Raw genomic sequence first — 69,503 nt, 5'->3', positions numbered from 1 at the left:
TTCAGTACACTACATTCAATTCAGTAGACTACATTCAATATCAAAGCTCTGATTGTTATGAGATGACCAAATAATGGTGCAAGGGTCATGGAGCACCTTCCCCCTCCTGATGGGCAGTCGTGTGCTTGCTGTCTGAGGGAGAAGAGGAAGATCTGTCTCTGGGCTGAGATGCCGTCTCACTGAAACCACTGGGAGCACAGCGGCCCCGTCTAATGGAGCAGTGGCAGCAGAATTCTGCTGAATATCGATAAATAAATCATCGCTCTGAAGTGCAGCAGAGCTCTTGCTCTGACTAGCCATATATGGGCTCAAATCTGCCACTGCACTGCCCTGCCCTGCCACTGGCCTGGCACAGCCCATCAATAAATAAATAATCACCTTAAGTGCTTCCCTGTATTACTCTCTCTCTCTCTCTCTCTCTCTACCGCCCATCTCATTGGGTTTCTTGGGAAAGTGCAGTGACAGATAGGAGAGCATCTTCCTCTTTCAGACTTTCGGTTCTCATGGGGATTGCACTGAAATCCAATCCTTCAGCTTCCAGTTTTCGCACAGGAAGAACACAAAAGTAGAACGCAGCACTGCAGAACTGCGTAGCATTCCAGTGGTAAACCGGGGGAGAAAAAGGACAGCGATGGTACACTGAAACAGGATTCAATTATCATTATCTTTCTTTGGCACTTTAGCGAACTCGCTGGATAAAAAAAAACAGGTTTATAGGACACCATTTTTAAAGTTATACAACTGTACAGTATGTAATTTGAATTCTTAGAACTTAGTAAGAAAATCTTGTTCTCTTCCATGGGGTGGTGAACCTGCTGGTGCTTTTACAGCCCCCCCCCCCCCCCTCCCAGAGACCAAACAAAAAGACTCCAGACAATAGCAAGGGCCTCATTAACCTCCATTAGCAAGCCAAAGCAGAGCGCCTCTGCTGCCCGATCATTAGCATGCTGCTATCTCCCTGTTCACACATAACCCACACACAAACACACTCACACTAACACAATGCTAACAGCCCTTAGCCACTTCAAACACATAAACAAAAGCCCGTTACACTATTGTCTGCGGGGCACCATCACAATACAAGAGCAAACCCACACCCAGTCAATCCCTCAAATAGTGTTTGAGGGTGTAAAACCATGGGTAAATAGGTAAGTATCCACCCAAGTCTTCTCCAAGGGACATACTTCGGTATCGATGTGTTAATGCAATCCCTACGAGATGATTCATTCAACATGAAAGACCTGCTCTGTGTACTGATTTGTGTCAGTGTTTTGGTATTTACCTACAGTACATGAATGTGCATCATTTGTACAGGATCACCAGATGTCTGCCGTTTAACAATGTGAAGGGGAATTTATAGCAGGGAGCATTTTCTAAAAATAGTTTCTTCTTTCCACAACATATCCCCCCTCATCACCAGTGCATGGAGTTGTCATCCGTCAGCTTAAGTTCTCCCTGTATGGGACAGGCTAGAACTTCACCATAGCTGGGGCTCCAGGCCAATCCTGACAGTCAAGAGGTGGGGAAGAGGATCCATGACATAACAAGCACTGAAGCACACCACAGGCCTTCAGATATACTTCTTGTGATGGCAAACTACACAAAAACATTCTCAATATACTTTTTTTCCAACTTTATTGCAGACAACATTATCAAGAGGAAGCACAGTGTGTTATTATGTCCAGCAAGATAAATAACTAAGCAGTAAAATTGGCATATAGGCTATGTAAAATGTTCAAGGACAAAGGACGCACTGTGTCCTCCAAACAGTCCCGTTTCCTATTCTGGAACGGTCAGAACAGCACTTTGCCAGTATTTCTGCCTCAAACTTTCTTCTGCAGACTTCCTATCTGAAGTCAAATGCTTTGAAGGTCCTAAGACTGTAAAAGACTGACAATAATTTGGAGATAACAATAACAATATTTTGCAGATGTACACTATGTTCTTTACCAAAAAAGGTTCAGCATTGCACTGAACAAAATCCTTGTCATTTGCAATTTTTTGGATAAAATCTGAGTTGTGTGGCTCCATTTGTGTCCTTTTGTCCTAATCCATTGCAATGCAATGTTTAGTAGTGTATTGCCTTCTAAGAAAGCTGCAACCAGCACTATCAGCTGCAATCTGCACTATTCACCCTAGAGTTTGAGTTAAGTACACATTGCAGCATGCAGCACGGGAGCACGTGGGTACACTGTGTATGGCATATAGAGAGAGACAACAGAGGTAGCTTTTTATACTTACTGCTGCCAGTGACAACTCCCTCTACACACTTTATCAGTCACAATTTGATTCGTGTCTCACTAAAGACCAATTCCTTTCTAATTATTCTGCACCTCTTGAGCAAAGGCCGTCCCAGACAACAAATTCCTGGATTTCATCATCCAGCTTCACTCTAAACCTAGACAGTTGCCTCCCATCTTCTGTGCGATGTGACCTCCTGCCACAGTTCACAGGAAAAACCATGTTGTCATTTCCCTCTGTCGATTGTATTGTGTCTATAACTGTCCAACCGTCTCATATCGACAGGGCCAAAGGAGATGATGAATTCACTTCAGCATGCTTCAGACAAGCTATTTTACACCACTTATTTTACACCATACAGATACAGCAACATATATAGGTCTATTTATCCACATAAAGACATCGAAGCAAAGGCGTACACAGAATCTTAGGCAGTCAGACTGGCTAACACCTCTACTCATGGAAACAAAGAATCTCTTGTGGATTTCATTGTGTGTGAGTATGTGGTCACGTTTAAACACCCAAGCTTCTTAGGCCTGCTCATGAAAAGCTTGTGACAACTGGGATCTCAAAGCCTACAACCACAGGATCTACTGGCATTTCAAACCACTGTAACCATAGGGACCAATCAAAACTCTGGGAAACAGAAAATAATCAGATTATATGTTTGATATGGTATGTAGTACGCAGAGTGCATCTGTGTGAGGTTGCCCAACTGCATGGCTTCCTGGTAGCACAGCAGTAACAAGCATGAATGCTAGTCACTCCCATGTATTTCCTGCCATTGTTACGTTTTCCGCCTCCAGTGTTCCCCAACTTGGCTTCAGAAAAACACAGATTTTATCCTCTTTTTTGAGGGAAGCCAATACTGGGAACAACAGTCAAATGAGTGTAGTGCGATGGACAAAATCTGGTTCTCGATGGACAAACTCAACACTGATTTACTCTTAGTTTCCCTCTAAGCCAAGTGCTTATTTGAACCTCCGAGGCAGTTGTTGTGATTACACTACTACATGCAATGAGTATTCCAAAAACACTAAACCTAACTCAGACTCTCACCCCACCAGTATGACCCCCCTCTCCGATCACTGTGATTCAGGGCAAAACTGACCAATACAAAAAGCGTGACTGTAACCCTTGTGACACCAGCGCTGTAGTGCTAGCAGCGGCAGCATTAGCATCAATATGACTGGAGGGGAGAACACCTAACTGTTTGACAGAAAGCACAGAAACATGACAGAGGGAGGCCATACTGAGGGACAGAAATCCAGGCCATTTGCTGCTCAAATTCAGCGTAGCCACTGTCATTACATTACCAATCCCTCGTGTCCACACGTCACTATGGCAACCCCATGTTGAAGCCTCCTGGGGCCACTAGCCATGCCACCAGGGGCCCACACACAGAAGGCCCAAAAGCAGAGGAGGCATATGCAGCTGGAGCTATTGTGAGAGGTTTCGGGGTGTGGGTGGGGGTGGGGCCATTCAGAACATAAAATTTGAATGTGAGACTTCAAAATGAATGTGACACTGTGACTTTAAAACACCAAGCAGTTCATAGTGCCAATCTCAAATCATCAAATGAAGGTGCAACGTCACAGTTTGACATGGGACACTGACATTCAGAGGGCAGTGAAGAAGCCCCAAGACTGCTTTTGCTGCACAACACTTCAGTTTTTCTGTAGCAACTATATTCCCTCTCACACACACACACATACACACACTTGCTCTCCAGATCATATCTGCCACAGAGAGGGTTATAATGAGACTAATTAATTTCCCTGCCAAGTGTCAGGAGAGCACTGAGCAGGGGATTGTTCGCCCTGTCCTACAGAAGTCCTCAAGAGAGGCTGGAAATAAATACACACAGCTGGCTCAGGGTTAAACTATGCTACACTGCCATTCAATAAGAGTAGCTCAGACACAGTGAAGGATCAAAAATAACTAGGCAACTTTTTTTAGGTGCCTTTTTGTCTAGGCTATTGCCATATTGATACTAACCCTAACCCTAGATGTAGACCTCATGTATGCCAGTCATTTATACATAAGCACGTAAACAACTAGATTTTCACAACATCAGTGACAATTTAAGAAAGTGGCGATTATGAATTTGAATTACAATTTCAAAATACCCCTTACTCCGATTGCAAGGAGGAGAAAGTGATGAGGGCAAATTAACGCTCCGGCCACCAAGTGACATGTCGGCTGTGCCCTCGTCGTGAGTGGTAAACAGTCAGAAGCATGAAACCAGAACTAAATGACATGATCATGTGACAGTCAGAGCAGAACGACGGAAACAAGTCGCCTACTCGTCCCTTTCCATCGGCCATCGCTCATCTACGCGGTGCCTTTGACCACGTGTCAATGTCACTCACAAAAATAAGCTGCCAACCCTGCCGGAAATTCACACGAAAGCTCACTTCTAACTCTCCATTTTGACCACCCGATGTTGACAAGAATGAATCGTTTTACTGATTAAAACTGTGACTGAAACGGAGAGAGCGGCGGTAGAATATGAAATCAATGGGTAAAAGGAAACAAAATAGCAGCCCCCACCCTCCGTTCTCTTGTTACATAGTTGCCCTAGATTCTCGCCAGTCTGCATTCGAAACAAAATGGATATCTTTCTAACCTTCACTTTTAACCTTTCCGGATAGGCTACATTGTTGAAAAGCGCTGTCGAGTTGATTTGCAGTGAGACACTGACCTATCATGGGAATAAAAAGAAGTTCCTCAAACTAAATCGACATGTAGGCTGACGAATCTATCAGAAGTCTACATATTTTGTGGAAACAAAGCAACTGAAGTTCATTTAATGTTCTGTCACTGAACAGTTCACATAACTAGTCAGGAGAAATTCAGTTTGATAAATATCTCTTGTCGATGAAAATTAGCCTATACATTGAGGCTAACAAACTGGCTAATGCCTTTCTATAATGGAGGTCCCTCTCTAAACAAGCACAAGTAAGCGAAGCCAAGTTCGTTTACTTGAAAGAACCCGTGTATGTTGACCAGTCTTATTCGAATTAATATAGGCTACGTAATAAATTAGAACGTCAAGCTGTGCGCTCGGCGGCTAGCACACAGACCTCCACTTTACGTCTCGTGTCAGGCAGAAAACAGAACGTGTGCTTCCACAAGCACGAAGTTCAGTCACATGGTGGAAAATGCGATTAAATATGTAATGGAGAATAATAATGTATTATTCTATGAATAAAGAAATGTTACACTATAGAGCATCAAAGGTATAATAACACTTGTAACAGTAAGTCCTTAGGTAAATATTCCAGCGCATGTTTGGATGATCTTAAAATAGTTCCAAGGCATTTAAATTGCAAATGCAACATAACTAATATTGTTAAAAATGTCAGAATAAATTTGACAAGGTTCGCACTTACATTCATGCATTCCAAGACTCTGTCCGTAAGGAGAGATGACAAAGAATCAGTGTGTTCATGCAATTGCTTTTCGTTTGCAGCCGACTGTGTCAAAAGCTTAGCAGCTGCTTCCTCCATCCACGCAGCGCAGAGATCACGCTGCACGGTAACGCTACGATACCCCCCTGCCGTCGCCAAGGTAACAAGGCCACTTCAGCCAATCACACCCCCTCCTCTCCGATATCCCCTGACAACTGCCGCAGCGCAGTAGCACTTTTTTAGCAGAGCTAAGCAGTTGCGCCGTGAGCGCAGTCCTGTGCTGTCTTTATTGGCGTCAGAGGCGTGGATGCAGCGTAGTGTAGGCTATAGCTATTCTATTTAAACTATTCTTTCGTAGAGTTTTACATTGAAAAATAACGTGTCTCTATATTAAGTTGTTATAAGTGACGTCAAACTCGTTTACATCCTGAAATAAGTTTAGAAGACAGAAGTGATTTTTCAAGGAAGTGATAAGTTAGGAGGCATCAAAAACAGGTCACACGTAGTGCGTCATTTTGACGAGGGAGTCCTGGAGGCAGACTCTGAAATGGAATTGCATGACGTGACGTAGGTCCGCTACACAATGTAGCAATCGCCCTCACTTACATAAGTGCGTTGTTGCTGTAAAGCCTTGCGTTGCAGGGATATTTATATATCTGGCAGTAGTGGTTGTGGTTATATTTATTTATTTATTATGTTATTATTGTCAAAAATTGACCAAGCCAAACATGGCGTCAACAGCAATAGGAATAATGATGATAGTGTTAGTTGAGACTTTATTTAGTATAGACATTTTAGCCTAAAAACGTAACAATACCAATTACCCAATGCAGCCCAATTACATAACATCAAGATTTGACAGCACATTTGTCAATCAAACAGAGGGGGGTTAAGGTTGCGGTAATGTTGAAGGGGGAGTTGACAGATGTGGGCCAGATGTGTCAGACAGTCACCATATGCACCCCAAGGCCTCACCCAAACACATCTATGCCACAAGTATTGAACATCACAATTAAGGTAGAGAAGATGCTTATGAGCGAGACATGTTCTTGTGTCAGGCTAATTAATCAATGATAGTATAGTTGGTGTTATATTGTGGAATGAATTCTGATGTATTTTTGTCCTCACTTTAGTGGGTGACCAACATTAATCCCATCTCAAATGTATCTACCTGAAGTGCTTTTGGCAGCCAACTTGAGTTTTGATCCGATCACTGCCCTTGGGCAAACGGAAGTCCGCCCCTAAACACAGGGGCCATACTAGTGGTCCACTGTAGTCTGGAGGGGTTCATTCAGAATTTTGGTGCAGCCCCAGAGCCAATCCCTTTAACCTCAAAATGTCAGTCGAGACATTTCAGTTGCTCTCTCTAACCTCGTCATTCATTTGGATTAAAGGATAAAAAGATCTTTTCATATTTTCAATATTTGGGTGGGAGAGACCTAATGCACTGCCCTGTCCAAACCACTGTGCTTATTCTGCTCTTTTGCTGAGATAAGCAGCCCAAGGCCATGGGGTGTGAGCAAACATGCCCTCTGGCCCTGCTGTTGGGCCTGTGCACACCTCAGTGTGCGTGTAGCGTCTCCAGGGGCGGACTGGGGGAAAAAAGTGGCCCGGGAGTTACTGTCAGACCGGCCCACTCAATACACGGCGCGCTGCCCGCTAAGTACACGGCGCACTGCCCACTCAGTACACGCTGCGTTGCCCAGTCAAAGCATCGCACGTATCGACCAGTCAGTGGCCTACTGGGAAAAATACCCATACACTTAACATTATTTTGGATGATTACAAAGAAATTACAACATATATGTTGGTTTTTAATAACATTTGGATCCACCAATTTGCCTGGATGGACACATGGAAAAAATGATACTGGCTATTGTAACACTCCAAGGTAGGTATAGTTTGCTAGATGAATATGCTTAACTCAGGGCTAGTATCAGATGGTTATACGTATAACTACAAAGCGTATTAGATAAATATACCTGGAATTAGTGCTGTCAAACTATTCAAATATTTAAACCCAATTAATCGCAATTTTTTTTATCTATTATAAATGTCCCTTCATTTATTTTTTATCCAATTTTTTTTCATTTCATTGTAATGCTCTTATCAACATGGAAAAGTGGATTGGCTTGCTTAATGCAAATGTTTTATTGGATTGAAAAGCAACATTGCCAAACAGGGCGGTACAAAATAAAATTCTAAAGTGCACATTTCAGGTAAACAAGGACTCAGCCTATAGTGCAGTCAAACCATGGCTTTATAATTTCTTTTTTTTCAAGTTTGCTGTGAACATAGCAGTCAGGCCTCTTATTTAAGAAACAATGAACCGTAACAGTTAGGTTACCAATGGAAGGTAAGACTACTACTTCTTTGCTTTTAGCCAGCTACTATAACAGACAAGCCTGTTGACATTTTCAGACAAAAAGAAAAAAACAACTACACAGGTTGCGAGGCCAAAAAGAAAGTTAATCTCGCGAGAAAAATATTGACGTCGTTAAAATGGGTTTGCATTAGCGTCGTTAATAACGCGTTTATCTGAAAGCACTTTTTTAATACATGTGCTCAATTGAAATACACTATTTTTGTACTTAGTATATTGAAGTGTAACTTACGGTGTACGTTGTACCCTGGCTCTTATCTTGGCTCTCAGGAAAAGATTGACAGAGGCAGCGACAACTTGTGCCTCATTTCAGATTGTGCAATCCCTCACAAACTGGGTTGAGCGCATGCGTAGAACCAAGGGTTAGGGCTGACTGCACACGTCACTACAGTTGCGTGCCCTGGCGGGGCGTGTTGCGTGTATGTATGCAAATCTAAATGTAAGAATTCTCTACCTCAATCCGCACAGCTGAGAACACTTCGGCTGTGTAAGAACCAATTTTCAGGTGTACATTAATAAGGTCTTTATGTTACGTTGAACTTCCGAAGTCCGTAAAACACAAGAAGACACTTAAAAACATTTTTGAAAAATAATCACCATAAGTGTGAAGACAGATCGCGAGTAGGAGTATAAAACTCAGTCAGTGCCATTATAATATTAAAGGTATCAGAGAAATCAACGCCTGGGCTGATTAATGCGGTGTAACTCGGTTTCCATTGTACCGACAGGCAAAGGGAGTGGGCCGGTAAGAGATGGTGGTGGGCCGGTGTTTTGGGCCATCGGCCCACCGGGGATTCCCCCGGTATTCCCGATGGCCAGTCCGCCCCTGAGCGTCTCTCTACTTTAAGTGTGTGTGACCTGTGCACACCTCAGTGTATGTGTATCCATCTCTCTACTTTAAGTGTGTGTGACTTTTTCCATCATAACCCAGAAATACTTAACTGTAGGATGGCTTGAGAGGTATTATTTCTCCAGGCAGTGCTGTTTCGTTAGGTAGGGCCTGTCCAAAACGACTGCTCCAACAGGAATGGTCTCCAAGTGCTTCCAATGCCCCTCAGGCATCCCGCCCTGCCTGGTTTCTCAGTGGCTGCTGCTTCTGGGTAGGTGCCCTTGAATGGGGTTGTCTGATTCTGGCTTCACAAAGGCTCCACCATCAGGAAAAGCACATTTTTTGTCACAGAAGAAACACATTAAAAACAACCAAGCGTTTTAGTGGGGTCTTTGGACTGTACATATTTCACAGAAATATCTCACAACTCTGATCATGAGAGTAAAAGTGTAAATTGCCCAGTTAACCATCATTCCTGCTGGCATACCCATGGTGCTGGCTGTGTCTAAAGGGCACTCGTTAGGCTTGTTTGCCTAGCGGACGCCCATGTTTACCCGTTTTTGTGTGAAGGCCCGGCTTTATGAACTATGTCAACACGAGCATGGTGGTGTTATCACTACGCCAATAAAGACCTGGCGAAACAGAGCAATATAAATCTCCAGAAGGAAACACACATAATCTGCTCAGCGTGCGGTTCACAGCCCTCCTGTTTACTGACGGAACATAAATTGCTCCATGCACGCTACTTCATACGGCCCTGCAGAAAGGTCTACTTCCAAGACAAATGGGTTCGGAATCAATTAGAAGAATCCGAAATAAAGGATCGCTGGCCAAGCTCCACATACAGGTGGCAGAGGGGAGCGGGATATAAATCTGAGGATGATAAGCGGTCAGTAAAAAGTTGGACATCCAATTAAAAAAAGTTGTGTAGTAATTGTTAATGATAGCCAGTGAATATATATCCAATAAAGCACAACAAACACCGATCTAATAAAGTTTATTTCCTTAAAAATGACCAGTTTTTTCTAGGAAATTAAACCCCTTTCAAATAATCCTAGCATCTACATAATGGTTATTGAATACTTCACATATATTAAGTGTAGATGTTATGGTACATGCATACAGTCCAGGCTGCATGAGGAGCCACAGTCACAACAGTTCACACAGACGGGGGGGGGGGACTTGTCTCAGGTCAGGCCTCAGATCACTATTCTTAATCTCCAGCATTGCATCTTTTTAAACACCCTCAAAACACACACCATTCAAACACAAAAAACACTTAAACGCGGAACGGAAAACTGGCAGGTCTTCAGACCTGTCTGGACACAGATGTGGTGTTCCCGTAACGTGTGAATGTGCATTGGGATGTGGATGTATTATGGAAATGGTGAGAATTGAACAAAACACATAAATGTCAGCTAAAGTGACAAGCAGCAACTCTGTCAGCTCCCAGGTCCTTTCCTTTAGCCGACGCGTTTTGACAGAGTAAATCTCTCATCTCATCTGGCTTCTTACGTCTCTGAGGTACATCATGTTGGATTTAACATTCCAAAGTTCCAAGTCTTCCAAAGAAAGACACTACATTGAATAACTGCCCATTTTAATTCGACATGACCACAATGTGAGAGGAAGTTGGGAGAAACATACAAGAGTAACATGGGTAGTATAAATAAAATTCATCCACACTCACACACACACTCTTCCACTGTCCATTTCAAACACACTGCCAGGTCTCCTACATCACAAACCAAACACAGCCTACCGTTTCCAAGCACTACAAAGCTGGAGGACATATTTTTAGTGTTCAGTTTCCAATCTTTTTTTTGTTTTTTTTGTTGCAGTAATCCTCTTTCACAGAAAGAACTTAGCTGCTGGGACAAGAGTATGATGACAGCAAGCCTATGGTGTGCTAACAACAACAACAAAAAATATTAATAACAATATGAATAATTATAATATATAATAAAATAAAAGACATTCAAATACAGTAAGATTTTTTTTTGCTGGAAAATACAAAACTACATGAGAAAGCATTAAATCATATTTGTTGATCAGATTACCATATTAAAAAGGCAGCAGTGCTAATCACATTGTTTCTTTTTTATTATTACATTTTTTTTCTTTAAACATACATAAACACCGGCGCCTCCGTTGCCTAGGAAACAGCTGCTAGGGTGGCCATGTCACCATGGCTTATCCTCCTGTCCAGGTAACCCCTTTCTACTGGGGGTTTGGGGGGCATCTCTAGGTCTTTGCTGTGGCTTCTGTACAAAACTGCAGCGCTCCCTCCTCCCGTCTAGTCTTCAAACACTGGAGAGGTCAGGAGGGTGTGGTGGTGGTAGGGTGAGCAGTGACAGTAACATGTTGTGCCCCAACCCAAATGGACACCCGGAACCACATCCTCCTCCATTTTCCCCCGTCCTGAGTCCACCGACTACTTAACACGCGCTCCCCCCCTCCCCCTCCACTACCCGCTCTTCTCCACCTTTATTTGCATCCAAAGGCCACTTTATGGAGCTGAGCTGAGAGGCCAGGCAAGTCTCTGTAGGTCCGTGTGCGTTGCAGTGAGCACTGGCGTGGTCTCTTCCACCAGAGCTGGGACATTGAGGGCACAGCTCCACCCTGGTCTGGCTGCCTCCTCCAGCTCTCCGAAGGCTCTTCCCCCCCCCTGTGTGACAGTCTTTACAGAGTCTTTCTGCGTGCAGGGCAGCAGAAGCTCATGTCCAATAGGCAGGCAGGCGGGTGGCGGCCAGGCCAGGGGAACACGGGGGGGTTGGGGGCAGGGCTCAGTTGTGCTGTAACGTGTTCGACTCAATAGGGGGCGCTGAGTCGTACAGAGTGTCTGTGTCGTGGGTGGGTTCTCCTGCCAATGTGCACGGGTTGGACAGCGTTCCCGCACCGCAGTCACAGAAAAACCTAAAACGTTTTCAGATTACGGACAGAATTACGCTGGGCCCACAGGGATTAACCATCCAGACACGATTTCAGACACGGCAAAATAGCACTAGTTTTCTCTGGAGCTCCAGCTTTCTTCACGTTACAATTTACAAATCAAGAAAAAAGGCGGCGATTGCCTTTAAATATTACTTCCTGCCTTCGTAGAAAATATATGCAGCTTCTTTCAGTATGGATCACAGCTTATTAGAATTTACAATGGTAGGTGATGAGGACATTGATGGAAACTCACCTATCGTGCCGTATAAATTCTACATCGTGTCCTTGGTGACACTTCTTAATGCAGTTCACACAGATGGCATTTCTGTCCGTTGTATTACAGGTGTGACATCTGAGAAGGAAGAAAAAAAAAAAAAAAAACATACAGGCATACACTGTTAAATTATGCAGTTTTCCAAACACCTGTATTTGTATCCATGGCTTTGCTTGAGTGCTATGAGTGCTAACCTGTAGAAGTCATGCATGGGATAGCTGGTGTAACTGGAGATCTTGTACAGGCACTGGCCTCTGCTCACTGCCTTCTCTATGGCATCCTGATTGTTCATTATTTTATTATCTGCAAGGAGGAGAGATACATGACGCCGCTGGGTGGAAAACAGGCTCTTTTACAAAACCAGACAAATCTGAACTTCTGTTCCAACTGTAAGGTTAAAAAAAACTTTAAAACGCATGGTTGCACATAGTGTGTCCCTTGTGATTTGTGTAATGTGATGTTAATTGGTATGTTCTCAAATCCCAAGACAAAGAAAAGATCACTCCTGCCATCACCCTACTGAGCAAAGTGAGAAAACAAAAACAAAGAGAGAAAATAAAGACCGGTCACCACTTCCTCCATTTCATAACGCACATATAGGTAGGCCTGGCCACTGATGTAATGTTCATATAAGAATGGAACACAGAAAAACTGAACCTGTCTAGATGGTACGACAACCCATCCCTTGAGTACTGTTCTACTTGTGCAAGTTCACTTCCTGACTTAGGCCGAATCTCGATTCTTCCCCTTGCCCCTTTTGCTTTGTCTTTGTCTTTGTCTTAACCCTAGCACTTGCAAGTGTAAGGGCCAAGGGCTGAAAACTTTCCCCTATGAAATGAGACGCCACTCGGTTTCGGGTACGTCATGCGTGACTGTATGAGCTATGAAACTAGCGATTTAAAAAAAGTTTCAATGAAGAACATGGTTGCAAATATATATGTATACAACTGTGTAGAGCACGAAACAAGACTGTCGTAATTTTTAAATTAATTATAAGCCAAAAATACTTACATGTAGTGTATGTAGCATCTAGCTAGAAAGCTACCATATAAGCCAATGGAGTGGTGGTATAAGCGCTAATTGTAACCCAAAACTACTGTTTGAAAGCTTCAGTTAAGACTTACAATACTCTGCATCGTTCGTGTAGCACATTTCAGATCAAACCGAGTCATTATAAACATATAAAAAGTTGTGTAGATAGCTTTATTCATGTAAAATATTCCTCACTTCAAGCAGCCATGTTTTTTTGAAAATTCCCGAGCTGGTTTCGCTGTGTGCTCTGGGATAGCCCTTGGAGGAGCAAGTAAGGTCTCGGATCATCTTAATTTTAAGGGGTATAAAGCCCTCAATCTTATCCCTTAATCTTGATCAAATTGAGTATTGAGACACCACTAGCTCACATGAACGCGCAACTTCAAGGGTAAGGGGGAAGATAAGGGGCAAGGGGAGGTATTGAGATTGGGCCTTAGGATTCCTTTTTAACAGTGCAGCCTAACTGCTTCCTGATTAAACATTTAGTTGTTTTTAATATACTTAAATATGCATGTAGGTTTAAACATATGATGGTGTGAAAGTCATATTTAATTGAAGGTGTTAAACATGAGGCAGGTGAGATGATCTGCTCATACCTTTCATGGTGACATTGACTCCGGATGCAAGAAACAGACCACCAAAGCGGTTGTTGAAGATCTGATTACCCTCCAATGTGGCCGTAGCGTGGTTTGTTATTTCAATGCCTAGTAGGGAGGCAAAATATAAAATCACACAAAATTGAACAGTGTGATTCCAAGAGTGAAGGTGCCCTAAAGCTAAAGTGCACCATAACAACATCAGTCTAAATCACTTCAGAGGTAAATAAACGTGTCAGCGTGACACACACTGCCTAACGGTGCCAATGCTGCCCCCTACTGTCCCCCTGGACTCCCCGCAGCTCAAAGACCACTGACCTGCAGCGAAGCCGTCAAAGATGCGGTTCTTGCGCAGGACAGGGTGGCTGTTCGTGCTGATCAGAACACCGGCCTGTGCATTCCGGAAGATGTCATTCTCCTCCAGCAAGCCTGTTTAACCCAGGGGATATACTTATCAGAAAAAGCATGCCGTCGCTGAAACAACGCACACGCTCAAACCAGTCACGCACACAGATGTACATAATAATGTACATAGTACAGAAACATAAACACTACATACAACGCTGCCATGCACCACACACACCTGAACACAACTCAACAGAAGATTCTTACCCCTTCCACCATTAAAAATGCAGATCCCTCCATCTCGGCCATCGTGGATCTTGTTCCTGCGCAGTGTGGGATTGCTGTCGGTCTTGATCCACACCCCAGCCATAGCATTGTCAAAGATCTCATTGTCCTCGATGAATCCCAGGCCTGGAGAGGAACAACAGGAGTAGTGCTAATTTAAAGGCATTGTCTTAATTTCAAATGGTGAAGAGCACCACCACCAAGGTACCAGCAACATTTCAACAAAAATACTGAACAGTGCACATAGGCACGTGTAAACACAATATTCTCTTTGAATACTTTTGCTGGGGGAAAAAATGGATATGCAGGCTAAACAATGGGGTCATTAAAAACCTGAAGTTCAAATTGCTGTATTACTATGTGGCAGTCGGTATCAGGAGAACCACCACAGCTTAGTCCATGCCTCATTCACATCGATACACATCATTGATTAAAAACCATAATACAAACTAGGCCCATCACTGGCTTTTCACACAGTGTGCATTTGTTGACAGTCATCTTGTAGCACTCATGAGAAACCTGTTCACTTACCAGAATTGTAGACAAGGATGCCACCATTCTGCCCACCCCAGATCTTGTTGCGTCTAATTTTAGGGTTACTGCCAGTCCTGTACATAGAGGGGTCAAATCTATTAGCATTGATCACAAGCCTGACCTCTATTTCATATCAAACTCTTATTTTGGGTGCAAGTGTTGAGAGAGGCAGGTGTGAGGGGTGAGGTACCTGATCTGCACCCCAGAGTACATGTGGTTGTAGATGTCGTTATCCTCCAGCACTCCGTGGCCATTGTCATAGAAGTACACCCCCACCTGAACCAACACAGAAACAAAGCCCATTACACAATGACACCAATAATGCTGATTTCCCAGCATGCTTCACAACATGACCCAAAAGCAACTGTGAATCATGCTCAGGAATAGTTTAAGTTCTGGATTTGTCCACACAGTATAAGAACAATGGATGCTTAATTACATCATGACCAATGACAACACAATCTACACCACAGATGCACAGTCAAACTATTTATAGATCAAGCTCCAGCTGAATGATGCAGCATTGTTTTAGAATCCAAACAGGGGCCCCAATGCTCTGCATAGCACTCAGAGGTCTGCACAAGGTTGTGTGTGTGGATAGAGGTGACAGTGGAACGGAGCGGTTTACCTGCTTGCCGCTGTGTATCCTATTCCTCCGGAGGACTGGCGTGCTCCCCGTGGTCACCCATACTCCAGCAAGCGTGTTACTGTACACCTCGTTCTCCTCGATCACGCCCTGGCCTTTCTCATGCTGCACAGACAAACAGCACAGACACACTCAGGTTTAGCTCATGTGTGGATCATCTCAGGCAGCCAACAGAATCACATGTCTGTGTATGTGTCCATGGTGTGGTGGGACATGGTCTGCACATCTCCATGTGTAGGTAGTTATAGGTTTGGACACACTCACCACGTATATGCCTCCATGCTGGCCGTCATGGATTTTGTTGTGCCTGACGATGGGGCAGCTATTGGTTCTGATCTGGATGCCTGCCAGTGCATTGCCATAGATGTCATTCATTTCAATAAGGCCCCTCCCATCACCAAATATGTACACGCCTCCTTGGTTTCCGTTGTAGATGGAGTTCCCCCTGCATTAAGAATGAAACGACCTTTTAAGGATGCTTCAAATGAACTGATTACAGCTTCAAAAGGTCCATTGGCCTCGCAAAAATACAATTAATGAGCACATGGACCTGCATTACAGCAAGGACAGGAGGAACATTGAGGGAAGATTAAAAGAGCAAGGAGAAGGACTGGGCAGGAGACGGCTTTTAGATGGATGTGCCCTGACCTGATGGTTGGGTCGCTGTTGGACGTTATCCACACTCCAGCAAAGTTGTTGGCATAGATCTTGTTCTCAATGAACTGGCCCCGGCCTTTCTCGTGCACGTAAATGCCACCTGTCTGGCCGTGATGGATCTCACAGCGCACTACAGTGGGATTAGCGTAGGCCTTCACTTCAAAGCCTGCAATACGATTCCTGTGGATGTTGCAACTCTCGAAATAGCCCTGCAGAGGGAGACAAAGACAACTTAAATCTGGCCCTCTGTTATTACACTCCATGATCAAGTAACTAGGTAAATCAGTGAAGACGGGGTAAGAGATTGGAGGAACAGATATCCCTGTCTGCTTGATATCACCAGTCAATCACTTATAGGACCATCAAATACTGAAAATATGCACATAGAAGGTTCAAACTCTTCGATACATGTAAGGCTGTGTCCTTAGAGGAAAATGATGCCAAGGTTTAGGTCTTTTAAGACAATGAACGCCTTGCAAATGCAACTACATGAGACCCAATGCCACATCCACATGGACAGATCTGTACACACCATGCCATGGTCGAAGGTGAAGACTCCTACATCCCGCCCATGATGAATGTGATTCCGTCTGATGATGGGGTTGCCATGGTTTTTCACCCAGATGCCCGCAAGGGCATTGTTGGAGATCTCGTTGTCTTCATATATGCCCTACAAGGATTGGACACAAAAATGAATAAGGACAAACTCGTAACATTGAACATCACATGCAAGTTGCTGCTGGCCTTGTAGTATAGATACAGCCAGCTACGGTCCATGTTTCAAATGTGTTTTGAGGAGACATGTGCATAAACAAAAAATTGCCAAGTGACCACGTCAGAAATACGGTTTCCAAAACAGGCACAAGGTCGCCATCACTAAGCAGAGGTTTGCTTACGCACTTAAAGCGCTTCTCTTTCAGGTCAAGGAGGACTTTTAGCAGATTAGACACACGATTCTCAAGAAAAATGGAAGCGCTGCTATGATTCAGCACTAAGGGAGGCAGGTCACAACCGCTGAGGAGCCTGAGAGAGCCGGGTGGGCCCGTGGGAGAGCTGGTCTGGGTGCCACCAACCCACTACAGCAGACGGACCAGCAGGGGAGGACCCAGCATGAGCAGAATCCACACACAGACACTAGCCAAAATACTCCATGCTCACAGTGGTTAAAGTGGGATTTGGTAGGTGGGGGTACTCTATTTTCCGGTGTCGTGGTGGCGGCGGGGGGGTATTTGGTGGATCTGGCGGCGGCCGTGGCGGGGGGTATTTGGTGGATCTGGTGGCGGCAGCGTTGAAATCACCCATTCCTATATTTTTTTAATCACAGTGATATAAGGAGGTCTAACCAAAGACCTAAACCAGGGATGGATCATGAGCCTTTTGGCCCCTATTTGGTTCCATGAGAAAATTTTGAATTTGGTAAATATGATTTCCTGTATTCTGGTGCATTTTGGGGATGGCCAGCTGGAAATGAACAATTAGTGCTGACATTTAGATTTGAAACTCATAGCATTTAAGCGATTCACACATTTTAGGCTGCTGAAGCTGGGCTGTACTGCTACTGTTAGGCTGGGCTGCCGCTGGGTTGCTGCTGTGCTGTACAGTGGTGCTGATGCTGGGCTGAGCTGGGCTGCTACTCTTGATGCTGCTCTGGGCTATGACCTGGGCTGCTTTCATTCCCCTAATCACGGTGAAGATAAGGAATTCGGAAAATGACACTTAAATCAGCCTTGATGACTGCACAGTGAAAATGGATAACGAAATCTGTTCTGCATCAGGCCAAATCTTAGTCATTCTTACACAGTAATCACAGCGCAAATTACACAGTGCCTACTTAGTTCCATGGCCTGGACTGTCCACTCACACAGCCATTAATAAACAACACTGCAGACTTCAATTATTAAATTAAAAAATATTTTACTGTTAAATGAATTATCAAAACATGACATAGCAACAATGCTTGGTAGACTTCTTAGACTATCAATTGCTTGATTTTAAAAGAAAATCTAAAAAGAATGACTGTTTAGGCACCATTTCCATACAAATTCTTACCCTTGGAAATAATCAGTTATTTTTCGTTTACACCCTCTCTTATTTCGATCCTCCTCCATCTTTAAGAAGGAAATTATGAAGACATAACATTACCAACGTGTTTTCCAATTAAGAAACAAGTACCGGTACCGGCATTTTTTGTCTATCTGACAAGCTGACGTGATAGCCAATAACCAACTAGTTGCAGTTAACCATTGTTAATGTTCGTCATTCTCAGTCAGGGCCAGAGAATAACTAAAAGCCTGGTTCTTTCTTTAAGTTGTGTTTGTTGCCCTATTTAAAATATAGATGTTAGACTTTAGCTTACTACTTCACCTTGGACTCCAACATGCACTCGCTCTGACTGGAAGCAGTCTAAACACTTACCGCAAAGCATCGCGCTCAACTGAACTGACAGGTTAACTGTTTTTTTTTTCCACGCGAAGCGTGTTTGTCAGAGGGATGAACAAGGCGGGGCTAGGGGATGATATTACGTTTTGATTTGATCGATTCGAGACGCTGATGAACTCCTTCGGAAGGAGCGCGAGCCTTTCACAGTGCACGTAAAGGCCGGTTCAGACCAAAGATTTGCGACGAGACGAGACTGGCCTTAACATTACATTTTTTTTTTTTTTTAAATAATCTATTTATTTATTAATTTATCTGAGGTGCCGGTACTGAGTACCGGAGCGTTCCGGCCCACTTTAACCCCTGCATGCTCATCTTTACAATGGCACAGCCACCGTACAAACCACACAGCAACATGTGGGACAATCATGTTCAAATCATCCCAGGCAGCCAGATGCTTCATGTTGAATAAAAGGTCATTTGGAGTTTCTCAATTCAACACATCTAAAAGCAAAAACTAAAAGCCCTGAGACACCATCAAGTCATTGCCCACATGGGTAATGTTGCTGTTTGGAATATCGCAGCATTCCCAGATCATTTCCTGGAATGTTACTGGAGTAATTAATAGTACCAAGATCACAACACAGGCGGTCTCACAGGGCGTCATCCCAGAACACTTGTAGGAAGCATGTCAAATGACAACAGCCTGTATAGTAGGGGTCTGAAGTGGTACGAGGGATAACTTGTATATTCAACTCAACTGTTCAATTATTTAAATGATTTGCTGTAAAGTGTATGAAGGGTAAAGTATGCTGTTTAGTCTACAGGGTAAAAAAGGTGACGGAGTTCATGTGGACCATTGTGGTGTGAAAGGTCAAGGAGGAAGTGTCTTCCTTCAGGCTGATAACTGTGTGCTGAACATGGGGAGGACTGAGCACTCACCTGTGCGTGGTCCGTGATGTACAGACCTACATTCTCACAGTCACTGATGTTGCAATGCTTAATGGTGGGACACGCCCCTTGACCACTGACACATACCGCTGAGCCCACTGTAAGAGAGAGGAGAACGCGTGGAAGTACATGAGGAAGGAGTAAAAACAGTATGTGAAGCATAATACAGGAGACAGGAGGGCACTAGAAACACACCCATCCCCATGTAAACCCCACATGTTGAAATTATGATGAATAATTGTCAAAGCCAACTGCCAAATTACACGTGCTGTCAGTGGTTGTTGTCTTAAAATCATTTAAAGAACTAAAGATATATTGGTTGCCATGGCGGCATGCAGGATGCAGTGGCTTTTGTGGCTCCCAACACAGTGCCATTTTATTTATTATTCTTACAGCTTAAACTTAAGCAACCCCAACCTCTCCTACAGGCGTCAGGAACTCTTTCAACCTCAGAACAGATGACACACTTCCCATAAATCACAGACACTTTCCCCATGGCCATTGTCCGCTCACCTGTCTGGCAGTGGAAGGGTAACCCCCATCAGTAACCTTCACTTAAAGCACAGAAGCGCTCCTTACATAGTTTCTCTCCCCAGCATCTTTTTGGCCAACGTCTCATCGCTGACAAAATGTAAGATAAAACTTAGGCTTTCCTCCCAGAAAAGGCTTGATAACTGCTTTCTGCTGCCTTTATTATAGGCGCTGTTTCAACCACACTTACCTCAAGAAAATCAATCGGCACCTACCCAAACCAGAAACCCTGGAACACTGAGGTCCGGCAGCTGCTGAAAGCCTGTGACGCAACATTCAAGTCCGAAACTATGATGTCTACAGCCCAGCCAGAGCTAACCACAATAAAGACATTAGAACGGCTGAACATAACTACACCATACAAAAAGAGAACCACTTTCACAACAACTCCCATCCCCAGCACATGTGGCAAGGCATTCAGTCCATTACGGATTATAGAAGCTCCAACCTCCACTTCACTGTCCACAATGTCTCCCTCCCAGATTAACTAAATCTTTTTTTGTTTACGCCCGCTTTCACTCAAGGCTGCTGGCCTGGAAAGCATACCGGGAAGAGTCTCCAGCTTCACCACAATAGTTAACCTCTCACTGTCCTAGTCCATACTCCCCACTTGCCTGAAGACCACCTCTATTATCCCCGGCCCTAAGAATTCATTACACACATGCTTACCGGCCCAAAGCACTCTGCCCAATTGCCATGGAATGGTTTGAAAGACCTGTCCTGGCTCATATTTACCCCCTTCACATCAACGAGGACCTCTTCTGGTCAACAAAAACCCACTTCCTTCAGAAGCCCACCAACACCTGAGGAGGCCAAGGAGCGCTCAACTATCTCCCAAAATACTCTTGTCTACTGCTGCACCATTAGGAACATTCTAATCAGCTGCATCTCAGTATGGTGCAGTAACTACCCCATCCGCAGAATAGAAAACACTGCAGCAGTCATAAAGGTGGCCCAGCATATCACCAGCAACCAGCTCCCAGTCAGGAGACACATTTAACATAAATACTGCCTGAGGGCTCTGCATCAGCAGCTATCCCGTTCATCCCAACCACGGCTTGTTCCACCTCCTGCCCTCTGGGTGGTGCTACAGGAGCCTCAGAGCAAGGTCTCTGACCCCGAGCTGTTATCGTCGATATGAACCTGACTAAACACTGAACTCTACTCATGCAGTTTCAAACACATGCACACCATTCATACACTCGGATTACCTTTTTTCCCACTAGTGCCATATGTTTACAATAAGACTTGCAGTTTAATTACATATTCTACAGATATATACTACCTTTAAAATGTTACTGTCCTTGTGTTTTTATCTGTATTTTATGTATACCCCTTTTCGACATAAAAAAAAAGAGATGGACCAGTAAGAACACAGAAGGCATGAATCACTTTTGACAGTGACCAAACCAGACTGTTACATAAATGACAAATACAAATGACCATTTGACTCACATGAAAGCCATCAGTTTTAACCTTAATGGAAAATGGACAGAAAAGTAATGAGAAAACGCTTAAGTTAATTTCCACATGAACAGCAGCATTATCTCCTCTAGTAGGAGGACCATGCAGCGAACACTGCATAGTTGTGCTGCAACAACAAGCACCTGACGCTACAGCATGTCTCATTCTTCCTACAGGTATGCTGACAACATAATTTCTCATGTCAAGTTCTGGAATGTGGAAGTAACCAGGTAAGCGGACCCCAGTTATTACTTTTCCAGATGCTGAGAGGCTCTATGAGCCATCAGAGCACTTCACAAATCACCCTGAAGAACAACAAAGCCAGTGCTTGTGTGTACACCTGGTCTTACCTGTGCAGGTGCTGCGGATGATGCAGTGGTCAATGTTGGGGCTGCAGTTGACCGTGATCTCCAGGCAGTGGTGGGCGTTATGGTGCTGGGCGGATTTATCGTCTGGGTTAAACTGTGGACCAGAACAAGACAGGAATCATTCAAAGAGGTCATCTCAAAGGATTCATACAAAGTATCCAAAGGAAAGATAATCTTGCATACTTTTAGGAAGGGCAGATGTCATTTCTTGGTGCATTCAGCTCCCACACTACTTACCTTTATGGTCATGTAACCCACATAGGCATCCTCTGATCCCTCCATGAACACAAAGGTGGAGTCCCTTGTGTTCTCAATCACCACTTTATCTGCTACTTTACCAGGCGCTGAACAAAGAGAAATACATTTGAACTTGGAATACTACACAACCAAAAATACTTCTAAACTTTAATCCTACAGTGTGCAATGTTAACTGCATAATTTTCTTTTGAATGAGCCTAAATAAAATGTAACAAACCATGTTTAAAAATAAAAAGACTTCTATTCAAATGGAGCAGTTCAGTATGTCTTGCAGTATTGTCTTCGGTCAAGCTGGGTTTTATTGGTGTTTTCCCAGCATTGATAAGAAAGGTGTAACTCCGAGGAAGTGTGTATTATTCTCAGTATTACGACACAGTATCAACAATACATGGGACAGCACTAAGATCAAGATTAGAAATAAGTATAACATTCCTTGAGCCAGAAATTCTCTTCAAATGCATTATATAACTAATAGAATTTCAGAGCTTACACACAAGCAACTTGGGACTCACTCTGGCCCTTTCAATCTTACATTTCCAAACTGATTTACTTACAGCAATTCATTAAATTGTAATTAAAATGTCTTATTAGTATATAAATCCCAAGGCAGGGACAATAATTTCAACAAACAACAAAAAGTTATAGCTTCTGCCCAAAAGTGACTTTACCTACTGAGAAATGCACAGTACACTGATTGGTTACCGGTCCGTATGTGAATGACAGTAGTTTGGAAGAAAGTGAAAGTTTTGAAAAAAGTGTATCTCCACATCTAACAACGCTAGCTGGCTTAATGACGGTTTCTAGAAGCAACCTCGATGCATACCTGCTCCTATCATGGTTATGGGGGACTCTATGTAGATCCACTCATCTGTGTAGATGCCGGAGTGGACGAAGATGAGGCCATCAAAGTGTGCTTCTTGGACTCCACCCAGCGCATCCTCAATGGTGTCATAATACTGCAAGCCAACGGGATCAGATTAGTACAGACGTTCAATACTTTTCTACGATGGACATGTCATTTCCTACCAAAATGCAATTTATTTTCTTATTTATTCAAGACTGATATGAGCCTGCTTTTGTTGCATCCCTAATGTAGAGTCAAATTGAAACTATATCCCCTTCCCCTGGGTTCTGACAGCTATTGGTAATCTGAGTGCTGTATATCAGTCAATCAGAGCATAACATAACATAACCGACCGTAGTTGCATAATATAAAACATGAGACTGCTTACCAGCATGTTTTCTCTCCCTTTGTACCTGGCTGGATTGCTGTAGAAGTGCTCAGCAAAGCCAGGCTTTACATGTGCACCCTTGTACTAAAAGAGAAAAAAAACACAAGCAGAATGTTCACCATGAACCAGGCATCTGCACCATCAGCAGAGCCAGAGAAACATGCTTCTTATTTACATCAGGATTCCTCAGCAGAGCTTTGAGTCTGAGAGGCTCCCCCCCCCCCCCCCCCCCCACTAGTAATCACAAACATATGAGTAAAGCAGTGGTGAAAAGAGAATCTGAAGAACTCAGGCAAACGCACCAGCTGCTGAAAGCTCTCCTTCCAGGGGTTGGGTTGCTCGTACTCCTCAGGGTTGATTTGGTAGAACTTCCCTGGCTCTGGATGCATCATAGGACGCGTGTATTCAAACACCTCCATGTAAAGCCTCTTCCTTCAAGTCAAAGATAAAGAAGCCTTTAACAATGATGCCGTTTGCCTACCACCCCGGTCACGTGTCTCGACAGTATGGATCCGAGGATCAAACACAGTTGATCAAGGTTATACTCTTGAGGACTCCGAGAGACTCACCAGAGGATGGGGTCATTGGCCAGCTCGCTAAAACGTTTGCACACACATGCCGCCTGGCACAGGTCTTGCTCCAGAAGATACGAGAATATCTTCAGAACCACCTCATCTGGCAGCTTCTCCTGGAGGTATTGTTCTGCAGGGGCCGCTAAGAGGAGATCATGTGTGAGGTCAAATGTCATTTTCATATCTAAAAGTCAAAGTCAGTGCCTATAGGTCTATACCTCAGAGTTGGGCCTACTGATATACACTACTAAGTGAAGATGTTGAAGATATTTGTTGGTAAGAGCTAGGCACAGTACCTAGTGAGTGTCAATGTGAGTATGCATGTGTGTAGACCAGTACAACTGAATTATTACTGTAGGAGGCCAGGTCTAATTGACTGTGTAGTAGAGCACCTCAGAAGGGAACAACTCACCAGGTAGGTCCTGGGACTTCCCTGACACACGAGCTCTCTTCGCTCTGTGGCCGAACGTTTCTGTGGTGGACGTGGAGGCACCCTGGATGGAGACAGGAGGGTTAGAGGGCCTGTGGTGGGCTTAACGCTGGGGAATAAATAACACTTTGCAGGGGTATCCTCCTACCTCCATACTGCTCTTGGTAGGGCACGCTGATCTCTTGGGCAACAAGGACTTTCTGCGGAGTTGATAGGGACTGTTCTGAGCTCCTGGACCGGATTCTTCTGCGACCATATCTGCAGGCACGTCCTCATCTGCAGTGAGAAAAAGACCAAACGCTTAATTAGCCCCTGTATTCATGGCCTTAATGATAAATGTTGTCTTGCACAGACACAATGAGTGTGTCCAAAACTTTGCATTCATTGAACAAAATTTGAGGTCTGCCTTTTAGCTGAATGAACAAACAAAAAATGTTAATGGACTTATCCCTGTCACACACAAAAATAAATAAGTCCCACTTCAAGCAGGTGGGCGTGTCGGATAAACAGGCACGAATGGATTAGCAGCTACAGTGATGGGTACAGTAAAAATAGCTCCAACCATCGGGCTGAGGGCACACATTCATACACACTGAGCGGCTGTCTAAAGACACCCATAGGGCATTAATAGAGCCAGGTCCTCCCACAGCCTCAGGCCCCCTTTACACGGACATTTTTCACCCGAATCGAATCTTTTAATTCCATAAGGACGGAGCCTGGTAACGAGAGATTTGCGTAAAGATGAAGCCATCCGATTGGGATGAACCGACTGTAGTACATCCCCCACGCCTGTTGGTCGCGCTCTTACAGTGTAGAAGACGACAGGAGGTCACAGGTAAACAGCCAGTAGACAAGCTACAATTAGCAACGTTTAGCCTAACCGCATAGCCTACATTTAATCTGCACAGTAATACATTATGGTGGTTAATAAAATCGGGGGTCAGAGCAGACTATAGGTTATGCGAAAATGAATTCCATTTCTAATGTCTGTCATCCCATTTCCCATGAGGCTTTGCTCCGACCATTCTACATTAATTTATGAACCAAAAAGCAAATTAAATTGCTGGTCAATTTATATTTGTGATCATGAAAGTTATGTAACGTCTGAATAAAAAGAATTAGATCAAGATAGGAGGCTAAACAAAAATCAGTAGGCTGGTTCCAGAGAGTGAGTTCGAGACACACCATGAGTGAGATGAAGAGAGACAACAAGTGTTATATATATATTGGTTGGAGATCGCGACGCGATCACGTGGGACAATGACGTCATCAGGTTGCGTGAATCTGTGCACACGAACACCAGCCCCCGTCAAATCTACTCACTTTCTAACCCCGATTCAAATCGTTGCAGATACCGTGTGCGGATAGAGAGTGTTCGTCTAATGATAGGGCTATCTCTGTATTAGTTTCAGAGCTCGGACGCAGACAAACTTGACTCTGTGTAAACTAAGCTTCAGTGTAGCTTGGACAACCCTCCCTTAAGCCCTGTGCTGATCAAATACTAGCTTGACAAGATTAACACGGATCAGATCAGTTCGAAGTTTTTTGATAGTTTGCCCAATGTTTTCCTCAAACACATAGCCAGCGAAGTCTAAAAAGCTGTATGGTCACCTGAAGACCCCTTTGTTTTTCATGTATGGAAAAAAAATACTTTTATAAATGTCCAAATGCATGCATTTTGAACTGAGCTGCACTGTTACAATTACACATACAGTAGTGGCTTAGAAAATACTAAACTTCCTCAGGGGCTGGTCAACTAGTTATCCTACCTCTCTCTGAGTGGACAGTGCTTGGAGACTCAGATTATTACCGTCAGCTAGCATCCTCCTGTAGCCTTGGTACATGGGCCTCGCAATAGAAGCAGGCCCTACAACCTGTCCACCACCTCCCTACCTACCTACCTGTGATTACCTGTTGTACTGATCACCTGTAGGCTACTGTCTGTCCCTCTCTTTACTGCATATTGGCACCTGGAGACAACAGTTAGAAGTGACATGTGAGAAATTCCACACTGCCACCGCTTTTTTAACTAGATTTTTTTTTTTTATCCATCACCAACTTCATTTGTGACTGATCCAGCACTTAAGGGTGAAAACATGAAACGTTATGTCCATAGTCCCTCCTGAGTCTAAATGCCTGAATGTTGTGGAACAGAGTTCAGTGGTTCTGGCTTTCACATTATGTTCTTTTCATCTAGCTCTAAGTGCTAATCCGGTTACTGTGTGAAAATGAGTAAGAAAATGTATGTCTGTGCGTCAGCTTTTCGAAGAGTTTAGATCACTTGGATTGTGTTATCCAGGGCCCTTCAAATAAGACACCAGACCCACAAGAGCAATGCAGTTATCCCCAAACCTGTTTCTAAACAAAGACTCTGTGTATGCATTGGAGAAAACAGCACCCAAAACCCCCTCAAACAGTCTAATATTGAGTGGTGTGAAATTACACTGATAAAAACATTACCACAGAGGCACTGACTGAGCCACACACCCTCTAACATAAACAGAGCTGGTCTAAACATAAGCAGACAAAGCATATGTTAGTACAATTAATTCATGGATTCTCCATCTATAAAATAAAATCTTATGTGAACATGAATGTGAAGAGATTATGGGAGGCCACCCGGCATAATTGTCAGCAAGATTATCATTAGTTTGAAGCTAAGAACCCCCATCACAAAAATAAAGTAAACTTATAACTGGGGGGCCGACAAACTATTAGATGGGTGACAAAAATGCGCAAATATGATGTTAGCAACAGTAAGGTAGTTGTTCAGAAGGTGTCTCCGTGACTGGGCAATGTTGACATCTAATGTCAACATTAGTCACTATAAGCTCAATGAGTACCGTTAAATGGTAAAAGGGTAAGGATTGTTGATGCAGCTAGCTAGAAAACAGATTTGCAACCGTGGCATATGCAGTTAATAGATGCATTTATCCCCTGGCGACTTATGTGCCCAACGATCCCTTACAATTGAAATGTGAAGACAAAAGGTTTCTGATTGATCAACGCAGATGCACATCCGCAACCGAGCTAAACGTTACATCGTTAGCGTAGATTCCTATTAGGACACGGAAACCATAAAGCAAATGCGAATGCAGCGGAGTACACTTAGCATTGTTTCTACTACCTACCTACTTAGACTGCGCTTAACATCCCCCAAAGCCAATTATTTCATGTTACCTACATGGGCAAACCCTGCTTATGGCAGCAAAGTATGTTCCTGCCATGGTTAAGGCAGATGGATACACAACTGCGTAGCAAGATCAGTTAGCAGCTAGCTGGTGCTATAGTAGCTGGTCCGTTACCGACTGTGTGTAGTGTTCAAGCTAGCTTCATTAGGTAGCCTACATTACAAAATAACTTACTGACTGACATTATTTATGCCTCTGAACTGCAATCAACTACTTGGTCGTGACAACCAAGTTAATTACAGCACCAATCGGATATTCAAATTCTAAGATAATCACTGTCTAATAAAAAAGGCAGAGGCTAGCTAATGTTGATTAAATAGTAGCTAGCGTTAACACCATCATATCTAATGTTACGTTGTGGCTAGGTAGTTAGCAAGCTAAACTACACCCCAAAAATGGCAGTCAATAGCCTCCCGTTAGCTAGTTCGCTATCTAGTTAGCTTCTACGCAACGCAAACAAGTAGTCTGTGTACACAACAAAAATGTACAACACCTCTCTAACAACATATGCTCCGTAAGGTACAACGAAGTTCTTGAATTTGTACGTTGCACAATTCCTCTGAATGTTAGTAAACTGCCTTAGATGTAGATAAACTGACTACTCCGAACGTTAGCATAGCTGTGATTGTGGTCAGTCAAGCCAAACAAAGCGCGGCCTGGCATGAACGCTACGAAACGAGATATTTGGGGGTCCCTGTCTCCATTACAAGGGAAAGAAAATTCTAGAAAATGGCATTATGCTATTGTATATCAAAACAGTAGTATGTATCTATGCGTTTGCTTGTAATGACACGTCGTACCTCTTTCACCGTTGTTCCGTTCCTGCTGCACCGGGCGCGGCCTCGATACTCGCCTGGGTCTTCTGTTGGTTGCCCTGACGGAGTTCATTTGGTGAGTTGGTAATTAAAAAAATAGAATGTTTTGCTCCAACGTTCGTTTCTGGTTTTCTTTGGACCTCTAGATCCAACTCCGTTGTCCTATTTTGAGAAGCATAAAGACAATTGCGATGGTGATTAGATCTTTTTCGGGGTGTTATTTGTGTTTTTCGGACAGCTCCCCCCTCTGCTCCTCTGGACGGGCTCCGTCTCTCTCTTTTGCAGGAGGAGCCATTAACTCACACGGGGACAGAAACGAGAAAAAAAATCACAAGGGACCCGTATCCACCAATGGAATACTATGATCCCGTCTCCCCTTACGGCTCCTAGTTGGAATGCCTCCTTCAAGTAGTTTCTGAACCCTGACGTAGATTTGAATAGGCTACCCATACCTTTGGTGTTTTTCACTTGAAAAGTTAAGGCTAATTAAAAAAAACTGCTAAAGAGAACAATGCTAGTTCACAGCAGGTCGTCATTAAATACGTAAAATGGACGGACCAAGTGAGTGGTACAATCGAAGATTGTTTGTGCAGCAAATTATTCTTCAGATTTTAGTGTGATGAAATGAACACTGCCCTCCAGTGAATAGTTGATGGAGCGCATATGCCCACATCTTGTGGCAATCAAGGAAGATTGGTGAAAACTGTTTTGGTCGTTGTTACAACTGAAGCTAGGATCTACCATTCCAGATATGTGCTCATGACAGAACATTGTCATTTGACAGACATGTATTTTATTTCCCCACCAAATAGGCACATTCCCCAATGTCTTATTATGGTGTTAACTAAGGTAATTTCCAGGCACAGATGCTATTGCTGGTCCTACCAACCCAATGCACCTGATTTGATCGGCTGCAGCTGACAAGTTGTAGTTGATTTCATACCTGCAGCCTTCAAAGGAAGACAGGAAAAATATTGACAGTGTCTAGACGTAAAATTCATCAAGAAAACAGCAACTAATCCACCCAATGACCCTGTTATGGTCATGCTGTACTGTCCTGTGCTCCCTCAAAAACGAAACAGCAGGTTTAAGTCTTTACGCCCTTGCCTCCCTTATACTAGAAAAATTGAGATGTAGGTTATCGGCCTCTTAAGGGCTAAAAATCCCTTTTCCTTGAATCCACCTGAATAGGAAATTTAGAGTAGTGCATTTCTATGGTGAAAACTAATGAGAAATTGAGAGTTTGTGAAGTTGCACTGTAATTTAATGTCCTGAAGTATCACACACACACACACACACACACCAGTCTTAAATGTTGCAGAAAATATTTACTCATAGAAAAAAAAAAACATACACAAACATGGAAAAAAGACAAATAGAAGACATTCCTACAACAAAAAACAATATCACTAATGTAATATCTAATGTAGATGAAAGGTTGTAACTGCTATACAGGTGAGGGCAAACTTGTGAAGGCAGGAGCATCTGACCCTCAGGTGGAGACCATCTTGCTGGCAGAAGCCCGATGCACGATCTCGTTGACAAAGCTGTTATTGTGGGCTGTGAGCTCAGTCTTGAGTTCACACAGCCGTTGCTTGACGGCCTCCTCAGTCAAGCCCTCTAGGGGCAGGGCCTTCACCTGTGCCAGGAAACCCTCGATCAAACGCTCCCCCTCCTGGGAAAAAAAACAAACAAACAAAAAACAGGATGGCTTATGGTCCTTCACAGCATCCAAAAAGGTTTGCAAACAAATGGACTAAGGCTCCTTTTAGACTGCACGCAAAAGTGGCCCAAATCTGATATTTTTTGCTCATATGTGATCTGTCCCCCCCATAACAGTAACTGCGGTTACATGTGTCAGGATTTCAGGCTTTATCGGATTTAAATCGAAGATCCATTTCATGTAACTCCAGAAATCTAGATTTGTTGTGTCCGACTGAAGTTCAATTTACACCCCAAGATAACGCCATTGGAGTTGGTTGTTTATCGGAGAACGTGCTCATGTAACTTTTGAAATCAGAGAACAACTGGAGATGACGTCTTTGTGCATGCTTGAGATCCCGTCCATAGACATATACATGCATCATCTATGTCTATGATATTCGCTGCTAGATGCTCACTGTTCTTGTGCTCCTACATCTCATTCACTTTGAAATACTGAAACGAAATCTAAATGATCAAGACCATGCACCATTTGCTTTGCCCTCATGTGCTGCATATCAGAAATGGCCAACAGAAAAGCGAATTATTCTGACGGCTCCTATTACCATGGAAACAATAAACAAAGCTAACTTTAGTATCTAAATAGCAACTGCATATCAGAAATGGCTAACAGAAAAGTTGTCTCAACCAGAGACATGTATGTCTATTTTTATGAATATCCTGCAGACCGTCTCACAAGCTTATTCTTGTTGATTATGAAGAAACATAACACAAGAGGCCCGAATAGATATGAGCACCTTTACAACCCCTCCTTAAACACGTATAAGGACGTTCAGATGGCCGCAAATTCATGGAGAGAATACTATCCCATGTCAAACGCGATAAAAGATACTGCTCTGATCTATTCCCATTCCATACTGAATATTCTGTTTGGATCAAAGGTTTGTTGCGACATACCGTGATATTTCAGATGATAGTTATAAAGCTAGCTATAAATATTTTCATATTACTTTTCCACCACTTGTTAGTCATGTCATCCATTCATATCGATGTGAATCAATCAATACTAATACAACTTTAACTGTGATTTTGTTTTTCATTTCACAACCTATTTACTGTATAATCAACGGTAGCAGGTGCCCGCTTGTAAACATTCCACATTTGATTTGAACAGACGCGGCCAAGATTTGGATTTTTCACTGCCATGCACTTTGAGATAATGAGGTTGCCCCCCATGGATAGCAAAGCCTGACTAAAGCCAATATCGGATAAAGGCCATCATGTAAACGTACTGACTGAACAGCACAAATCACATGGAATCTGATCTATTAATTAAATTCTGATTTGGGCCACTTCCAAGTGTGGTCCTAAATCAGATGCTGGTCTGATCATATTGGATTTCATGCAACTTTTACATCACTCTAGTTCCACATTCATCCCAACTCTGCTCTGGCAGGAGTCACTATATGAATGAAACATGGAAGACAGCTGCAGTAGCATTAGTCTACACACAGCTGGGTTTAGAAGTCGCAGCCATTGTTCCACAAGAAGTCATACATAAATATGTCTTTGTTTTACCTCATCCTCGTTATCATCTGCACACAAAAGCGCTGTTCTATTTCATATTGGTCAACACGCCACAGTGGGTCTTCCTCCCGCGAGGGTGAGCTGTTAGGAGACGGAATTACAAATCAACTTATCCCCGCTACGTGGGCGCAATTAGTCCATATATATAGAGGTGTGCCTGCGCCGCCACTTCCTCTTTTCGCCTCCTAAACGAAGTTGAGCAGAGACGTACGTAAGTATTTTCAAATTACTAGAGAGAAAGAGCCATCTGATCGACCTCTTCTCTTGCGAAAGAGTAAGTCGCATTTGTTTGGCAGTAGCATTGTTTCACGATATCTCGTGCCTGTAGCGACCCTGCGTTTGTTAGAACGTGGTGTTGGTTTGGTTTCCGCGTTACTGGTTAACGCACATGGTCTAGGTTATAATTATAATAATCATTGTTGTCATTAATAGTAGTGATAATAATAATAATGATATTATAGTTCGTAATTATTATAGTATTATTGTAAACTGTTAAGAGTTAAATTACATAGCTTTGTCCGGGTGGGAAAACGCTGTTCAGGCTTACCAAAGTAAGCTATTGCTTAGAGAGCCTCTTTGTCTGTCAGGGCAAACGCTGCTCAAGCTGATTTTGCCTAAGAAATTGTTGTCATTAATAGTAGTAATAATAATAATAATGATGATAATATAGTTCGTAATTATTATAGTATTATTGTTAACTGTTAAGAGTTATATTGCTTAGAGAGCCTCTTTGTCTGTGAGGGCAAACGCTGCTCAAGCTGATTTTGCCTAAGAAAGCCTCTTTGTCCGGGAGGGCAAACGCTGTTCAGGCTAACCCAAGTATTGCTTAGAGAGCCTCTTTGTCTGTGAGGGCAAACGCTGCTCAAGCTAATATGTTGGAAGATGAGGATGACCACCCCTCAATAGTCCCACCTAGTGGCCAGGAGCCACGAGATGGAGGTGGAGAGGCTGAGAATGAGGGGCAAAGGGTAGCTGGCAGGAAGCACTCCCATCAGACAAGCTACCCCCTGTGGTCTCAAATGTGGGAACATCTGTGTTTGACAGAGGGGCTTCCCATCCTTCCGGATTTTGTAGCAGAGCTTCAGTCCTCCTGGAAAGCGCCAAACTCCGCTCCCCTGCCAAAAACTCAGCTAGCTAGCTTGGCTGGTGCTGAACGTTGCGGCCTGGCCGCAGCTCCGGTAGTTGGCCCCACATTCGCAATGTTGGCGGGTGCGTCGGTGAGGGCTGATAAGGATTCAAGCATTCCAGACAGACGCAGCAAGCCAGTGGATGCTGCGCTGCGGAGAACATATCAGGCCTCTGCGGTGGCGGCAAGGCTGTCATGTACAAGTTCCCTACTCCTGGTTTACCTGGAGGGGCTGCTGCAGGATTTGGCAGCCTCAGCACCTGGTGATGAGGTGTCAGAGATGCTGCGAGTGGTGGATATGCTGTTGCGGGGAACCAGTGCTCATGCACAAGCTCTGGGCAGGTCCATGGCCTCAGTGGTTCAGGCACGTCGCCAGTTATGGCTATCCCAGTCTGGTATGCCAGCCCAGGACTGCGTGGCAGTGGTGTCAGCACCAATTGTGCCAGGGGAGGTCTTTGGCCCTCCGTCAGAGGCGGCCATAGAACAGTCAAAGAAAGCACGTGAACTCACCAGGTCAGTGCATCAAGCTGGTAGGTTTCGGTAGGCAGCCGGTTTCGGGCCGGTTTCGGCAGGCAGCCGGTTGAGTGCAGCCCCACGGCGTTGGGCTGGTCCGCAGCAAACGGCGGCTCAGGAACCAATGGCAGGTTCAGGCCGGGCAGGTCAGGGGTTTTTTCGCCAGCAAAGGCCTCCCAAGTCGGCAAGGGGCCACCGAGGTGGTCACCGGTCCCGTCCATGACGGTGCGCACCCTCCGATCTCCCGTTTCACACCTCAGCACCTTGCTTGCTGGCGCCAGTGTACTCGCTGCCCATGGGTGTTGAGCACGCTGGAGTCAGGGTACAAGCTACAGTTCAGAATCAAGCCCCCACGTTTTCGGAGGGTTGTTCCCACCCTGTTAAAAGACGACTCAGAGCACAAGTCTCTCGCAAACGAGGTTTCAGTGCTACTAGGAAAAGGTGCGGTAACACTCGTGCCCTCAGATCAGATAGGACAAGGGTTTTACTCAACCTATTTCCTTATTCCAAAGAAGGATGGGGGTATACGCCCCATCCTCAATCTAAGAAAGTTCAACCGGTACCTGCGGCGCCTTCCATTCAGGATGCTACGCCTGTCCACCGTGCTCGCCTTTGTCAATCAGGGGGATTGGTTCACCACAATCGATCTGCGGGATGCGTATTTTCACATCCCAATCCACAAGAGTCACAGGAAATACCTTCGCTTTTATTTTCAGGGGAAGGCATACCAGTACAAGGTTCTCCCCTTTGGTCTGTCCCTGGCTCCTCGCACTTTCACAAAGTGCATAGCTGCAGCCCTGGTGCCACTCCGTCGTCAGGGCATTCGCATCCTCAATTATTTAGACGACTGGCTAATCTGTGCACCTACCCTAGAGAGGGCAAGGAGCGACACAGAGGTGGTGTTGGAGCACCTCCTCAAGCTGGGGCTTGCGCTAAACAGAGAGAAGAGTATGCTCAGGCCATCCATGTCTGTGGAATACTTGGGCATTGTGCTGAACTCAGCGACAATGAAAGCTTGTCTAACAACTCGGCGGCAGTTGGTTCTGAGAGAGAGTTTGGGCTATCTCTTGGGCCAAACTCAGATATCTGTGAGACATGGTCGGAGGCTGCTTGGCCTGATGGCAGCAGCAGCCCAGGTAGTGCCGCTGGGCTTGCTTCACATGAGGCCGCTGCAGCATTGGTTTTGGAGGAACAAGGTGACTCCTTACGAGAGTGGCCGACGCCTGTTACAGCGGGATGCAGAGTGCATCCCCAGCGTAAGCTGGTGGATATCGGCGATATCCAGGCAGGAAGGGATGTCCCTTGGTCAGCACAGCATGCTTCAATGACGGGCTGGGGGGCCTTGTGGCAGGGCCGTCCAGTTCGGGGCATTTGGGAGCAGGAATGGCAGGGGGCTCACGTAAACATGCTGGAGCTAGAGGCTGTACACCGAGCCTTAGTCTACTTCATGCCAAGCCTGCGGAGCAGAAATGTTTTGATACGATCAGACAGCTCCACAGTGGTATCCTACCTCAATCACGAGGGCGGGACACGCTCTATGTCCTTGCACAAGAGAACCCAAGAGCTTCTTCAGTGGGTTCATGCAAAGGGTTTCTCTGTACGGGCAGTATATCTGCCAGAGAAAGACAATGTGGCAGCCGATCTTCTGTCCAGGGGGGGTCCGAAGCCCGGCGAATGGCGACTGCACCAGCACATAGTGCAAGCCATCTGGGAGGCCTACGGGCGGGCCCAAGTAAACCTGTTTGCCTCCAGGGACACCACTCACTGCGAACTGTGGTACTCGATCCAGGGTCCCAGGGGAACGCTGGGGGTGGATGCTCTGGCAGGCGAATGGCCTCAGGGCCTTCTCTATGCCTTCCCTCCCTTTCCTCTACTTCCAGCAGTGCTGGCCAAAGTACAGAGACTTCGGGCCAGGGTGCTGCTGGTAGCCCCGGATTGGCCACACCAGCCGTGGATGCCGAATCTGGTGTCGCTGCTTGCGGGGTCCCCGTGGAGGCTTCCACTCAGACCGGACATGTTGACACAGGCTCGGGGGCAGCTTTGCCATCCGAACCCAGGTCTGTACAAGCTGCATGTTTGGCCCCTGGACGGGAACATCGAGACAGGTTAGGCCAGGCAATATTGTCAACATTGCAGGCGGCCAGAGCACCCTCCACGAGAGCACTTTATGCTGGTCGATGGGAAAGGTTTGCACGCTGGTGTCGTCTCAGGTCGACAGAACCAAATTCGTGTGACATCTCTGAGGTTCTGGCTTTCCTCCAGTCTCTCCTAGAGGAGGGCCTAAAGGAGTCAACCTTGAGAGGATATGTGGCAGCAATATCTGACCGTCACAACCTTGTAGGGCACTCAACCTCTTGCCGAATCCGGCTTTCCTGCCCAAGGTCCTTCCAAGATCCTTTGTGTCAAGGCCACTCGTCGTGGACTCCTTCCACCCACCTCCTCATGAGTCTGCGGAGAGTGCTAGGTTGCACCTTATATGCCCTGTTCGTGCATTGAGATCATACATTGACCGTACCCGGTCCGTTAGGCAAACGGATCAGCTGTTTGTGTGTTATGGGGGGTCGACGCGTGGCCAGGCAGTTTCCAAATAGCGGCTGGCCCACTGGCTGGTGAAGGCTATCGAGTTGGCCTATGAAAAAAGGGGGGTCCCGCCCCACTACGTTTTTCCCCTCATGACTTAATGTGGTATACTGTTGACCCACTGTGGCGTGTTGACCAATATGAAATAGAACGAAGGGTTATGTAGATAACCCAGGTTCTATGAATGTAGGTTAACACGCCACACAGCGTGGTCATTCGGGGAAGAGCTGACGCTAGTCGGCAAAAAGAGGAAGTGGCGGCGCAGGCACACCTGTATATATAGGGACTAATTGCGCCCACGTAGCGGGGATAAGTTGATTTGTAATTCCGTCTCCTAACAGCTCACCCTCGCGGGAGGAAGACCCACTGTGGCGTGTTGACCTTCATTCATAGAACCTGGGTTATCTACATAACCCTTCGGTTTCCACCGCAAACCAACTTCTAAATGAAACCCTAAACACTGATTCCATTGGATTAAATCCTACAAATAAGAAAAAAGTCTGAGAAAACTGTTTGGCCATTAAAAGCTGAATGCCACAGTAACAGTACCACTGTTTGAGGTGATTTCTTATAGGCAAGTTCTTATTGGTGGTATAAGGTTATGCAAAGGACAGATAAACACAACTGTTGTTCCACTTCTCCAAAATGTAACCAAAGCTTTAAGAGTAGGACACCATATCTCAGCAGAGGACACCAGTTAGCATGTTAGCTAGTTGTTATCACTGCCAACTGTGATTGTGTTGGTATTTGCAAGATTTGTGCATGCCTTTTAGGTCAGCTTGTTGGTTTTAGACCAAAACTCCAAAAAGACAAACAACATGAAGCAGACGAACATTTCGGGTCATCCAAAACAGAGTCTTTTGCACTGCTTGTGGATTCAGCTCTCACCTGTTTCTGGAGGCAGCGTCTCTTGGCCTCCGGACCCTCAGAGTCCCCGTCCCCACCAGCCTCCTGATGGGAGAGGTCCTGGAACTCCTCCAACTCCAGGGCCTTTTCCCGGGCGCTGGCGATCACATGTGGAGGGAAGTTGGCCATTTCCGCCACATGGATCCCAAAGCTCTGATCACACACACCTAACAAACATCAACAGACGATTAAGGCTCTGATCACACACACCTAACAAACATCAACAGACCAAAGCTCTGATCACACACACCTAACAAACATCAACAGACCAAAGCTCTGATCACACACACCTAACAAACATCAACAGACCAAAGCTCTAATCACACACACACACACACACACCTCACAAACATCAACAGACGGTTAAGGGTCAATCAGATGATCAAGCAACACTGGTTCTCAGTTCGTCCAGACTATTTGATGTGAAGATATTGGTCCCTCACCTTTCTTGACCCTGTAAAGCATGGTGAGTGTGTCGTGGGAGGTCAGTGCAGTGACATGCAGGTTGTGGACATTGGGCAGCTGCTGGGCCAGTGCGGTCAGCTCATGAAAGTGCGTGGCAAACAGGCAGAAGGAGCGCAGCTGGGTGGCAATGTGCTCAGAGATGGCCCAGGCCAGGCCAAAGCCATCATAGGTGGACGTGCCCCGGCCCAGCTCATCAATGATGATGAGGGAGTCTTCCGTGGCAGAGCTGAGGAAACCAAAGATGCCGAAAATGAGTTATTATATTATACATAGCTTAAACAGTTTAGTTGTAGAGGTTAAGGTACTAGTCACATAATTGACAACTTCATTGTCAGTACAGGTACAAGGACAATGAAAGAAAGTTAGCATCTAACCAGAAGTGCAAGAAGTAGCATTGTTTACAGATTAAGTGCAGGGGTGATCCAATAAATGTCAGTCAATATTGTTACAATATAGGCAAGTATGTACAGTGCAGTGATAAGAGTAACTATGAGTACTCGATTTTACTGTAGGTGCAGACTATAAGTAGAGGTAGTGTAGTGTTACTTCACAGTGTGCTATTTACAACATTACACAGTGTTTGTGCAATATAAGCAGTACACAGTATGAAAAACAGTACTCTCAGCAGCAGGCAGTGAGTGGAGTCCGTGCCAAAGTATCTTACTAACTGCTTTAAATAAAGTCTCTAAATAAATATGACAGGCATTACAAGTGAATCACATGAAGCAAAGAAGCCGGGGAACAGGTGAATAGGTGCCTACCGAAGTATGGCTGCCGTCTCCAGCATCTCAGCCATGAAGGTGGACACGCCCTTGATCTGACTGTCTCCAGCACCCACGCGTGCCAACACGCAGTCCACAACGCTCACCTCCGCTTCCTCACACGGCACAAAGCAGCCGATCTGTGCCATCAGCACGATCACTCCAACCTGACGGATGTAGGTGGACTTGCCTCCCATGTTAGGACCTGTCATACAGACAAAAGCAGTGTAGAGCTTATCCACTTTGGTTCACGCAGGTAATAGACAACAGATGAAACCAAGTTGTACTTCATTTCTTTATGTCTTTATGTAAAAATAAGTATTTGAACCCCAAGCAAACAGCAAGAATTCTGGCTCCCAATGGCCAGTTATGTGCCCAAAAAGCACACAGATTAGTCCTCATTAGGTCTAACAAGGCATACCTGATCTCAACTGGTGACCTGTAAAAGAAACCTGTCCAAAGAATCATACTTCACACCTTCAACCTCACCACCATGGGCAAGACCAAAGAGCTGTCCAAGGACGTCAGAGATAAGATTGTAGACCTGCACAAGGCTGGAATGGGCTACAAAACCAATGGCAAGCAGCTTGGTGAGAAGCAGATAACTATTGGTGCGATTATTCATAAATGGAAGCAACACCAAACAACTGTCACCCGCTCTAGGTCTGGGGATCTATGCAAGATATCCCCTCGTGCGGAATCAGTGATCATTCGAAAGGTGCAGAATAACCCCAGAACTACACAGGGGGAGCTTGTGAATGATCTCAAGGCAGCTGGGACCAGAGTCACCAAGAAAACCATTGGCAACACACCACGCCGTCATTTTTTGAAGTACTGCAGCACTCGCAAGGTCCCCCTGCTCAAGGAAGCGCATGTACAGGGCCATCTGAAGTTTACCATTGCACACTTGAATGATTCTAGGGAGGATTGGGAGACAGAATGTGGTCAGATGATGCCAAAATCAAGCTCTTTGGCATCAACTCGACTTGCCGTGTTTGACAGGGGGGGGGGGATGCTGAATATGACCCCAAGAGTACATCATACCCACCATCAAGCATGGAGGTGGAAACATTATGTTTTGGGGCTGTTTCTCTGCCAAGGGTACAGGACGACTCCACCGCATCAAGGGGACTATGGATGGGGCCATGTAACGTGGAATATTGGGCTTGACCCTCATTCCCTCATTCCCTCCCATTGAAAACACAACCTTAAAGATTTGGAGAGGATCTGGAAAGAGGAGTGGACCAAAAGCCCTCCTGAGATGTTTGTAAACCTGGTGACCAACTACAAGAAACGTCTGACGTCTGTGCTTGCCAATAAGGGTTATTCCACCAAGTACTAAGTCAATTTTGTCAGTCAGTAATTTTTTGCATCAAATGCAAATAAAGTCATAAATGTTATAAAATGCATTTTTCTGGATTTTTTTGTTGATATTCTGTTTCTCACTGTTAATATACACCTACCATTACAATTATAGATCACACATTTATTTGCAAGTGGCCAAACTTGTGAAATCGCAAGGGGTTCAAATACTTATTTTCCCCACTGTAAAAGGCATGCAAAAGCCTTGCAAACGCCACCAACAGCCCAGCTGAAATTGATGGCAGTTTAGCTGGCAATGTTATGCGTGTAAAAGCTTTCCTTACATTTTTGCAGGGTGCACCAGCCCGTTACACAGAACTACATAGGGCATATTCAGGATGGCTAGTGGGGAAGACAAAGGTGTTTATCTGTCCTTCACATAACCATATGCTATCAAAATGAATTTGAGGATGGTACCTAAACTAGTTGCCTGTAAAACCATATCTCAAAAAGTGTGGAATTGTTGCATAGTGTTACTTTAGTGAGTCACCATGATCAGGGTGAAGTACTTTTCTTTTGATCAGATGAATGTAAAAGTTAAATGTCAGTAGCAGCAGCTACAATATTTCAAAGAAACACACAATGTGTGCCACAATAAAACCAGAAGCAAATGCTCTGATGGAATGATTGTGTCCTTTGATATTGATAAGATGGGCTTATTTGGACATCTCTGTTCTTCTTGAAGTAACTGGCTGTACCTGTGATGATGTGGAATGTCTCCTTGCCCCGGGTGAAGGACATGTCATTGGGGATGAAGGCCACGTCATCCTGTGCCTCCACGCAGGGGTGGCGTGACCCCTTGAGCAGCAGGCGGCCTGAGCCTTTCTCCAGCATGCGTGGACGCACGTACGGCACAGGGGCAGCGTGGGACACCAGCGCAAAGCTTACTACTGCGTCCAGCTGTGCGATCACCTCATTCAGAGTGTGCAGAGGGTCCAAGTAACCTATGGAATTCCCCCCAAAACAAACTAATATTAGGTCTGTGCCAAACACGCTGACGTGGTCATTATCCAAGAATATACTCATGACACACATGTGGTTCATCGCGTGTTGGGTACTTACCTGAAGCAATGCCAATGATCTCCTTAACAATGGCATTCTGGGCCTCTTCGTACTCCTCTCTGCTCTTAGTGTACTCTTCATTAAGAGAGCTCAGTTTGCTGCAGAGCAAACACATCACACCTCAGTCAATCACCTGCCTGCTCATTTGTGGTCTTTAGAAGGCACAGTGACAACAGTAAGACCCCAAATCTAAACTCAACTCCTTTTGCTCACAGAAAACCATTCACTTTCTATTACCGGTACTGACAAGAAAAACAACCCTACAGTAATGAATCGTCCTCTTCATTTGCCAGCATAAAATATGTATACACATAGGTAGTTTCATTTATATATCTGTTTGTCTGCTATGCCCCCTACAGAATACCCAGTAGAAAGCCTACATCTGGGCATGTGCAGAAACATGTGAATGAAGACTACTATGATTACATGAGCTAGAAATGCAGGTGATCGACTTTGTTTTTGCTGCTCAACTCTTTTTCACAAGTTGAATCATGGTAAACCCAATGAAAAGTGTCAATCTGAAATCATCCTGCTTTCATTACTGTGCTGCTGAAGACTCAAACTGAAAACACATTTACAAGTGTGTGTGTGTGTGTTCACAGTTTTGTGGCAGCATGTATAGTCACACATCCAGTTTACTAGTTAAGCATCTAAACATGTAGTCGTAAACTGCTTATGTCACTTTTTTGTGTACGCAACACCTCATACCCAAGATCTGCGCCACATGTGTGTGTGCCAGTAGAACCAAAGATGTGCACTTATATCTGAGAAGGAGCTTCTGACCTGTTTGTGAAGCGCACTCCATTCTTCTGCACGTCCAGTGTGGTGAACTTCTTGTTGTTCCTCAGACCCTTCTCTTCCTTGCAGGTCACTCTGAAAAAGTAGCCATGTTGAGCATTGGACTCCAACTTCATAGTCTTTCCAGCATCCAGACCTGCAACAGAGATTACAACAGTTTTCCTCAGGCGTCAAGGGAGTAGAACACAGGGGGATGGGACAGGTTGTAGGGGGTTAGCTGTCGGTAGTTAGCATTTTATGCCAAGATACTAATTTATAATTGGCTGGTTTCGATCATGCAAGAGTGAGGCCAATCAACATCAGGTTTTGATTACTGTGGTCATCGCTCATATGGCATTTGCAGCACAGGCCCAAACTGAGCATCAAACTAAATCGGGTAAGACAGTTCACATTTTTGTACTGGGCTGAATTGACTCATTTTCAGTTAAATTAATGGGAATGCTACTAGGCCACTCTAGATCTGTAGACTATCTCCATGGTAGGACCGGCTAGATTCAACATTAGGGCAGAAGCACATCCGTGATTCTGGCTGAACCATGAAAAGATAACGTCATTGACCCATAGGCAGTTCCCTGGCTGAACCATGAAAAGATAAGGTCAGTGACACATACCCAGTTCCCTGGCACCACTGGTCAGCACGGCCTGCATGCCCTTCTCCAGCTTGTCCATGTTCTCCCTCAGCTCGCTCAGAGTCGGGTCAAATGACGGTTTCACCAGGAACTCATGGTGTTCAATCTGCATAGGGATTCGGTGAGATGGTAAGAGCTTTTGGTTTCAACAGTCTAGCTATTGAACACATTACACCATGGATGCATTGCATTAAAGGAATAGCAAATCACAAAGGCTGGTAAAAGTTAAACTGAAACTATTCGGATAATCACAGTAAAACTGTAATGGAACAAAGCGGGAATAGCTAAACAGTCTCAGGGCCTAAATTGCTTCAGTATGCAATAACACCGCTAACCTGGTTCATGTCCAGCGTGGTTTCAATCATATCCTGGAACTTGGAGAAATCCAAGACGAGGTCATTGAGCGGAGTGATAAAAACTGCATTCAAGAGGACCTCATGTTTTCCTTAAGGGATAAGCAGAAGGGAAAACTGGTGAAAGATGTTCATCTCCATGTTCTCACTCTATTTTTCCTTGTGTGTGTGTGTGTGTGTGTGTGTGTGTGTAGACTGCTATGATATGCATAGTTTTCAGGGTGAGGCTGACTAAGAGGTGTGGGGTCCTGCTCACCACTATAGCGCTGCAGGGCCAGGACCAGCGCAGGTAGATGACCCACAGCCTGGTAGGCACGGTAGCAGTCCTGCAGGGTAGCACTGTGCCTCTGGAACTTCTTGGCCAGACGGTTGAGGTCAGGGAAGCGCCGGAGCAAGTCTTCCTGACAGCTCTGCCTCAGCTCAGAGTCCTCCATAAAGCTTTCCACAAGATCCAGTCTGACACACACACACACACACACACACACACACACACACACACACACACACACACACACACACACACACACACACACACACACACTTATTAACAGACCTAAATATATGTAATGGGGGAAAAGGCTTAAGTACAAAGTTCGACTTCAACTTCGATCTTCTCCAGGCCTGGCTCACCTCTCCTCAATCTTATTCTTGTCAATCAGGGGCTGCTTGATCCACTGGTTCACCAGGCGTTGGCCTTGGGGGGTCCTGCACCTGTTCAGAAGCCCCGAGAGGGAGTGGGAGCCTACTGTTGAGTCCGACCCCTAAAACATGGTCATAGACATTAAAGAGGCACATATTTCTTCCACTGACTTCTAAGGGAGAGAAAGTTATTAGAGAAGCAGCACAATGACTTCACCCAATGCCAATACCCATCCTCATATTCTTACAGGGAACAGGTTGAGTGCATTCACAGCAGCATTATCCAGACGCATGAACTGATGCAGGTCAAAGGACGTAAACTTGTAGGAGTTGAAATTGGCTTCATCAGACAGGAGCTCCAGATACTTGATGACCGCTGCCAGGCAGGACACGGCAATCTGAGGAGGACACACATGCACATTCCTGATGCCCAGAAGAAACATGGCCGTCTGATAGATGTGCTGAAAAGGGTAGAGATCAATGCAGGGATGTGTTATAGTGCAATCTATAAGAGTGGGCTCAGACCTGTTTCTCAATCTCTGGCAGGGCAGCACTGGACACACTCTCCCCCTTGCGTGCTCTCAGCAGTCTGTCCAAATCCTGTACAATGTCCTTTGTGGTAAACTCTGACTTCTTCCTATCTGACAAGAGGACGCCTCCTCGTAGGACAACCTAAAACAGACAGGCAAAGCAATCCGAATATCATACCTATGCACCTGTATGCACTCATTTTTTCTCCAACACATAAACAAACATACATCACTGAGCGCATTAAGTGTGGAACCCATTAAGTCAGCCATCATTGTGTGGTGTGTTGATTATGAATCTGTGGCCATTGGAGCATTTAGACACTGACCTGTCTAAGCTTGCCAGCGTCTCCCCCTGCGTCCCCCACGGGCAGCACACACTCCTTGGGCCCGATCTGCACCAGTAGGGCCTCCAGGTTGGAGAACTGATCGTTGTCAGGGAACTCACAAACGCCGACTTTCCTGAGGATGGAGTCAACATAACCCACGCCCACAACTCGCTGTCCATCAGGCCCGGAGCCCACACGGATCCCGACGACTCCTGCTAGACCCTCTCCTGGAGCCCCACCACCACCAAACAGGATCTCCTCAAACTGAGCCAAATTCCCTGGTGATGCCTGTTCAAGCAATGTCATAATAAAAGATAAAGCACTTGAAGATTAGAAAGTACTACAAAAGAATAAATGTCCATAAGACTAATAATCATACTCTATCAGTCAAGCACAAAGAAACAGTCATATTTAGCAATGGGAATGGTTACATTTTAGACACCATGTTTTGCAGCTGGACAGTGTAGTCAAAGTCCTTCTCTTGTATAGTGCAAATGTTAGAACATATATTGGCGGTAGGCAAATTACGTTAGGCCCCAAAGACCTAGGCAGTTTCACCGACTGACCTACCTTGTATTCGATCTGCCAATCGTTTTCTTTCTTGCCGCCAGCCTTGTTCCTGTAGACCTCGACGCGGTACTGGCGAACCAGGAGCAGATCTCTCACAAAAGACTCGAAGTTCATTTTACTGAGAACCACGCTCTCAAGTTTCTTGCTCCCTGCACAGACACCACAAGTTATTCCACAGCCAAACAGTCACTATTTGCAGCTAACACGTTAGCAGATTAGCCGGCCTTAGACTTGCATGCCCCCGAACTGTTACGAAGGCACATACGGTATACATCAATATATCTTCAGAATTGTGATAGCTACAATCTGCAGAAAACTTTTAGGGTAAAGACAAGTTGCCGTTAGCAGTATCTAGCTAGCCAGTTACAGTTAACGTTACCTGATCCGAGGTTTTTGATAACTCCATTAGTCTTGAAAACTTCTTTTGCTGCATAAATGGCATCTTTTCCGTGCACAGTATAGTAATCGTTGCGATCAAAAATCCGGAATGTCGTGTCTGGTTTTTCGGGCATAGAGAAAAAAAAGCTTAAGAAACCCGCTTCGGAGGCACTGTCCAGAGACAGGTTATGCTTTGGTTGCACCGCCATGCTGGAATCTCCCGCCACACAGTGGACGCAGGGGCCAATAGAGAAACGAAAGCCCGCCTTCTGCGTCACGGGGGGGGTAATGTTGAAGTAGGCCTAAAGTTGCCTGCAGTTTACTCTTTTGTAGGAGGCCCAATGAGGGTAAATGTTACCATTTTAATATACATCATCATCAAAGTATATCTGCTCACTCAGACAAACAAAAATTTTGTACGCGACTCTCATGGTCTCTGTAAGAAGAATCCATTTTCAGGTACAGAAATGTCACTCCTGCAAAGCACTTTAATGCGGGACCACAAAACCATAGATATCTTATATAAAGGCTAGATGTATTACGGAGGACTCTTGTATGCTGAGTTTTAGTAGCATAGATATTGATTTTACATAAATAGCTTGTGCATGTGTATTTATTGCACCTATCCCATGTTTATAATTCTTCAAAAGTATGCAGTGCCATAAGAAATATCTTACGTTTACAACAAACCAACCCGTTTGAAAATCGGTTGAAAATTGAGCAAGTTCTGGTTATTTAAAAAGTATGTACCACTGCATAAGGCTCAAAGTCAACATATGGGCTGCATGTTGGCTGTTCACCGTTTACACCACAATTAAATAAACCAGTAAATATACCCACATTATGCCGTTTGAGCTGCGGGACTCACATAGGGCAGCGACTCACATTCGGCAGCGACAATCTGGACCCTGTATTACAGGGGTTAGGGCATAGGGGTCGGAACGGAACATAGTCTATATGCCTATCTATGTCCAAAACCGCTAATGTCGTCTACTAGCCTATATGTAATACTCGCCTTTAACTGGAGATGGCAGCACAGCTCTTCTCATTGTGCACAGTCCACCTTCAGAATCTTTTAGGCCTATATGAAGTGGTTTCATGGATTCATTTTGGCGCATCATTTTTTGTGTAGAGCACATCAAGGAGTATACTCAACGTTGTCTACTTATCTAATTTCTGCCTTGGTGTGCTATAATAATGTCTTCGTGTACTTGCAGGGGTTAATTAATTGTTGGGTGAGAGGTATTCTGTGACGCAATTGCTTCTATGTTGGTCACCGTCTCTGAACTGAAGACAACTGCCTTCGTATTGAGATTTTAACGTTATGTTATAGCCCTAAATAAAAAATAATTGCAGTAGTTTACATGTAGACCATTTTATACCATGAAGAATGGGCTCAAAAGGCTTTGTGCAACTAGAGGCTGGTATAATGATTTAGAGTGCAACTTGTCTACTCATCACTTTCCAAGCCTGGAAAAGTCATGAAATTCAGTACATTTATTTAAAGTTTTGGAAAAGTCATGAAAAAGATATTGTAGGTCTGATTAAATTAATAATGTTATTGTACCCTTCCATGGACAATGTTTTGTTCTGCACATTTCTGCAGGGTGAAAAATAATGCAACATTTTCAATGGGATAGGATGGGGTGGAATAAAAAGTCATGGAAGTTTTGAAATGGGTGGGAACCCTACAGGTGCTCTAGGGCATAATAATCATAATATCCTATGCTGCTGCCATTTCAGCGTGGTATTTTTTACTCTTGTTTCATCACAGCCACACAAAAGCTGGTCTCGTCTGTTTGAAGACGTGACGGTGCCATTGTCTCACCTCTAGGGGACAGCCTTGTGTTCTGAGATGCTGGGAGCGTAACAGGGGTCCTTTTTTCTATCCAGCTCCTCCAGAGCTTGATCTGTTGGCCAAATATAGGCAGGAAACACTTCCTGCTCTCCAAACAAATGCAGTCACTTTACTCTGTGGGGACTTCACTTCTTATGGAATTCCCAGATCAGCAGAGTGCGTCTGTGTGTCGTTGGTGTAAACAAACATCTGATTCAGAGTAAGCTGCCCATGGAAACTATGACATAACATTGTATTGTGCTAAAGAATATTTATGAATATTTATGTGCTTAAATGTGTACACTACTTCGACTTCTGTAAGGATATATTGAACGATTGTACAGAAAATAGATAAATAATATTTGGTATGTAAAAGACAATAAATCAGGTTACCAAGTAGTCATTTATGTTGTAAGTTTTGTGGTTACCGCTATGCATTTTAACTGACTGTGATGCTGATGTTTGACCACTAGATAGCAGGCGTGGGCTGGTAGTGCATAATAGGATTGTCTTTGCAAGATCTTGCTCAGAGGGAAACTTCTTACAAAAGATTCTGACAGCTTCAATCTGCTCTAATTCATACTGATAGGCTTATGATTAGAAAGAGAGTACTTTCACAGAGATGGAGGTATTTAAATCAGTAACACTCTTACAGTAACAGCAGTCTGAGACCACACAGTGTATGACTCACATTTGAAATCAGATCAGTGCCAGAATAAAAGTCCTTTGCTGTGTTTTAAGGCATTTCATCCCCTCTGCTGGTTCTCCCATTGCTCTACTCCCTTAAACTTCCATTCAACACCTCCCTTGTTGCCCATGGTTTTCTTGTTTTCCCCATTCTGACACTGACTGCCAGCTCCTCTCTCGTCACCTCCTCTTATTCGTATCATCTCTTATGCTTCAACCTGATGAGTGAGTTCAATTTCTTGTCAGTATGATTGTGCTCACAGACAATGGATAAGGGATGTGGTATGAGGTGTGTGCGCTGCTGCAAGAGCAAATGTGTGTGTAGTGTGTGTAGGTTTGGAGAGATGTGAGTGGGCAGTTGCTGATGGTTATATTTAGGTTCACTCTAAGCATTTACCCACCATACTCAACATGTGTTCATATTTGAGTGTGTGCATGTGTGCTTGTAATTTTGTCTCGGTATTGGTGGTTGATCTGTCTGTGACACGCCAGGTGTCTATTTGTGTTTTTTTTGCTGAGGCCACTTTCTGCAGTGACTGTGTGTGTGAATGGGTGTGAGGTGGGTGGGTGTGGCTTTTGACAGCTAGCTGTAGGGGTCTGGATAATGGCCACATGCAGCACTGTTCACACACTGCCTGACACACTTAACACACATACACATACACACCACATACCGGCTCTCACACAAACACTGACCATTCTAACTTATTACATATCCCACTCATCAAACACACACACACACATACACACACACACACACACACACACACACACACACACACACACACACACACACACACACACACACATTCCATCCCACCCGCCTTACACAGAAACACACACCCACACACTTCAACCTCACATACTCAACCCATTCGGCTCACACTCTTGGGCGCATTTGCAATTCATGCTTTGTTGGTTACTGCCAATGGCATATGTTTGATTTCAACATTGTGGCAAACATATTTCCACAGCTGCAGGTTTAACTTCAGATCATTGTGTAGTTATGCAGTATATATCCGTAATGTTGCTCATGTTTCATATATTTTAAAAGTAGGCTAGATAAGTTCCATTTGCTGGTTCAATGCACAGTTTACATTCCGCAAATGTCCTTCCACAAATGTCCTTCCGAGTGTTGCTTACCTCCAAGACAGAATTAGTAACCGCTTGTGAATAAATTGATAGTCTCCTATTTGATGGGAAACCGAAAGATTCATGCATCAGACTAATAAAAAGCATTTTGATACAAATCAGAAATATGTTTGTAATGGCAATTAATGTATGTGGGGAGCATAAGGACAAATCCCTTTGCCTCCAAAACTTCAAGGAACATGCCCTCTCGGCCCCAAGACTATACTGTTATTACTCCACTACTCCACTAGTCAACTCCATTTCCTCACCACAACAAACGCTTCCCTACGTCTTCTAGGACTAGAATAACAACAACATGGTGGCATATTGAGTGGATCACTCAATCACTGAATCTAAAAATCATGTCTTGTTCAAGTGGCACAAACATGCCAAAGCCTATGCCTGGTCTCCTGGATAAAAAAGACATCTGAGGTCAAGAGGGTTGTTAGTGTCTGTCCTCTATAGTGCCTATATCCAGCAAAATCAAATTATGCATGAATGCATTCATTTGTCCGTTCATTCATTCATCGAATTGAACTCATTTTGTGTGCCAAGCACACAGGTTTCATTCAATAGGGGGTAAACTGTGAAATGTGACCTCAGAGAATGTTATGTCAGCATACTGTGAATAAAGCGTTATCTCATAAGCTATAACAGCGAAACAGATTAGCTTTGGCTGAGGGGACACAGGTCAACTGCTATAAAACAAGGTGTAGCTATCCGACAGAGATACAGATTTCCAACTGACATAAATGGCTGTGTTCCAACCTTCTGTGATATCTGATGGCCTTCCTCCAAAAGAAAGGATGTCAGGTTAAAGATTCACCAGAGAATGACTCTCATTTATTGGCTAGCATGTGAGAATACTCATTCACACATACAGATTTGCACAGCATTCCCTGAACCAATGACAGTGGTGGCCAGGACCAAAGGCAATTGCCTAAAGTACCATCCGCATGAGGTTGGGGGCATGCCCAATAATCTTTAATGGAGGGGACAACCGCCCCCCCCCCCCCCCCAACCTATCCCCCAGAAGGTGACGGAACATTCAGAAATTGTTCTTCCGCCTGGGGCACCAAGTGAGCCTCCTCAACCACTGCTGAGGAAACACAATCCCCAGGCTGCTGTGCCTGTCGGTGCATGGAGAAGCCCTGCAGAGCATTAAGAATGAATGGTTTTGCAGTATCACAGCTCTTGCCAGAGTTATTTTCTCCACTGTTCATCACACACAGTTCACAAGCAAACAGCAGCTTATCAGGACGTAGGGTGGGACATGGGCAGAGAACACAGAGCCCTTGTGCTGTGCTGTTACACACTATCAAGTGGGAACTTATATTTGCAAACATGCCAAACATTTAGTGTTTGAAGTGAAGCTGGACTTTTTAAAAAAATGCTTAAATCATCTTTAATCCAACGTGGCTTGGGTTTACAGGATTATTAGTGCAACACGAGGATGAGTGGTAACCTGATCTTTACATAAAGCTCAGAATGCCATTAATACAGCTTCATTTTCCTGTGTAAATGACGCAAGACCAGATGCTTTGCAGTACTTAGCTGTATGTGTCATGCTGAAATGTATCCAAACACCAAAATTACAACACTAAATTGAGGAACAAGCCAACAGGAATTAAAACAAAAGTCTGAAACAGCAAATTGTAGATTGTAGACGACCAGACAAAAATATTAATATTCCAGTTTGGCTATGGTAAAGGACAATACAATTAAGCTCATATAGATTGACATATCACATTCAAGAACTTGTTAAAGGGTAATATCTCCTTGCCAGAAGACCTAATTTAAACTGATAATATTAGCTGGAAGTGTCATATTTAAGTAACTCAGACATAAGTGTGATCAAAGACATCATTCCCATCCTTTTCCTCATTACCTGTCTCGTACGTACGGGGCCAATTTGGAACTTCACATAAAGAAGGAAATAGTCATGAGGTCTCACCTCATTTTTTATATAAGATATAATACTACAGCTCATAAAAAATAATTAATTCTATAATAAATGTGTCTTGCCCCAAGGATGTTGCATAAAAGTATGTAGCAACAGTTATGCCTTTTTGGAAAAAAAATTCTTAAGACTCATTTTGATAATAAATTGATTTGACATATTGTCAGTCCTCAATAAATAAGCTGACATGGATAGAGAGGCATGTTGTCTGTGTTGTAGGAGCAGTGGTTGGTGATTCACTGTTTCCTCCATGCTTTTATGAGTCTGGCTTCTGGTAGACCCAACCAAGCCTGGACTGCAGTCCAGGTTTCGCCTACTTTCATCTCTCCCTCAAATCAATGAGATTTAAAGGCAACGATCACAGCCTGGTCTTGTAAACCTGCAGACCTTAGTTTTGAAAATGTCAATTTATTATGACACACATTTTGAAGTGTGTCATAATAATCAGGGGGAGGTAGACCAGGCAGTCAAGCAAGATGCTAGCTATGGGGACTTGATGCAGTCCACTAAGATGCACTGCTTCTTTTGGCTTCATTTCTTCTGGCTATTACCAGCTCCTCCCAGTGTAAATGACATGCCATGAGCACTGAGCACCAAGTGAATGTCTGGATGTGCCAAGAGAAGGAGACAGACATGCACTTTTAGAAGGATTATGAAGACCTAGAAAGTTTAACACAGAAAGAGACACATCTTTAACACAGATAGAGAATCAACGTGTATATGCTCAGTTACTTTGACACACCCCTCTGTTTGTGTTTCTTATTTATAATCAGCAATCAGATCTATATAATCTGTACAGTTACTAAATAAATCCTGGGTAGGCCTACTGATCAGGGGGTGAAGCTGTAACCAACCAGACTCTGATGTTGAGTAATTACTAGCAACAAACAAACCTCCATAAGCAACAGGAGGCATACTGTTTTAACGACACACAAACCTTTGTTGATTATTTTGTGATGGAAAGAATTACAATATTTTTTACTCAGAGTCATCTTTGTATGAAAAGACTATGCGGGTGTCAGAGACAGGAAAACATTATCTTCAGCACCAGCACATTGCAACAATTAAGAGTATTTGTGTGCTAGATGCTCCTTTTTAAATTAGAAACAGATTAAGGGGGTGAGATTGTGTGGTGTTTCTGGATCTCAGTCCATAGAAGCTCACTTCAGCACACAAAACCACATCATACTTATGTGTGAAGTCTGTGGCGGCCACAACTTACAGTTTTTTACAATTGCTAAAACACATTCTTGAAACAGTCACTCATTTTCTCTAAACTCTAAACACAAAACCTCATCTTCAAGCACTATTTACAAAACAAAATGAAACTTTCGCCTCAAAACAGTTTTACCTGTGCTCAAAATCAAACACTGCTGTCAAATCATAAACAAAGTGTTCAAAATTATATGCACTTTCAAGCAGTCAGTATAAACATATAGTTCTCAGGGAGAAGTACATTTTTTTTTTACCTCCAAACTAATTTCATATTTATCTATCATTGACTTTTGATGAATGAAAACATGTTCTCTCATAGTAGCTATACAAATGTATCAGAAATTACTACTTTGCTTTGCTCTAATTTGTGTTGGTTCTTTCTCTTTCTTGTACCCCTATAGTATACCCTGCATCTCACTACTCACAACTCACTCTTGTTCTTTGTTGATATGAACCTGCAACCAGTCAAAATCTATTGAGCAATCAGTACTGTAACTGTACCAAATAGAAAGCACAATGTTCAGGGCCATACAACTTGTTTACCTATTCTCCTTATACAGCCTACAATGCACTGTAGGCCTACTACAATATACACTACCACAGTAAAAGGAACACAAATCAAAGGAGTCAACCTGGTGTTTACTTGTCCTCCTCCCCTCACATTGTTTCTTCTATTCATTCTCAGACTTTCTCCTTCCCACCTTCAACAACCTGTTTGCTCCCTAAACTGGCTCATATTGGTTGTGTCACATCATTTGATACAAGTTAAATCCATTTTGAGTGGTTGTGTTCAATCAATGACATTTGTTCTCTATTTGTATTTGATTGTTGCCACTTGTGTTTACCAGTATGGATGACATGTGAATTAGAGTGCAGAATGTGTTTTAAGACTGAGAATGTGTTTAGAGTTTTGCTGAAAAGTCTAAGTGAGACCTGCAAATTGTGTTTTACCATGAGAAATAGTTTAAGGTATTGACAACAGACTGCACAATTAGCTTCATGAGTTCAGGCAACTGAGAACTTTGTTCAGCCAGTGGGTATTAGTGTTTTAGCAATTGTAAAAAACTGTAAAGATCAAGATTCAGTTTCTCATAAGGTTGTGGATGTGAGCTCAACAGCCAATACTACACCCCTGACTTGGCTTCACTGCACCTGAAGCACCATGTTGACTGACTGGGATAGTTTATGTCTCAGTCCGAGCCATTATGTTTGTTTCACATTTACAAAGCAAGGGCTGTGTATGAACCCCTGAGTTTTTTTTAAGAGCAACCACTGGAGAGCAAGAAGACCCTGAGGAATAATTTGCTGAATAAGATTTTTTTTTAAGTGTAAAGAATAGGACTGTACCTTTAAACCACTGACCATATAAAACCATATAATAGCCCAACTTTAACCCTCAAAGGCAATACTTTTTTTCAATACGGCTAGGTTGTCATCTGTAAGGACAAATACAACCTCGAGGTTGGTCAAACACAGTCCAAAGAGCTGGAAGCGATCTACCAGTACTGGAAGAGTGATTTCAGCTTGCCTGTGACTGGTTGAGCGCTACGGTGCATGACAAAAAGAGTGACGCATTGCGGGTACGAACGCACCAATCAGAGGAAACCACACGGCCAAATTGCTAAACATAATCCTACGCTATAAAATAGTCCTTTATGTATTTAGTAGTTTAAATAGTGAAATTCATACAGAATGCAAGTTGTATTGATACCACAGTCAAATACGATACCCAAAAACAAATACCCCGTCAAAATGAATCTGATTTTAGTGACTGCAATTGGTTTATCAAATTGAAACAGAGCAAGCGGATTGACACTGGTGTAGGGGAGGTGTTTATGTACAACCGTCAAGGCGGGTCTGAATCTGCTAACTGTCATACACTTGTGTTTCTGGTGGAGTGTGGAGCACAGAGTAGTTTCAAAATGGTGAGTCCTGAAAATATTACTAAGTTACTTAATGTTATTGCTGTTTAATAAAAAAAAAGAAATCGTTAACCAATTAGAAAATGTGTTGTTTTAGTGGTGAATTTACATTAAATGTACCGATGAATTTACATTAACAACGTTATAAGGCAGCTTCCCAAGTTGGCGCAATTGTTAGCGAATGAGCGGGGAAATGGCGGGACCCATACAGTAGACTAAACGTGGGTGCTCCTAATTTAAACTATTACTCGACTTCAGGTTCACAGTACTTGTTATTATAAATGATTCACGTACATCAGTGAAAAGAATAAAGAACATGCTTATCTCAGTAAGCTCGGAAGGTCGAGCTTTATGGATGTAACGTTCAGTTACTCGGACGTACAGGAGGGCGCTTCTCGTATACCTTTTACAAGTCTGCATCAACTGGTGAAGGTGTTTTAGGGATGTTTGAATGAATGAAACTAGAACGTTAGCTGCTTTCAAAGCAAACTGGTTGTTTACCTAATTGACACTTTTTGAATGGAGTTTACCATGTGCATGTGTAACGTTACATCTCAATGATCAACACTCTGCGACATATTGTCGTGGTATGTTATAGCTAGCAAATCATATGGCTAGCTAGCTAGCGAAGTTAATGAAGTTGCTTGTGGGATGTTAACACACGTTGCAAGATTGGTTTAGCACGCTAGTTATTTAGCTTGACAACACTAGCTTTGCGAACATAAACTTACCAGCCAAAGCTCCTGTTTGTAATGTGTCATAGTAGTAAGGTGCCAGGGGTGTATCTTAAGTTACTACAAGGTACGTGGTAGCTAGTTAACGCTTCTGAACTATGTCGTCAGTGTTTTAGGGTCGCATTTGGTAGTTCGCGACCGTTTTTGATTGGTGCTTGCCCCTTTATAGCCAGTATTAGCAACTGCTATGGTCTATGGTTAATTAGCACAATTTGCTACGCTAACTTTATAGTTACCATAAATAATGTTAGCCATGGGCGGTTTGCTCGCTGGCAATATAGCTTGTTGGTTAAAACATAATTATAACAAACGTTTACGTAAAAGTAGAGGTTGGCCACTATTAGGCACAGACAATGTCTCACTAACTGTAACGTTTAACTTGTATGCCTCTCATGTGTTAGTGGACTTCATAACGTTACAGTTGGGTCACAATTTGCTACGATATGTTTATTAAATGATGTCTCACCTAGCCACGTTTACACGCCCTGCTTTCACTTCCGAAAATGAACGTTAGTAAGGAAGTAGCCTTAATATGGTCGCTACGCCAAAGCAGGGTATGTGGAGGGTTTAAAGTAAACGTTTCTATCTTTAGCTCGCCAGAGGTAACCTATCTTTATCCCGGCCACTGCTAATGTGTAAATCTGCTGCGGGATGCCACTCTAGAATGTGATGCATTGCTCGTTCAGCGCTGTCTAGTGACCACAAGGGTGTTGCTTACACTTGATTGGAGCACGTTCGTAACTAGCTACTAGAGTAAGGGTGCACGAAAACTAAATATAACTCTTTCTGGTCACTTTGTGGAGTTATGTAGCCATTTAGTAATTTTTAATGTTTTTTTCCCACCCTTAGGCCGATCAACTAACAGAGGAACAAATCGCTGGTAAGTCCTTTCAGCCCTTGTGGCTTATGTTTCTCTGTTCATCTTGCAATAATGGGGTTTGGCCTGGGATTGCCAGCTCACTATTATTGTTGTGAAGGTTTCCTTTTATGGCATGGTCTGTGGTAATTTGCCTCCTCTTTAATGGTTGTCAGGTGAGATTAATTTCGAGAACTCTGATAGAGGTTTACATTTGTTAAAGGCCTTTATACAGAGCCATATCAAGAAAGGCTGTCTACAGCAATTTTCCACCCTTGTTTGAAGTTGTAACCACAGTCCAATCACCTCTCTTGAGGAGTGCATCAAATATAATGTTTTCCGATTGATACAGTAATGTCATACTCTGTGTATATTTCTATTGTTGTACTTGCTGGCCTTGTACGTCTGTTTGCTCGTTTATATCGTAGCGGCTGCAAAAGTGTATTTGACCTTTTGGATGTGTGGGCCATATCTGGTTCTGATTGTTAATTTTGTGTTGTGCTGGAGATGGTCGTTCATTGCTGTACCGGTTTGTTGCGTCACGTTGTTGACCTTAATGTACCTGGAGAGAATTTTTGAACTACCCTGAAATGGGCTTTCATAACACACCGCATTGTGTTCAGCCTCAGAGGGTAATTTCCAAAGCCCTTGTGCTGTGGTGTAAACACTCCTTGGAAATGTGTTGATGGGTACAGGACTGTTTTGTATACAGGACAAAACTGGTTGTGAGAATGTGGCTGGTCTTCAGAGTGGTAATGGGTGCTAGACTCATGGTTTCCAGTCTTGAGCATGACACCTCAGTGTCAGTCTGTATGGAAGAGTATCATGTGGTGGGCTGTGTGTAGGTGAAGGGCTCTCAGCTCATGTACTTTCTCTCATCCACAGAATTCAAAGAGGCGTTCTCATTATTCGACAAAGATGGCGATGGCACCATCACCACCAAAGAACTTGGCACAGTTATGCGTTCGCTGGGCCAGAACCCAACAGAGGCCGAGCTGCAGGACATGATCAATGAGGTGGATGCTGACGGTGAGTGCATGTTTTCCAGAAGTTGTTGTAGGGTCTGTGACAAAGGCTGTGTCTAATGTACACTGTCATTACGCTTCCTAGGAAATGGAACAATAGACTTCCCAGAATTTCTGACCATGATGGCGAGGAAGATGAAGGACACCGACAGTGAAGAGGAAATCAGAGAAGCCTTCCGTGTGTTCGACAAGGTAATCTTCTTGAATATTTTTCTTCCTCTAGGTGTGTAAAAGTTTCGTCCACAAATGTACAAATGGCTGACATGTTGGAATAAGGCTGGAATAAGTCTTGGAAAATGCAGACGGGAAAGAAATTCATATCGTTTGGCTTTGGATATATCATAGAATATTATGTAACTGACTGAAATGTCAGTTTGTTTGGTTTGCCAATTTACAAATAACATTTCAAGGACTACGGTTATAGAAATTGTATTGAGGTGTAGAAAAGACATGGAAATATTTAAGTGGTAACCCTGTACACAGACTTCAGCTCACTGGACACTCGGAGAGGTATTGATTAAGGGAATATTATTGTAATATTCCATCTGGCACTGCTAGAAAACTAGTCATTTCAGATGTTTGAAGAACAATAAAATGTATGTTCTCTTTTAATCTGTCTTTAAGATTGTTACATGTGTTGATAAATAATGCCCATGATTTCAGTTTTGATTATATGGTCAAAATATTGAAGTGCCTTCATATGTGTGTATATATGTATGAAAGGGGATTCTGAAAGAGCTTAAGATCATCACATCTGTACATTCTTTATTAATATGGGCTCCTTGCAGAGATGAGTACTGTCCAGCTTATTTTTTAAGGAGGCTGGTTGTTATTGGTAAAGGTGACTGGGGATTGAACTGTGTGGCTAACCAAGCATTTGTCAACAGGACGGTAACGGTTACATCAGTGCTGCAGAGCTGCGTCATGTCATGACCAACCTGGGAGAGAAGCTGACAGACGAGGAGGTGGATGAGATGATCAGAGAAGCCGACATTGACGGAGATGGCCAAGTCAACTATGAAGGTAAGGGACTGGGGCTCAGATTGGAATGGTTTGCTGATGTGTGGTATGCAATGATCACCTTGACCTTACACTCTCCATTGTTCTTTTTCCTCCACAGAGTTTGTACAGATGATGACAGCGAAATGAAGGCCTTGTACAGAACGTCTTGTAAAAAAAATGACTTGCCTTTTCTTTGTTTTTAATATCTGTAAAACGTCTCTGCCCCTGCCCACGCCCCCATGTCCAAAGGCTCTGCATGTTTACTGCTCTAGGGTCTGAGTCCTCCTGCCCCCTCTTTCTGTTATCCCATCAGTGCTCAAAGACACCAAACCAGCTCTTCGCTGCACTTGGGCCTGCTGGCCGGCCAACTTTTTTGGGGTCCTTCTGGTCACTCCTGCTTGCCCAGCCCAGGTTTGGGATGGTGGAAGGCAGGGGGGTACGTCTGATGGAGAGTTGGGTGTCTTGTGACTGTCGGCATGTTTTCCTTTTTTTCTCCCCCCCCCCCCCCCTTTTTTTTTTCCTTTTTTCTTCCCTATCTGGAGGAACCTCTGCATGGGCAATGGACTACACATATAAACGGAAACAAGCTCTCAGCATCGCAATGCTGCAGTCATACATGAGTAAAATACTTTTGGGTTTATGGCCAAGTACTTGTATTTGTTGGTTTCTCCAGGTTATTATAATCCTTTTTAATTAGTCACCTTTCTTTTCTTTTTTTTTATCAGCTTATGGCGCAGCCATGCCTCAAAGAATCCATTCCAAGTTGTATATTTGTTTTCCAATAAAATCAACAATTAACCCAAGCTAATGTGTGCTCTGTCAAGAAGTTTGAACATTGGTTGCATAGATCAGTATATATCTGGAGATGAAAAGGGTCATGATTGGGCTCTTACCATTTTAGGTATTCTGTCCAGGACTTCCTGGTTGAGTTTATTTGAGTAACATGATGGGTGACCTTAAAAGGTGCAGTGTACACCGCTGCATTCAGGTGATGACTCAGTAGGTGGATCTTTTCTGTTACTGGGAGATGATAAAAAGGAATTTGCCTAAACATGCCCTAAAGAAATTCTGGATATAAATTTAAATTTCTCCCATTCTGGAGAAAAATGTAAGGTGATTCACATTTCTTTCCCATAAAGGCAAGGCTGTCTGCTGTGCCTGTTAATGGTGTGTGTATATATAGATGTTTGACACCAAGCCATTCACTTTCTTGTAGGTTAATGAAAACTGGTGATGTGTAAACGGCCTTGGCTTGGTCGTCCTCGGGGAAGAAGCAAGTGTTAGTAAAGCCTCAGTGCAGCTGAGCTGGGAGGTAAAACAGAACTAGATCTCGGTGGTAATTCATCCAGTCATTCGCATGCCCTTACAAGGGTGTGGAGAAGGCAGCAGAGGCAGTTTGGCCTCCGATGAGCAGTGATTGTATACTTGGGTGCAGAGACGTCTGGGATGAACGGGAGCGTCTCGAGCTGGGGAGGGATACTTCAGAGAGAATTAGATAGGTCCTCTCGAGCTTTGGAGATAAAGTGCTAGGATAAAAGACACTGCAGACATACACGAGCGGGATTCTGAACATGGACAGAGCATGCTCTGAATCACCCTGGCATCCTTGGCTGACAGGCCTGTGAGCAGTCGCTGGCTCACGGAAATTGTCCTCACGTATCCTAGCAACCATGGATCCCAGTCTCATCAAGCTCCCTTCCCTTCCTTTTCAAGTATGGGCTCATATCAGAGTAGAGCTCTGGGGGTGTGTATCAGATCTCCACTGGAGAGGGTTGAGCAGAGCACACAAGTATGTCCTCGGAAGGATCCTACTGACATCAGAGTGGAGAATGGGCTCGGAAGGATCCTACTTTCATCAGTGTAGAGCTCGGGTGTGTGCCAGATCTCTACTGGAGAGGGTTGAGCAGAGATGCAATTTGAAGAGCCTAATCAGTAATCAAATCGGAAGTTAGATTTGAGCTGTCAGATGAAGCTCGCCTGACATTCTTCTCCCTTCCCCCTCCCCTTTTACCTGAAGCGCAAGGCAAGAGTGCCTCAACTGTCCCCACGCAGAAATAATTTCTTTAGATCGCAGATCTCAAATCAGTTTATTATCATTAAGGAACTTCCTACAACACTGTTCAAAAATCATCACATCTCTGACAGAATGTATAGATTATTGTTGGAGCAGCACTACTCTTATTAACTGACACACATGATGTCAGCTATTTGAATACTGTGGGCACTTAACTACTGCGCCACAGACATTTGACACATTACTGCCAGCCAGGCTAACAATAGTCCTCCTCGTCTTTCCTGTCATGCCCTGGCTTTGCAGGATGGCATATCCAAACACTTAAGCATAATGCCATGCCAACTTGCCCCACAGTACCTCTCACTGCCCTGATGTGTCCCATTGTTTGTTATCACACAAATGACATCATCCTCGGTACTGACTGATATGGAACTTGTACAGAGGCCAACCGCTGATAAACACCAGATGATATTAGTTCCTGGCATAGTAAACCGTCTGTTTGGGAATGCAACACTGATGGGACTGAAAGTAGGCCGACAGGTGCAGGCTATTTCAAGGCTGAAGGCCGCCTTCCAGTATGGCAGACAGCTTTGAGGGGAAGTGGGCTGAAAAACAGCACTTACAGAAATGGAAGGTAAACATCTCCATACTGGCATATCCATACTAAGGTAAACATGTCCATACTGACATATCCATACTAATGTAACATATCCATACTCACTGCTAAAGGAATCAGCCTGTATGCATCTATGGAGTTCTAATGAACAATGCTCTGTGCATCTCCCCAGAATTATGAAAAGCTTACAAAAGCTGATCCAGAGTTTGGTGTTCTTTCATGGGCCATCACAGTGTTAGAGTAGCATTATGTTAGTTTTGGTATAACACTAGCAAACTACCTACCTAAAATGGACTCCAAAATCTTTCAAACAGCAACAGCCTATTTGTCACTGAAAAAAGCATGCTAACGTGCTAAATAACGTGGAAATGTTGTGAAGGCTTTTCATAGGGCTTTTTTGCAGGGTATTTTCATGGGGTTGTTCCATCCCAAAGACCACAAAATAGTGGATAGCCTGGATGACTAGTGGGAATGGCAGGTGTGTTATCTGTCCTTCATATGACAACACACCATAAAGGTGATTTCGAAGATGATATCAAAAGTAGTTGCTTATAAAACATGGCATGGCAAATCGGTGTGTAATGTTGCTTTAAAAGCCAACTGTTTACTCTTCTTCTTTGGCTGTTAGCTCTGATGATTTTGCTGTAGGCTATTACAGGCTTGGGGCTCTTCACCTGCTTAAGCACGGTAACTCTGCATGGCACTGGAGATTTGATGCCATGACACTGATCCCAGCCGTGAGTAGCTTACACTGTGCCAGCCATTCCATCCTGTATTCACTCACACCTTGGCCTTCCTACCTGGGCTGGTAGTTCAGGAATCCCCCCTGACCAAGTGCTGGCGGTGCTCCATGGCGCATGAATGCCAGTGTGACCGGCCTGGCTGTTATTAAGGGCTGCCGAGGGACATGTGAGCGTGTTTGTGTGCATGTGTTTGTGGTGGCGGCGGGCAGCAGCTGCTCCTTTTGTTGTGCCATCATAAATTAATGTGAGCTTGAGCAGAGGGCCATTTGTTTCTACAGGCACTCAAACTTGTTTGCTGGGGTGTTGCTTGTTTAAATACACCGGGAAAAATTCTGTCAAAAACTCTTGAGTGTGTGTGTATGTGGGGGGTGGGCTGGTTGGGGGATTGGTTGCCGTGGCCAGAGTTCTTCAGCTGTCCCCAAAGATTGGCAAGTGTAATAATAATTGCAGCCCTTTAGTGAAAGGCTACTTGATACTGGTATCAGCAGGCTCCCCTCATAACAAGACTGCTAACATCTAGCTTTGTTTATAGTAATGCTAGAGACTGATGAGTGTACACTTATGCACTCAGCTTGTCTAGTGATTTGATAGCTGGGTGGGTTAGGAGCATTAGTGGGTCAAAGCGTTAAGCTGGTGAGTAGATGGCTTTACCTCCACAACATTTGCCAAAGCAAACACGCAGTTAAAGAGTGTCATGGCCAGTTTGAATGAAACACATTGCTGGAGTCAAATGACAGCGCAACGCCTGTGTGACCGGGTGACGCTCAGCCCACGCGCCTCTCTCCTCCTCTTTTTTTGTTAATAATGTGGAAGACCCATTCAGACGGATTTCTAAACAGAGCCCAAACTCTTTCTGAGAAACAGAAGCTTTCTGTGTCAAGAGCTGGATGGCTGGCTGTGGGTGGGTTGGCACGGGACACGCGCGGGTCAGGGGAACAGAATGATCTGCCTTGTTACTGGTTGCTGCTCATTTCAGTTCCCAGAAAGCGAGAGAGAGAGAGAGAAAGAAGGTGAGAGAGAGAGAGAGAGAGACATAAGAGCCAATGTATGAGCTATTTATGCCAGCTATGGTGAAGGTGGCAAGAGAACGCATGTGTGTGGGTAGGGACAGCTGAAAATAGTGAAAAGCAATTAGAAACATTGCAAAGTTCATTGCCCCAGGGAAGCAGTGGTGAGATCGTGAAACAAGAGCTGCTCTGAGCAAGATAGAAGATGGTACATTGAGTCAGGAGAGGAGAGAGTAGGGGGAAGGGTTTTGGGAAATGATAGATTTATGACGTGACACAGGAATGTCACCTTTGGGGATTGGAAGCCGGGGGGGGGGGAGCAGTTGCTTGGGGCTCACAGGCTCAGAGAGCTCTCTCCAGGAATGAAGATGACAGAGGCTGAGAACCCAGTCCAGGCTGAAGTGCAGCGTGAGAACGGCAGCTTGAAGCAGAAGCAGCGGCGGTGAACTGCTGTCCTAGAGCTGGCTGGGTGAACTCATGATCTCATGACTGAATAGAAGACTACCCAGTCAAACAGGCCCTTGGGACTCCAATTGGGACAGAATTCAGATGTGACCGTGACTAGTGAAAAAAATTGAGTTTTTGTTTTGCCATCTGTCTGAAACTCTTAGTTGTAGTACATACATCTCTCTTAGTTAGGGGGTCAATGTACCATTTCTCACTCTGTAATAATCTCTCTCACAGGTCACTCTTAAATGCTGTGACAGGCCAGTGGCTCATAAGTTGAGTAGTAATACACTTGCCCTCGCCAGATACCATGGCAACCAATACAGCACAACCACTTGACCTTTGCCCTTTTATTGTATGCAGATCAGGGAATTGTATTGTTTTACTACCACAACCACACTGAAGTCACAAATCAGCACACCTTAAAAATAAGGTTCAGGTTCAGCCAGTTTCAGACCTCACATATTTTACTACATTTCTCCCAGTACACCAACTGGTTTTTAATGGGTTTACTTTCAAGTTTATCCACTGGAAACAATTGAGTATGGCTTCAAGCAATATCAATATCCATGTGAAATTCCAGCATAATCCATAACATTCAAATCAATACAGTTCAGCCTGAAACCAGAACTGTTCCCACAGGGACCTGCACTCAGGGCTGCCCAGAGTAAGTCTAAAATGAATGTGTTTGAAAGGGCTGGCTAGAGTAAGTCTAAAATGAATGTGTTTATATGGGCTGCCCAGAGTAAGTCTAAATGAATGTGTTTATATGGGCTGCCCAGAGTAAGTCTAAAATGAATGTGTTTATATGGGCTGCCCAGAGTAAGTCTAAAATGGATGTGTTTGTAAGGGCTGACGAGAGTAAGTCTAAAATGGATGTGGTTATAAGGAAGCATTACAATAAATACAAATAGTGGACAAGGCCGATATCAGTTCCCTAAACCAGGGGGCATTTGAGACTTGACCCTGGATCTTCCTGTTCATCCTGTTCTCCCTGTTTACATATTCTGTCACAAATGCCTTCTCATTCTTCCTTCTCTCTGATGGACCTCCCCACAGCAAGGTTCCCTGAAGCCAGGTTTAAGTCCATTGTATTGTTTCTTTATACAGGTACTACATCTCCTTATATCTTGTGATGGTGAGTGTAAGTGGCTTTGTGTCCTAAAGAAAACTTATAAAGCACCCCTTCAGACTCTCTTTAAACCCAGCTTTATTTGGAACCATTCAAGTTTAATTTCAGTGAAGTTCCTCTTTATGTTGTTCCAAATGTGTCTGCAATACTGCACTTATTTTATCCACTTATCCTAGATAAGATAAAATCTTTCTCTGTGTGTGGGTGTGTATGTGTGTGTGTGTGTGTGTGTGTGTGTGTGTGTGTGTGTGTGTGTGTGTGTGTGTGTGTGTGTGTGTGTGAGCACATGCATATATGTGTTCTTGAGACAGAGGTATTGCTCTAATCTCCTCTCTATGAAGGCAGAATCTCTGGTAATCCCAGTGATTGAGGGTGGTGTCAGATGAATAACATAGGGGATTAAACTGCGTCCCAGTGCAAGACCTGTTGTCAGGGAGATGGAGACGCTGAGCTTACACCGAGCTGAGATACTTTAGAGTTCTGTGTGCATCATACTCATTGGTGATGTCAGCGGATTCCCAAACTCTAAAACAGACTGCGTTTCCTCAGGGCACTCGTGTTTGCTTACAGTCCTCTTCTCTGCGGACAGAAAGGGAAAGCAGCACATTCCACATCTACGGCTTTCAGAACACTAAGGGCAGAGTTGGTGGGAATTCGAGAGTTCGCTTGGGGACAAAATGGAGTTAACTTAAAAAAAAGAGAAGTTGAATTGAAAGGGAAAAAAAACACGTTCATTATGTGATGGTTACATGAGAAACTTTGGTCATTCTGGCATTCCTGTCTGATATAAGTTAGGCTTTAGCCCTCATTACAGCACTCATGTAGAACTCAGTGTCTAATGATCTACAGACGCTGGTTCTGTTTTTTTGCTGTACGTACATGCTGGTTCTCCTGAGGCAGTGGCAGGGCATGTGAGTGTGTGTTCACATGCGTCGCTGGGCTTGCAAGTTAACAGCCAGAATATTGTGTGCATCGACTGATGGACATAACAGTCCTCTAGCATACAGACATGTATATCTTATATGTGCTATATGTATGTATGCTATATGTATGTATGCTATATGTATGTATACAGTACATCTGTATGATCATGTCATTTCAACATGTTTGGAAATATATTTATTGTGAGAAGTGACTTGGAGTGAGTTTAGGGGGGTGGGGTTTAGGGATTTTGATGGTGTAGAAGCTGAGTTTATTTCTGGGATTCTTACATTATTAAGCTGCTTGAGATAATACTGAATACTGTATGATTTGTATGATGATTCTTGGTGTATTAAGAAATGAAAGTAATGACCATTGATTGTATTTTTATGTGAATGCATATTAGTGTTCTTTTATAATTACATCTCTTAAACTTGAGTAGGGAAAGTGTTCAGTGTTTTTCCAATGTTGTGTGTGCAATAAGTTGTCTTGTGACTAAGAACATAACCATTAGTATTCTTTGTTGCCTTGTATCCCCACTCTGTGCGACCCTCCTTGGGTTAATGCTCCCCATTTAGTGGGCCATAGATCAGGTCAGAACAATCTAGTTTTCCTGGCACCAGGATGCTTTGATAATAGTTTGGTCAGAGTGGACAGAGTGTAGACAGCTGGACAGTGTTGACCAATACCAAGGCTGTAGAATATCTTGACTTTTAGTTGTGTCTGAGGTATTTGTTAAGTTTGTTATGTTTCTGTTATTTTTAGAGAAGGCCTCTGTGGTGATGTCAATTAATGTATAAGGATCTTAGATTTCCTGGTTATGTTCAAAGACTGCGGATGTTTCTGTGTTGTGTGACTCTTTCCATTTGTGATCAATTGTTCCGCAAAAAACATTCAAGTAGATCTGGTCTAACCTGTATTGTTAAAAAGCACTTTCAGTGATGGTGAGGGATAATCGAGTTTAGTATTTTCATTTTTGGCTAGAATGGATTTTAAAGTAAATCAACCAAAAATCAATGTCAAAATCAATTTATCACAGGATTGTCGCCATTGTGCTTGGTCCAGGGGGGGTCAGGCCCTGAGCTCTGTATAGTGCCTTGAGACAATTTCATTGTTTTGGTGCTTTGTAAATAAAATTGAATGGGATTGATAATTTTTTATGTAAAAGGCCATCGAACCTGATGACAGTCTATCGCAGTCCACTATGTATTATTGAGTTCTTAATTCTTACTTTGTTATTCCTACACTTCTTACACTGAGGATTTGGCAATTGCTTCTGGCAAATCGGATGCAAATGTAAGACTGAAATGTCTCTGTCCTGGTGAGTGGGACGTGTTGGTTAACCCATCAGAGACATTGTAAGAGGAGGACTTCGGGCGCCATAGACTTGGGGTAATCTGTGTGATCTGATGAAATGACCAAAGTGCAGAGCAGCAGATATGTTCCTAATCTCTGACATATGCTCCCAGCCAGGATTAAAACGCCCCCATTTCCTGCAAAATAAACTCAATCTGAGGGAATAATACTGAGAGAGAGATGGAGAGAGTGAGAGAGTGTAAGAGAGAAAGACAGAGACAGAGATGAGATGAGAAGAAATGAGAGAGAGAGAGCTGTTAATGAAAATGCAATCTCCTGAAATCTCTTTGACCTTAGGTCACCCTCTCAAAGAAATGTTGTAACTCTCCAGGATGAGGGAGCAGGTAGAAGATTCTGGATACAATATTTGTCCTGAAGAAGACTAACTAAACTAATCTTAATACTGTACATGTCCTGAGAGATAGACTGATTGTACTGAGAGCGATTCACAAAGACTAATGTCATAAATCTGGAGAGGAAATAAGACAGGAATCTATGTTAGCATGTTCAGTTTAGCCCCAGTCTTTCTCTCTTTTTGTCGGATTTGAGTTTTGCTTGTGTTATCCTGTCACGTCTCATGGACCGAGTGAGCCCTGCACCCTCTGTGGAGTGCAGTCCTGATGTTATTGACTGCTGGTGTTTCAGCATTCAGCTCAGGCAGAGAGAGAGGCTCTGGAGGCACTCAGGGATCTCCTCCCAGCACGTCCTCCTGCAGGACAGGCTCCTCAGCAAAGCCTCATATCAGCACGCTAGTCATTGATTAATGACTGACATGGCTCCAACAGATGTTTCCCCACACATGAAGCCACTGGGTTTACCCTACAGCCCTTTGAGTCTCTGTAAGGTATGGCTGGGCTTGAAGCTTACATTAATACATACAGGCCAATTCAGTGTAAAGATGGGGGAGAGTGAATCTGTGGGGGTGGGCAGATGGAGATGCTGGCTATACGAACAGGCAGGAAGTCGTATAATGGTCTGTCTCGTGTCACTTGCTGTCTGATGCACTTCCTTGGGAAATAAAACGTGTCTACAACATTATTCGAGGTTCGGAGGAAATCAGTTGCATAAGGACCCCAGATGACTGAAAACCCAGTTCTCAGTCCTTTTGTAGAAAATGTTCAGAACCACAGTAAGTGTCCATATGGTAGTGATATCGGCTGAAGGAAGAAGAAAGAATAACTGTGTGCCATTTCAGGGCTCCACCCGACCCCGTTCTCCCGTTCTATCAGCCGCTGGGCTCACTGCAGCGTGGGACATGTGTGCGGCAGAAATGCAAGTTATTTTTATCACCACCATTACATAAACCCTCCCACTAAAAAAGAGATTGTCTGCGAATGCCTGGTTGAGTTTGACCTCCCCCATCTCTCTCTCCCTCTCTCTTTCTTCCACACCATCTCTCTCCACACAGTTTCTGCCTTCTCCAGACATTCCTTCAGCCAAAGAAGGTTGTGAATTATTCACACCACCATTGTGTGGCCATGCTACTTCATATTAGACTAATGGAGGTGGCTGAGTGTTTTGCTCTGTGCAAACAGTCTGATGGCCTTCTGCAAGCTCTGCCTCAGCTACCCCCAGCTCCATACCCCCCAGTGCTTTCTGTCTCTTTCTCTTTCTCACTCTCTCTGTCTCTCTGTCTCCCTCTCTCTCACTCTCTCTCACTGCTGCTCATTAAAACTACATGGATAAGCCCACCTAGAGCCAGTGCCTGAGGCCTGGGTTCAGGCTGACCACTTTAACAAGATGTACTGTATGATTATGCTCTGGTAACTATATTTACACAAAAAAAAAAACCTATTCTGTGCCTGAATTTACGTAACTTTATTTTTGTCTGAAGGAACTGCTTGAGAGATAATCATATAACCATCTTTCCAACGTCCAGTCAATCATCAAAGACATATTAACATGTCACCAGGCTTTCCAATTAATATTAATACTAGCACTACTACTTCTACTACTCCTAATAATAATAATGTTTTTAGAAATAAATGAGATGGGGATTCATATCATGATAAAATGAATGAATAAATAACTGAGAGGTAAACACCTAGCCAGCTGTATACAGTAACATGAGCTGTACTGATGGGTTGAGATGCTCAGAAAACAGCAGCAGTGTTTCCAGTGTGCAGCCCAGACATTATGAAAGCATCCAGCGCAGACGGAGATGGAGAGGGGGATCCCTCAGGTGATGAACAGCATCGCTCTCATCTCCTCTTCTGGTGGTTCCTACTGAATAATGAAGGCGCTGAACTCTGGTTACAGGAGAGGCAGACATCATTTTAAATGGGTGTATATCTCCACGGCACTGCCAGCTCACATTAAAGTTTGAAAAGACAAGATGAGGAATGAGAATGAGAGTGGCAAGACTCCGAGGAGCTCCTGCAGAGACAAGCAATATCTCACCCCACGTCTGGGTCTCTCTGGCTCACATTCTCTGGGCAGAAGTGTCTCTCTGATAGGTCACATATGACGGCAGTCACAAGTCTGTGGAGACCATTTCAACTGCAAAATAATAGCCAGAGATAATTTGACATCCTAAAACAAGTAACCTGGTATAATGATGTTATTCCACTTGAATTCTATGCAAACAGACGTCTCTTTCCACAACAGCGCTGAGGAGTTGCACAGACATCAAACTTTATTTATACGGCGCATTTCATACAAAGAGGGGGGGATACAAACACTTATGTTTGACACAAATATATAGTAAATTATATGCTACTCCAGCCTGCTCTTGATTAAAGCATGCATCTGTATTTTAGTCTTTCAGTGTCAGCCTGAGAGAGAAACAATTGCACCTTAGCAATGTTTCTTAAGTGATAAACAGATGTTTTATTTATATTTTTGATATTGGTTTCAAAATTAAGATCTGAGTCAATAATGACACCTAGGTTTCTAGCCTGGTACTTGGTGTGATGTGCAGGTGTTCTGTTTTTAAATGTGCAGATAGTCCCTCCCTTTTGCTTTTTCACCAATGACTAAAACCTCTGTTTTTATCTTGGTTGAGTTGGAGAAAGTTCTGACATCCATACATTTATATCAGCAATGCAATTTACCAAGCAATTAGTAGAGCTGTAATTGTTGGGTGTTACAGAAATAAAGAGCTGGGTGTCATCTGCATAGCTATGGTAATGAATGCTTGTGCCTCCTAATGACACTACCAAAGGGTTACTGTATAGACTGAAGAGTAAGGGCCCTAAAATGGATCCTTGAGGGACCCCACAAGTCATACAAAATCACCAAGGGCGTTGAAATATTCCTGGCCAATTCTCAATTCTTTAAATAAGGAATCATGATCTACAGTGTCAAAAGCTGCAGTCAGATTCAGAAGGGCAAGGACAGAGCGCATTTTAGAGTCAGCTTTAGAGTCACCCATACGCGCACACACCCACCCTGCCCTTGGATGCATGGACTCCATTGGCATGCTCTGGGTAGCCCATGTCCCCACCAGCCTCTGGGCGCACACTGACCAGCTGTGAGGCCGCAGGACATTCCCCCCGGCTACGTTGCTGCCGGGTTTAAAGCAGTGCAGAATCCAGGCCAGCTGCTCCTGAGCTGTTTACAAACACACCTCACGCATAGACCCCACACTCTGCGTGACCACTGCTGCTTTAGACATGCTGAAGTGTATCAGATGAATCAGTGAAAGCAGATTATCTGACCTTTAATAACATATCCCATTTCCTCTCTGTTTCTCTGCTCTCTCCTTCCGACTTCGTAAACCCCTCTCGCTCTCTCTTTCGCAATCTCTATCTCTCTCTCTCTGTGGATTAAATTAGTCAGGTTGCTAGGCAATTCCTGGAGGCTGGCAGTGAGAGGATGAGAGACTTATGAAAACTGTATCGTCTTGCATGATCTAATCAGTGGGTAACGCTTCCTGCGCGACAGGGTGGCTGCTCTTTCTCTCTGCAGAAAGTGGGGCGTTGATAGCTCTCTCTACGGGGGAGAATGAGGGGTCTGAGATAGAGAGTGTGTGGAATGAACGGAGAGAGATGGTTCAGAGGAAGAAAATAATGGCGCCTGCACTAGATGGCAGATGCACAATTAGGCACAAATTCCTGGTAGCACATCTGTCTCCAGAGGTTTGAGAACCGGCGCTAATTTCTGCAGCTAGGTCGCTCTGATCTGTGTAGTTAAGAGGAGGAATAAAAATTGAAAACAACCCACATGCTGAGGTGCTTTTGATGTTGGGTCAACTCTCGACTGTATTTGAATGAACAACAAAATGTTTTATTAGCAACAACCTACCTACAAAATCAAGCCCAGACATCATCTTCTACTTCAATTTTCATAAATG

At 43.9% G+C, this 69,503-nt stretch overlaps 4 protein-coding genes across 6 annotated transcripts in view; 1 reads left to right on the top strand and 3 right to left on the bottom strand.

Moving 5' to 3' along the window:
* Window positions 1-5,751, bottom strand: part of foxn2b (forkhead box N2b) — a 12,571-nt gene extending 6,820 nt beyond the window's left edge. For both annotated transcript variants that reach the window (XM_080850946.1, XM_080850947.1), the window contains exon 1: window positions 5,637-5,751. In XM_080850946.1, coding sequence (XP_080707072.1) covers window positions 5,637-5,646 — 10 coding nt within the window. In that variant the 5' untranslated portion in view covers window positions 5,647-5,751. The remainder of the gene's footprint in view (window positions 1-5,636) is intronic.
* A 4,127-nt stretch (window positions 5,752-9,878) lies between these two features.
* On the bottom strand, window positions 9,879-28,615 carry fbxo11b (F-box protein 11b). Of its 2 annotated transcripts, none has more exons than XM_080851108.1 (22): window positions 28,343-28,615; window positions 24,500-24,627; window positions 24,334-24,415; window positions 23,919-24,063; window positions 23,652-23,781; window positions 23,350-23,433; window positions 22,941-23,073; window positions 22,097-22,203; window positions 21,842-21,953; window positions 19,488-19,594; window positions 16,702-16,839; window positions 16,161-16,378; window positions 15,777-15,957; window positions 15,495-15,617; window positions 15,057-15,142; window positions 14,864-14,940; window positions 14,315-14,458; window positions 14,021-14,131; window positions 13,703-13,810; window positions 12,269-12,377; window positions 12,054-12,152; window positions 9,879-11,782 (listed from the first exon to the last, which is right to left on the bottom strand). In XM_080851108.1, the coding sequence occupies exons 1-22, from the start codon at window positions 28,428-28,430 to the stop codon at window positions 11,653-11,655; spliced, it is 2,640 nt and encodes an 879-aa protein (XP_080707234.1). In that variant the 5' UTR covers window positions 28,431-28,615; the 3' UTR covers window positions 9,879-11,652. The 2 variants fall into 2 exon arrangements, with proteins under 2 accessions (XP_080707234.1, XP_080707235.1); XM_080851109.1 differs by having other exon boundaries at window positions 23,919-24,051.
* Window positions 28,616-29,849: 1,234 nt separating this feature from the next.
* Window positions 29,850-44,813, bottom strand: msh2 (mutS homolog 2 (E. coli); the record flags this gene model as incomplete). The annotated part of the gene is made up of 16 exons (XM_080851736.1): window positions 29,850-30,032; window positions 36,714-36,898; window positions 37,175-37,422; window positions 37,958-38,162; window positions 40,018-40,263; window positions 40,382-40,479; window positions 41,165-41,315; window positions 41,791-41,914; window positions 42,144-42,253; window positions 42,418-42,617; window positions 42,792-42,922; window positions 43,049-43,198; window positions 43,326-43,472; window positions 43,657-43,944; window positions 44,227-44,375; window positions 44,606-44,813. The coding sequence occupies 16 exons, from the start codon at window positions 44,811-44,813 to the stop codon at window positions 29,850-29,852; spliced, it is 2,823 nt and encodes a 940-aa protein (XP_080707862.1).
* An 8,456-nt stretch (window positions 44,814-53,269) lies between these two features.
* On the top strand, window positions 53,270-57,776 carry calm2b (calmodulin 2b, (phosphorylase kinase, delta); the record flags this gene model as incomplete). The annotated part of the gene is made up of 6 exons (XM_080851017.1): window positions 53,270-53,359; window positions 54,940-54,970; window positions 55,832-55,975; window positions 56,057-56,163; window positions 56,859-56,994; window positions 57,092-57,776. The coding sequence occupies 6 exons, from the start codon at window positions 53,270-53,272 to the stop codon at window positions 57,118-57,120; spliced, it is 537 nt and encodes a 178-aa protein (XP_080707143.1). The 3' UTR covers window positions 57,121-57,776.
* Between the last annotated feature and the right edge of the window lie 11,727 nt (window positions 57,777-69,503).

This window comes from Sprattus sprattus (genome assembly GCF_963457725.1).
Source record: "Sprattus sprattus genome assembly, chromosome: 14".
NCBI lineage: Eukaryota > Metazoa > Chordata > Actinopteri > Clupeiformes > Clupeidae > Sprattus > Sprattus sprattus.
This window is presented reverse-complemented; position numbering and strand designations above follow the sequence as displayed.

Excerpts from the sequence above, each read along its gene's own strand:
- fbxo11b (XM_080851108.1), bottom strand. The coding sequence starts at position 28,430 with ATGAACTCCGTCAGGGCAACCAACAGAAGACCCAGGCGAGTATCGAGG. Across the intron at positions 14,941-15,056 it reads TACTCTGGGGTGCAGATCAG|GACTGGCAGTAACCCTAAAA; the intron begins GTACCTCACCCC and ends CTCTATGTACAG. Across the intron at positions 12,153-12,268 it reads CCCATGCATGACTTCTACAG|ATGTCACACCTGTAATACAA; the intron begins GTTAGCACTCAT and ends CTTCCTTCTCAG.